The sequence below is a fragment of the Motacilla alba genome, chromosome 12, assembly GCF_015832195.1.
Source record: "Motacilla alba alba isolate MOTALB_02 chromosome 12, Motacilla_alba_V1.0_pri, whole genome shotgun sequence".
Classification (NCBI taxonomy): domain Eukaryota; kingdom Metazoa; phylum Chordata; class Aves; order Passeriformes; family Motacillidae; genus Motacilla; species Motacilla alba.
The window spans coordinates 14,929,091-15,001,179 of record NC_052027.1 but is presented as its reverse complement, the minus strand read 5'-3'; the positions used below and the strand labels follow the sequence as shown (position 1 = coordinate 15,001,179).

Below are 72,089 nucleotides of genomic sequence, written 5' to 3'. Positions count from 1 at the left end.
TTAAAGTAAAAAGTCACAAGGAATACTCTGGGGTATTTATAAGAATCTTTGTTTAAATACAGGTTATAAAGAGAGTTAAGGTTTTTATTTGAAGTAAGGATGGGGGATGGGATCTTCAAGTTCTTGTTTTACTGGGTGGGGTTTTGAGGTGGGAACTTTTGAGTTTGTAACCAGGTTCAGGAAAAAGAAAGAGGAAAAAGAGACACTAACTCTTAACTTTTTTCCACAGACCAAAGCCACTATCCCTAAGCATCTCTACTCACCATCTCCATTGCTTACATTTCCCCATCAAAACCATCATGGATCAAGCAAGGTTACATCCACAGACAGATAATTAAAGTTACAGAGGCCTGAGCTTAAGGAGAGAAAGAAAATAACCACAGTAAAGGTTGCAAGCATTAAAACCCCGGTGGGAACAGAGTCTGGAAAATTCAACCTCGCCCTGGCCAAGAGCTTTCCCCCTGTGAAACATTTCTGGAGTAGCCGAGGCAGTAAACAGCACATGGAGCTGCTGTGCTCCATATGACAGAAACCTGTGAGGAGCAAACCCTCCCAGCCCCTGCAGGGACACAGGAGCGGGAAGAGGGGCAGTTTTGGTCCTGTCATTGCCCACTCTGCTGAGAGATGTTGGTTTACTGCATCACACAGGGCTAGGAAAGCCAGGCTGAGGTCCATGGCACCACACGGGCCACCAGGGATGAAAGAGTCACCACAGCACACTCAGGGTGGCTCACCGACCTTCTGTCTGTAAAATACCCTCCCCACAGAGCCCACCACAGCTTGCCTGGTGCATTTTAGATCATGTTGGTCTAAAATGAACATTGTAGTATCAGGTATGTATTTGGGGAATGGGGTGACAGCTAACACAGGACTCCAGGCTGGTACATCTGCTCCAAAAAGAACCAGAGCCACCAGTCTCACACCAGGGTGTTCTGAAATCAAAGCCCATCTGTCTGCAGAATGTACTTTGTTATCTGTGAGGAGCTGAACTCCAGAGCTCAGTGATGCTCCTGGGGGAAAGCTGAGGGATGCAGCTTTGGCTCTTATCTTGTCACTTCCATGTGGCAATTGTAAATCCAGTTGGCTGGATTTACATATGCCAGCTGGCTCTCTGGGGCTGAAGGGGTGGGATCTTGTCAGGGTTATCAGCTGGGAACATGGATTTGGGCCCAGAGGAGCAAGTGAGCATTGAGCTGTGCTGCCTCCAGCCATGGAGCAGTTTCAGCCAGGCCCCCAAAGCAGTAGGAAGTGTCAAAGTCCAGCCCAGTGGAGAACACAAACATTTGAGTACAGCAATCCCAGGAATTGAGGCAATAGGCTGGTATTAGAGCAGGGCAGGAAACAATGTTATCATCTAAGGAGAATGTGGTATTTTGCAATGTTTTCTTGTCCAAGATCAGTGCAAAAAGTCGTAGTAAGAGTTTTTGGCAAACCAAGTTTAAAAAAATAAAACCCCTCAAGATACTATTTTAAGTGTTCAATCTGTAAAGACCTTGCTCCCTAGTTTGCTCTTAAATTTAAAGGACAGAGGAGCCATTTTAACTCATAATTTATCAGGTTTCTCGGTGTTAAACAATATAAACCAAAAAGAAAAACCGGTCCTGACTCCCACAAGTATCTCCCTGCCCAGTGCATCATCTGCATCTTTCAGTATCTGGCTCTTCCTGGCCATGGACACATTCCTGCATCCACCTAGGGGCAGAGTCCCTCCTTCCCTCCACCCTGCTCAGCCAAGGGAATAACCAATTAGAAAACAAGCAGGAACCATGGGCTTTCTGCTAAAACTAAGCCAAGCAAGCAAGATCTGTAGCACAGCTGGAAATTAGTGCATGGTTGTACATCTGCAGATTTACTGTTGCACCCTAATCCAGAGGCCCCCAGCTATTGTGATTTAAGTGCCCGTGGGACCAGCCAAGGAATGTAATAAACGCATGGACAAAAAAAGCAAAATACAGTATCTGGAACAGAAAAGCCTCATAATGAAAGCTGAAACAAGGGTGTTGAGTTTTTCCCTGTACATACAGCAGAGCCCTCACCTCCCCACCTCTGTTCCAGGAATTAAAACAAGGAGCTATGCCAACATCTTCTCACACAAGGGGCAATGATGCCCTCAACAACAATTCAAACATTTCTCAAGCATTAACTCCAGGGTCTGGTGATGCAAGACCCTCACGGTGTTGTTAACGCCATCATTTCAGGGACAGAGCACCCATTTCCATAGGCTGGAACAGGCAAAACAACGAGGAGGGAACAATGGGGGAGTCATGGTGTCACTGTGGAGGGGGGTTTGTACCCCAGCTGGCAGGAGGGGCCAAGGAGGAGACAGTGCTGCCAGGCCCGGGAGACCCATCAGGGCCAAGGTGTGGACTGACCCCTGTGCAGCATCGAGTGTGACAGAACTGCCATGGTCAGGTGCAGCAGGGACAGCAGCTCAGAGGAGGCAAGCAAGGGTGACAGGACCAAGGCAGGGGCTCAGGAAAGAAGCAATTCTGAACACTCAGACCAGATAACTCAAGGAAAGCATTTTCAAGAGAGCTACTCACAAACATCCTTGCTTAAGGGGAGAGACAAAAACGATCCCAGTTTAATCCTATGAAGGAATAAAGCCCTCATGACTTGCTAAGCCATTTGTGCAGACAGCCAGACTGACACAACAGCAGGGACTGCCTGGAATCAAGGAGGGGTCTCTATCCAGGGAACAGACTCTGCACACAACCAATATTCGTGCTCTCCATTCAAGCCCCAGGGCTTGGGCTCTTACCACAGTGACTTCTCCAGAAAGAAAACAAATTTCTCTGCTTCACAGCCACAGAGACAAAACTCAAACCTATTCACCCTAAAGATTAGTCACAGTAAGAAAATTAGATTAAAAGCTGTTGGCTGCTGAGGGCCCCAGCTCAGGGCTGCTGGGTCTCTCTGAGCTGCAGCAGTTGGAACAGAAACAGGAAAGCACATTGACCCCAAAAATGCATTTACTCTTTCTTGCACATAGACCAGAACCTGCAAAATGAGCACAAAGCTGCAAAATGGCTGTTCTTATCCCACTCCTGCTCCAGCAGACCTGCAAGCAGGTGGAAAGATGCCCTGGGAACAGAACGGGAAGGGGTACAGGTGCTTCAAAAGCAATGAAAACCTGCTGCAGCAAAAATCCAGCCCACACCAAAGCATGGTGCTGAAGCAAGCTGCTGACATTCCCTCCATAAGCCACGCTGCCAGGGTAGCCTTTTCCAAATGAGATTTCCACCCTATTCATTTAGATAACACAGCCTGTACCCTTGGGAAGAAGAGGGAAAATGAAAAAAACGCAGAAAGATCAAAGCTCTGCAAGTCCATAATATTTTATTAGTTCCTTCCATCTGTCACGCACCAATGACTCCTCGGGAAATAAGCCCCCTCTTGAGAACTGCTACCTTTTCCTTGCCGGCTCCGTTCGGGAGCAGCAGCTATTGTGCTCCTTTATTGGTATTTGTTCCGTCTGAACGAGCTCCGGCTCCTCATTCACAAACCAGCCTGTGCTCCTTGAATCAGAGAGCGAGGGAGGGGAGCGCTGGAGGAGGATCTCGCTGCGTCTCTCTTATCTCTTTCACGTTCCGCCCGGTGCCTTCTGCATCAATGGAGAGAGACCTCGGGAATCCTCGGGCTTTGTTCTCTGCTGCAGGCAGGGGCTCTTCCTGGTGAAATAGCAGGTAGCAGCAATAACCCTGAGCACGCACAATCATACAAATCCATCTGCCAGGGTGAGGGAAAGATGCAACATGCTGCTTTTGGAGAAAGAAAAGCACTTTGGGGGAGCAGGGAAGAGGAGGGGAAAGAGCCAGATTTCCTGAACACCTCTGAATAAGGCGGAGCAGAGGGAGAGTTTTTATAATGGAGAAAACCGCCTTGGTCTGCTATTATCAGGATGCAAATGGAGGAATTTGAAAAGCTGATTACAGTGAATAAACTCCATGAGATGCTGTGCTATGGAAATGGAAAGGCTCCCACTCATCCATGGCCCTTCCTACTCCAAAGGCACTGCAAGCAAGAATTGTCCAGCTTCCTCCAGAGCTGTGAGGCTCTTTCACAAATGTATGATAGGGACAGACTTCAGTCACCCTGACTTTCATCATCAGTTAATGATGCCTTAAGTGGAAGCATCTTAAAATGTTCAAGCTCCCAGATCCCACTCAATGGAATCAACTCAAGCATTCAAAATTGCCCCCAACTCCTGGCTTTAGGAGGGTTTGACCTTGGTTCGCTGAAATCAAGCTCCTTGACTGACCACAGGCTCAAGCAAATGGAGAAGCTTTAGTATGGAAGCCCTCAGGACAACAGACCCAAGCAGGGCAGCGTGCCCTGGGCACACATCCCGCACTTACACGGGTGGGTGGGTGCAGACACGTGCTCCCATCTGTGCTCTTCATCCGTGACTCTTTTGGCAGAGCTGCAGCTCCTGGGTGAGTGATAACCCTGCTCTGTTCTTCATTAGGGCTTTTGCTGATGTCCTGCTGGTGGCTTCGCGCGGACGGTGCCCCCTGTGCTCGGCACCATGCTGGGTGACGGCTGGCTCCAAGAAGGAAACTGCTCCTGCTCCTTCACCCTGGAGAGAGCTGCCTGCACGCTTCAGCTGCTGCTTCCCTCTGACCCATGCCTCCTTCTTACCCTGCTCCATCTGTCTCTGTAATTCAGGGCTTGCATTTCATCCAGCCTGGCACTGCTTTTGCCAGCCACTGCAGATGTTCAGACGTGGATATTTGGCTGGTGTGAGTTTCTCGATGGCAGAGCAGGTGGAGTAGCTGTCCCTGCCATTCCCAGACCTCTTTCTCTAGGGCCCCAGAAGAATCTTCTTCTGGTCCCATGGTGAGCCAAGAGCACATGGAGCTTACAAAAGCTTAAGGTCATATCACCTGCTTCAGAAAGTCTCGTTCACAGTGCCTTAGGCCCAGGTTGCACATGGCAGAACAGAACCCCTTTTTGTTCAAGGGCTCATGCACCGAACCAGAGTAGCTGGGTAACCTCTCTGTTCCGCCTGAGAGACACAATGTGAGATACAATATGCTGGAATTACTGCACACAATCTCCACCTCCAAAACAAAAGGGAAGACCTAGTAATGGACTATGGGAAAGACAAATATTTTCTTTTTCTTTTTTGATCCCCAGGGTATGTTTCCCCTTATTTAATAGGGCACTAAACCCAAAGAATATCCCTGGATGTATTTCCTTTCTTGGGGATATTTCACTCAGACTAGTACCACCTGGGCATTCCTAAGGGAATATGGTTAGGAATAGGGCCCCTGCCACTATTCCCTTCTGTCACCTTAACATCGGTATAGAAACAAGCCATTCCACTTTCTCACACCAAAGACCATGGATTTTTAAAAAAAGCATTTTGAAACCAGCAGTTCACTGAAGTCTCTCTTCCCTAAAGCCTTGCCACTCTCACTCAGTGATCTCAGGAATCAGCATATCTGGATTTTGAGGCGCATGCTTTCCTTCAGCAGAAAACAAGCAGGCAAACTCCAGCGAGTATTCTGTGTGACCTGCAGATCTCAGAGCAACATTTTGAGCCATAAAGCTATTCATAAAAAGACTTTTAAGCCTTCTCTGGCCTACAGTGCCCCAACCACAGTCTGGTCTGGGAAGAATAGCTGGCTGGCCTGAACATCAGAGTGGATTATTGTCCTGAGGGGCGAAGTCGGAGATGAGGCTGCTGCGCGTCATTAAACAAACAGATGGAGAGACAGCCCCAGAGGCTCCGACTGAGCCTGATGCTTTCTGGCTCTGAGTGCACTTGTTCCAGGGGCAGGAGTGGCTCCAGAGCACTCTGTGAAAGGAAGAGATACGGCCATGGGCTGCAGCCTCAGAGACTCAAGCTCCTTGATGATGGAAAACAGAGGTGAGGAGGCGACAGAGGCTTTTCCTTCCTGAGAAGCAAGCAGGTCACAGGGCTCTGCTGGGAGTTTGGAGGGAATCTAGACTGCCCACAATGTGCTCACAGGTGCTTTGCTGAAAGGACCACAAGGAACACCCTGAGGTACTCAGACTCAGCTGCCATTTCTGGTACTGGGAGCTGCAGCTCTCAGGGGATGCATTTCTTAGCATTTTGCTTTGTAAGTCTCTAACACTTTAAAGACAGAGTTTTAGAAGAGAAAAATGTAAACTACAGATGTATTTGTAAGCATGTTCTTATTACTCATTAGAGTTCACCTCTATTTTCATAAATACACAAGCAAATAGTGCAGTTCTTCCCAAACAGGGTACTGCTTTCACTTGGCACAAACCTGCTGCAGCTCCACCACCACCAGGGCATGGAATGACTTGGTACAGCACGGCTGGAGATCCAGGCCCTCCCCTGAGCCAGCACAACACTGCTCTGCCTCCTGCCCCTTATGCCCATGCCTCCTCCCCCCATACACTTGTTGGGCAGCAGGGGCTCCAGTCACAGCACAATTTCCACTTAGCAGCAGCTCTCCAGCACACCCCCAGCACAGGCAGCAAGATGAAGCAGGACTGCCTCCTCTACACCAGGGCCTTCCCTTTCCTGAGGGAAGTGGAGGAAGGAAGATGCTAGAAACCAGACCATTTCTCTTCCATCCTGAAAAGAGCAATCATTAGAGCAACCCTTCTCAGGAGGATGAAGTGTGTTCCTTCCAAACATTTTCCTGCAGCTGCCTTGTAGCTTCTATGCTTTTATGCTCCCCAAAGGTACAAATCAAATAAGAATGAGGCAGCTTCCTCTGAACACTCATGTTTATAACTATTATCAACCAGGCAGTTGGCCCTGCTGTGACTAGGGGATTGGATTAAAAGACCTCCAGAAGTCACTTCCCACCTCAGTAATTTTCTATTTCTATGAAATTCTAGAACTAAAGCCAAGACAAAAAATCCCCACATAGTTTTGTTTCACTTCTGACTTCAATCACTAGTTAGGACCCTTCTATGAGTTCTCCTGGACTTCCTGTTTTGACCTTCAGTGTTCAATCCCACAGGATTCAAAGGAAGTCTGGCATGGTCTTCCAGCAAAACCAGACTCTTGGAAGGAGATTACTAACTTGATTTACCAACAAATCCTGTTCCATCTGCAGAGAAGTGGAAGCCACCATCCTTTACTGAAGCATTTCACAGCCAGAGCTTGTTTCTGACATACCTGGGAGCCTGTTGAGGTTAGGACTTTGGGAGGATCCTGCAGGTATAAAAGCAGCCACCTGACAGCCCAGTGAAATGGAACTGAGCAAAGATTTCTTCCAATCTTTTATTCAGCCTGAATAAGCACATGACCTCCAGCCCCAGAGAAATCTCATGACTGCACTCTGAAAAAGTCCCTGCTTCAATACATGCAGCAATTTTAGAAACAGAGGAACAGTACAGTGCTCTGGAGGTCTCCAGATGGGCATGATGCAGCCCACAACCTGCCAGAGAGATGTTTTTAAACGGATGCATCCTGTTTACCTGGGGGAGAATGATTTCATCCATCTACCCACTTCATAGCAGCTTTTGTCATGGTTAGAAACCAAGAGGTATCTCTGGGATGGCAGGAAGTTCCCACAGAGTTGTTCTGGCTAAATTTGTGCTAAGCTGGTATTAATATCAGTTCCTTTATCTCCATTTCTGAAAAAGGCTCCAAGCATTAACAGCTTCAGTAATGATTCATGGGCTTAAATTCCTAAACCTTTTGAGAACAGGAAATTAAAGCCAAGATGAACAATACACACAGATTAAATATATTTAGCTGCTGTGTTTCTTGTTGAGAAACTCAGAGAACTGTTTAGTGGTGCTTTTCATGTGGCTGCTCCATGTGGAAATTATGGCAGCTTGCATCTGAAGTCAAAATGGCAAACTAAAGAGGGGCTGCAGGAAGATATTTTATTGTTTTCCTTGTGCTTTTTGCTCTCCAGCAGAGCTCCTCTGGGCAGGGGCTTTCCTCCAGGCTCCTCAGCATCAGATAAAAACAACTAAAGGAATGGCCCAGATTACATGGTAGGGCACAAGGCATGAGGGAGGGAATCCACCCTTCTGCAGGCAAGTTCTTCCCTAAGGAAGACTCCAGGAATGTTTGCAGAAGGGATCACCTTCTTTCCAGGTGGGCAGTGGCAAACAAAAACTGGTCTCCAGCAGCAGCTGCTCCCTGGGAGAGAACCAGCAAAAGGCATACATTTCCCACAATGTCCCTCCACTTTTTGGGCTGAGGCATCCTTATTTGCATTTCATCCATGACTGTGTAGAGTCAGGAATCAAAACCATCCCTCAGAGCCCCGGTTCAGTGCCCTGGCTGCTCGGTCCCTGCTCATCCACTCTCTCGGGGTGCTTGTTGACAGCTGTTTCATAGAGCCAAGGATCCCAGCCCTTTGTTTTTCCCTACCTCATTAGCTAAACAAACAATGACACCATATAAAATACCATCCTGCTCGGCTGTCTGGGAGATGCAAATCCATGGAAAACTATCTTGGAGACAATTTTAGAAACAGGCTGTGCCTCTGCCAAGCACTTGGATCAGTGGCAGCGGAGAGCTGTGCTCCAGCTCTTGGAGAGGCAGGAGCACACTGAGCTGAGCTGAGCCCACTGTGGGGCCACAGAGCACGGACAGGGAGACACCAGGGAGCTGAGCTACCACACTGATAAGGCTTTCAATTAAAAAGGCTGTTGATGACCAAAATATCAGCAGCAAGTAATTCTTTGGGAATAAATTTCAGTTAGAGATACTACCTCAGGCTGAAGCCTTAATGGAAGATATTATGAGGACATTTAAACACCATAAAGCTGACTGACTGGACGGGAAACACATTTCCATGTGACTTTCAGCACCAGGTGTTTAAACCCAAGCTGCTACAGAAGACAAAGGCTGCAGAAAAGCACAAGAAGAAGGAGTTGATGGTGGTAAGGCAGCCCTCAGTGTCCTCACAGACAAAGCAGAAGGACATGTCTGACATGAGCTGGAGCAGCCTGTTCAACTCATTCAGCTCAGCACTTGTCTCAGACAAGAAGCTCAAATCCTCCCAAGAACAGTCACCCAGGAGCACAGAGCTCAAGAGAAGGTGAGGTGACCCCACAGGCAGGCACGGCCTTGGTGAGCAATGAAGTGGTTTCAAGTGAGGTCAGCCTAGCAGCACCCATCCTGCTGGAGAGGAGGAGGAGTGTTCTTCAAACCCTTGAGTAGGAGACTTGAGGATCACAGGGAACAAGGACTCTTCTCAGTGAATTTCAGGAGAAATAAGAGGTGAACTGCAGACAGGTGAGGACAGTGAGGCTGAGCTTCACCCTGCAGCTGCATTGTCCCTGCTCCCCAGCCCACCCAGCCACAAAAGCATGCTGTTCCCCTCCCCAAAACAAGATAGCCAGGATTACGCTAAGCAAAGTGCTTTTGTGGAGAAATCTATTCTGGTTTTTTCTCTCTTAAGCACTTTTTCCTACAGCTTTGGCTCTGCTGCCAAGAAGCAGCACCCACACTGACCACAGCTTGGCTCTGGTGCAGCTCTGTGGGACCAAGGAGAGGACACCTCTGTGGCAAGAGTCTGATGGTACCTGGGAGCAGCTGGACCTCCCCCACTGGTGGGTGAATGGGATGGCTATGTTCTTCCATCCTAGCTTGAGGAGGCATCAGGTCCTAAGAATTTAGTCACAAAAATTCAAATATGCTCAATTTTCAACTATTTTTGAAATGTGTTCTAATAAGCTCTCCTCCTCAATAAGTCTTTGCTTGCACGATGTGACATTCAACAGGCTTAAAAAAAAAAAAAACAACAAAAACTCAGCTTAAGCCATTCCAGATCTGATTTCTCTCCATCCCTCCAGAGCATCTCAGGAAATGATCCTTCCTGTGCTGTGAACAGGGGGCAGACAAGCAGGATTCCTCTGCAGTCAGGATACCAACACCCAACCTCACCATTCCAACAAGCTCCTGCCAGCCCCAGGGATGTCACCTTGTGTTATTAGCACAGTGCTGATGACACTGCTGAGCAGATTCCAGCTGGATCCATGCACACAAGCATTTCATACTGCCCTCCACTTACCAGAGCTTAGTGCCACAAAGCTCAAACCCCTCAGCAGAGCTAAAGAAATGCAGTGAAACCCAGCTACAGAGAACACCAGTCCACTCGCTGCTCTTGCTGGCTTGCTGTAGGAGTGGGGGGTGTATTTGCAGGGCAGAAAAGGTCTAAACAATGAAACCTAAGGATGCAGGAGGCTACATTTCCTCTCTAAAGCTTCCAGCCCCTCCTACAACCCAATGAAGTTGGCTTCTTCTGCAGTTCAGCTACCCAAGGCACCTTCTGCTGTCCAAAAGGCAAAGTGGGTTCCATAAAGCCACAAATTTAAGAAAACCAACAGCAGAATTAAAACAATCACTTTGAAAACAAGAACCAAGGAACCAGTTTCTTCTGGCTGATATTTCCACCAACCACAGATACCACTTCTTGGCTAAACCTGTTCCCAAATTTGGATTTGAGCACTTTGGTCCTTAAAAACGAACAAAAAAACCCCCAAAAAACTAAAATCAAACCCCACAAAACTATTTACAGCATTAGCAAAAAAAAAAAAAAAAAAAAAAAAACACTACAGGACAGAAATATGTCCCATTTATCACTTAGCTCCAGATTCTTGGCCAGCCATGGAGACTGACCTTTCAAAGTTTAGCAAAAATTCCTTCGTTCTCCGTGAGAAACCAGCACAAAGTGGATCAACCCACTAAAAAGCTGTAGCATTTTCCTTCCAGTGACATGCAAGGTCAACTGTGAGGGATGAGTATTTACAGCTATAAAGGTCTTCAGTGTTTCAGAAAGATTTGCTTGGGAGAAGAGAGGACAGTCAAAGTCATCTGCCTCTTCAGCTGGCAACTCAGTGCTTTGTCACTGTCTCAGAACTTCCAGGTTGGTCCATACACCTAAGAGTTTCATTCTTTAAGTGTGTTTATTTAGTTTGGCTGGGGTTTTTTGTTTGGTTTTGTAGTTAGTTTTGGGTTTGGGGTGGGGGGTTTGCACTAGAGGTACTGCATTGTCTCATCTATTCGTCCAAAGGACAGAGAGTACAAATACAGCACTAGAAACACTAAAAACAACTTAATATTCCACATTTTCTTTTCAGATCAGCCATATGGGATTCTCTTGTGTTCACACTGGAGTTCTTTTCCTCACGCCAAATATAGAAATATCTACTTATGTGCAGAAATACAAATTACACAATGATTTCTCAGATTCACGTCCTGTAGCCACTTACACGGGGTAGACTGCATGTGTGTACAGGAGGTCTCCAATTCAGCTCACCTGCACAGTTCTTCACATTTCTTGAAGTTTCAACATCCCTCTGACCCCACATAGGCAGGAAATCCAAGGAACAGTTTGGTAAAATTTAATGTTTGCTCCCATCAAATACTAGACCGTCCCCCCTGCCCCTTTTTCTGAGCCTCCAGAAGATGGCCATAGGAAGCTGGCTACTGATGGCCACTTCTGCCAGCACACAGCTCCCTGCCCTGCTCTCCAGCAGCTCCCAGCCCCAGGCAAGCTCTGCTGCTGGGGGATGCCCAGACTGGGTAAGGTCCTTCAGGGACTCAGAGTAATGCACCAGAACAAAATACCCCAGCAGCCTTCTGCTCTACTGAGCAGCCACAGGCCACTAAAGCAATAAAATGTGTCACACTGAGACAGTGCTTGAGCCAAAATGCATGTCAGCGAGTTAAGGGCTTGTTCCTCACACTCAGCATCATTCCCTGCAGCTCCTGAGCTCTCTTAAGAGGAGAGTCAGCTCCAGTGCAGGGCACCTGCACGGAAGAACCCTCATTAACACAGTGCTGTTAATGAGGGTGCTCTGTCTGGGGTGCTGAGGGCCTCCTTGTGCCTTCAGTGCTAACGCTGAGACAGAGCATCTGAAACACCCAAAGAAACAAAAACTCACTCAGGGCCAGATCCTCTGCTCTTGCCCTGAGCATAAGGTAGGAGGAATCAGGGAATCTCAGGGCGTTCTGACAGACCGAAGTCACTTGCACACCATTTTCAGTAGCTGAATATAGTCAAGGAAGCAGCTCTCCTCCAGCCACAGCTCTGTACCCATGGCCAAAGTTACAGCAAAGGCATCATTCCCCTGGCTGACAGACAATTTGGCCCCATGCAGTTCTGCATGTTTCCTTATGAGCCCACAAACTCAGAGGGATGAGCACAGAGCAACTCCATCAACTCCCACCTCCTCCTTCATCTCCTTCCAGAATACTGATGCCATGAGCTAATAATAAACAAGTTCTTCCTCCTGTCCCCAGACCACAGCAAGAACTCTGTGCACAACCATTTCCACTTGGGACAGACTCAACCAGTATTCCACTCTGCCAGGGGTGCCCTGGCTGTTCCCAGTCTCCCTGAAGGGACCTTGCCAAATTTCCCCTTGCCTTGCTGATTACTCAGCCTCTTATCTCTCTCAGAGTTGGCTCAAACCACACATCCCTGCACCCCTTTGCCTTAGTAAGCAACACCAAACATCAGCCCCCCTGCACCAGCAGCAGGGTGTGGAATAAGCCCAGGGAGCTGAAGTTAGAGCAAGGCTTTCCAAGAAAAAGATGATGGCCCAAGTGGTGCTGAGGCAGAGATTGCCTTTGGCAAGGTTGATTTCCTCAAAGCCTTATCAAACCCAACTGTCTGGGCAGGACAAGATCACTCACCAGAATCTTGGGTAAAGATGATTTTTGCATTTTCAGTTGGAAAACTGGAAACCAGTTGAGTACGCTTGTAAAAAATCTGCATTTTTGTACTTTAAAGGTACATTTAAATTGCTGACTTTGACAGTTTTCTAGGAAAAAAATGCAATCGAGATGAGGGCTGTGTTTTGATGGCCTCTATTTTTGCAATGCTCTTCACCTGAAATTCAGCACTGTTTGTTTTCTTTTCTTAAAAAAAAAAAAGCAAGCAACCGAAAACCCAGAACTCTCTAAATTCTTCAGAAAAGAGAAAATGCAGCTGTTAACCCTCTTTTAAGTGTACTTTTTGCACCCAAAGGGTTGAAAGCTATGCCAGGACTAGGCCCTTAAGTGGTCCCTCCTGTCCATGAGCAGCCACCAGGAGATAGACCCTGGCTGCCTCAGGACAGACAGGATGGTCCTGGCAGGGGAAGGTTTGCAGGTTGTGGCTGCAGACACTTACAGTGACCTTTGACTGCTGATGTAACATGACCCTGATGGAAAATCAAGGGTCACTCTGGCTAAAATAATGGGGGGAAAACTCCAACATTTTGTTTCTGATGGGGAAGTTGAGAGAGAGATTTGACATCTGCTTATCTCAAACCCAACACTTCAGTTGGTGGGGCCAGTCCTGACTTCCATTCCACTTTTAACCCTCACAAACACTTCATGGTCTCCTCCTCCAGTAACAACTTGCTCCTTGAGCGAGGACAAGGGCTCTTCTCGTGGCCTGTGGTTACACTGGGAGCAGCCTTGGCATTCCCTGAGCCCCTTTGCATCCACCCCATGGATATGCTGTGTGTACTGGACACACCTCTGCAGTACTGCCTCTTCTTGAGCAATGTTAAAGCACTTGGACTCACATGCAGGTTTATCAGAGGGCAGACTAAGGAAGCCATGAGCTGATGCAGGAAAGAGCTGGACTCAGACCCCAAATCTTGGCACCACTCCACATTTCCCTTCAGGTCTTCAGAGGATTAACTCAATGCAAGGCTGATGAAATAATTTGGACATGTTTCCCCTGGTCCACCTATTGTCTTCTACAGCCCAGCATCAGCTCCTGCAGAAGCAGGGAAACACTCTGAGGGAAGAGATTGGTGGTGCAATTCTACCTTTTGCAAATATTATTCAGGGACTATACATAAAACACTGAGGCCAACAGAAGCATAAAAACATGGCACATGGTGTCAGCTGGAAGGGAGGGATTTTTGTGCACAGATTTATACCCCTCCAAGGGAACAGCCTTTCCTAGAATCAAAGCTGCCCTGAGCAGACATTTCAAAGCACAAGACAGAGGAGACAAAGCTTTCCCCAGCCATGCTTGGTGGCAAAAGAGGTTGTGTCTCTTGCCACCAGCTCCCTGCACGTCCCTGCCAGGCAGGGATGGTGTGAACTGCAAGGCCATTCAGCACTGGGAAGCAGAGTCTGGGCACAACTGCAGAGGATCTCCAACACCCTCATGTGTAAGATGGGACCCCAGCACACAAAAGGATCAACCAGAGACAACCGGTGCTTACAGAGAAAAAAAAGTCTAAAATTCTACCCAAATTTAGGAACTTCAGATGTGTCCTTGGCTTTGAAGAGTGATGATAATCCAGCAGGATTTGCGTAGAGCCACCATGAGAGGTGAGAACAGGTTCTAAATACAATCCTACATGACTGAATTTTAAGCACTCCAGTTGGATCTTTTTGGCATTACAGTGACAATCTTGGCATCATCACTCCCACACTTGTCTGCAATTAGCAGTTGCCACATTCAAGCCTCCTTTTGTTCATTAATGTCCAGGTCCTGCCTGACACCCCACCAAGGTGACAAAGGAGGCAGCAGAGCTAGGAGGCTAGGAGGTGTTCTGCTGGAGGAACCTCAGTCACTCCTGTCCCATCTCTCTGGTTACCACAATTTTCTCTCTAGACTGAATAATGCCTTTTTCCCTTGCTCTGGTTTTCTGTGACAGCACTGTTAGTGCCATCAGAAATAACAGCAGTAGGTCAGACAGCAAAGTCATTCTGGTGCCTTTTTAACACCCTGATCGACATGGTGTGAGGGCAGCAGCATTTCCCCATTCTGCAGTCAAAATATTTAGCACCTTCAGATGGAAATTAAAAGTTTAAATCTACAAAGAGAACCCCAACAGGGTGAGAGGTTGCTATTCTGATTCACTGTGTACATCAATAAAGAGTAGAACCCCACCCAATACCACACACAAAGTCCAGGAGTAGCTTCAGTGACACAAGAACAGTCCAGGGAAATTTGTGCAGAAGTGCATTCCAGACACAGGGTGTTTCAAAGGTGGTTTCCATTCTTGTCCATTACCTATTCCTGGCCTGTATCAGGAATGGTGTGGCCAGCAGGAGCAGGGAGGTCATCCTTCCCCTGGACTCAGCATTGGTGAGGGCACACCTCGAGTGCTGTGTCCAGCTCTGGGCCCTCAGTTTGGGAAGGACGTTGAGATGCTGGAGCACATCCAGAGGAGGCAGCAAGGCTGGAGAGGGGCTGGGAACACAAACCCTGAGAGGAACCACTGGGGGAGCTGGGGGTGTTCAGCCTGGAGAAAAGGAGACTCAGGGGTGACCTTATCACTCTCTACAACTCCCTGAAAGGTGGCTGTAGTCAGGTGGGGGTTGGTCTCTTTCTCCAGGCAGCAACTGACAGAACCAGAGGACACAGTCTTAAGCTGGGAAATATAGGTTGGATATTAGGAAAAAGTTTTTTACAGAAAGAATGATAAAGTACTGGAATGGTTTGCCCAGTGAGGTGGTGGAGTCCCCATCCCTGGATATGTTTAAAAAAAGAGTGGATGTGGCACTCGATGCCATGGTTTAGTTGAGGTGTAGGGGCATGGGTTGGACTTCATGATCTTGAAGATGTCTTCCAACCTGGTAATTCTGTGATTCTAAGATACTACTTTAGTCCCGACCAGCCCAGAGACCTTGGCAGAAATGGGAGAGAGATTGTCAGTCAACAGACTGGTGATCTGACTCTGCTCATCCCTCCCAGCCCAGTGGGAGCTTCATGTTAAACACAGAACCACTTCAACCACTGGATCATCTTGACTCATTGACAGCTGAATAATTCACTTGGTGGTAACAACCAGGAACAAAGTCCCGGAATGGCTGGGTTAAGAAGGGGGCTCTGTAGATCATCCAGCACAAACGTCCTGCTCAGTGCAGGGTCACAGAGGGCAGGTGGCTAAGGATTATGTCCAGTCAGGTTGTAGCTCCAAGGGTAGAAACACTACTACTGCTCTGGACAGCCTGTTCCTGTCTCTGGCCACTCTCTCAGTGAAGTTTTTCTTATATTTAAATATAACCTCTTGCATTTCAGTTTGTGTCTTTTGACGGGATCTGCCTCTGAGCCTTCCCAGGCCAAACAACCCCAGCCCTCTCAGCCTCTCTTCACACACCAAACACTGCAACCCCTTAATCCTGACCCTGCCTTGAACACATTCCTCTCCATCCACATCTCTTGTATACTGGGAGGCCAGTGCTGGACACAGCACCTCAAAGTTGTCTAACCAGTGCTGAGTGGAGAGGAAGGATCACCTCCTCCCCTGCTGGCACTGCTCTGCCTAAAGGGTGTCAGGTGCACCCTCAGCCCAGGGTGTCAGGTGCCTTCTTTGCCATGAGGGCACAAGGCTGGTTCTTGGACAGCTTGGCATCCATCAGGGCCCCCAAGTCCTCCCCTGTGCACATCTGCTGCAGCTGGGAATACCCAGACAGTACCAGTGCCTGGGGTTGTTCCTCCTCCAGGACAGGACTTTGTAATTCCCCTTGTTGAACTGCATCAGGCTCTTGTTGGCCCATTTCTCCAGCCTGTCCAGGTACCTCTAGATGACAGCACAACCCTCTGATGTATCAGCCACTCCTCCCAGTTTTGGATTGCCTTCAGCAGAAGGATACTGACTAATGTTAAAGTACTTAAGTAAAAAGAGAGAATATTCATTATTTTTTCACAGTTTTCACCAAATATATGATCTTAGATGATCCCACAAAGCTGTACCTGAAGCCTGTAGATATGTTTGAAGGAACTTCACATGTGCATGACCAGCTCATAGCTTAAAGATCTCAGATCCAACAGCCAATCTCCTGCACCCATACTGGGAAAAGGAGAGGGCTACAGAGAGATAATGATACACATCCTATCCCATCATTCCTTCCTTCTTTTATTTTATTGGTAAATTAAAATAATATAATTAAAAACTAGCAGCTGCAACTCAGAGAGGCCAATATCGTCTATGGACGACTCACCCTCTTGTGGGTTTTTTTTTGGGATGTGTTTCTGAGGTGGTGTCTTTCCCTCTGCTTCCTTACAGAACACATTCCTGTTCTCCTGCTTGGGTGCTGGTGTGAATCTCTGTGGATCCTCTCCCTGTCAGGCCACAGGGGCTGCCTGGTTTTTGGGGTCATGTGCCCAGTGAGAGTCCAAAGGAAGCAAAGAGGTGTCATGTCACTCCTGCCTCTGTCACTGGCAAGGCAGAAATGAGAAGGATGAAAATACTCCAGAGACAGGCAGGGACTGGAACGAGCAAGGCAGAGAAATGAAGGAAAGCACTGCCCTGGAGAAGAAGAGGCCACTTGGTGCTATGGCCAAGGGATGACAGCCAAGTGACAGCTGAGTTTTAGTGGAGGACCTCTGGACATACACAACACTGCAGTACATAGACCATGAGAAACTGAAATAAGGAAGCCAATTCTTTCCCTTCTTTCTACAGAATGCTGGGATTTCAGACCTTTTCCCTGCTGGGAGGAGCTGTGTGCCCTGGAGGTTCTCCTGCACTCTAGCACAGCTTTTGATGTGCTTCAGGCTGAGTCCTGGTGTCTCAGAGCTGACTCAGGCTTGGCCCACTGTGCTTTGGTACCTGCCACACAGAAAGGAGCTGATCCCCCACTGCTGGCAGATGCTGAGCTTTTCTGATGTTCCATATTTTTAAGTGCTTTTGGGACTTCTGCTCTGAAATGCTTCCCTTTAATTTCCATTTAATTTCCTTTAAATTGTCACTGGAGCTGTTGATATCTCTGACGTACGTCAAATGCATCCTTTTCTCTGCTGTCTCTTTCTCCCCCACTATGCAGTACATATAAAGATTTAAAAAAAGATTTTCAGCTCAGCACTTTGCTACCTCCTCCACACTTTCTTGAGCATTCAGCCTCTTTTTTTTTTTTTTAACTTTAAAAACCCTAACATAGTGCACCCAATTGAACACATAATTGTTTCAAGTAGAGTTTCCCCGGAGAATTATATAATCTCAACCTGTCTCCTTTAGGCAACATATAATCATGCAATCTGCTGGTTCTTTGTTTCTCTTCTTTCTTCTTCCTTTTTTGCCTCCCCAATACTTGTAATAAGCTTTCCACCTTGTCTAGACATTTCTGACATACGCTGCATTCACCTCATCTTCAGCTGCTGCAGCCGGGAGATGCGGCAGTTCTCCTCCTTCCAAAACTACATCCTGGATCTCAACATGCCCCACCTGAAAAGTCCTTATTCCAGCTGCTCCTCTGCCAGTGCTATTTCTACCCTTAGAAAGTTGTGTACTTCCAGCTGTGTGTTTCATCTTGTGGAAGGATTTTTTTTGATGTTGCAATGGTTATCCGATTAGGGTGAAGGTTCCCTTCTAAGAGGAAAATATTTGCAGTGACTAAAAATGGCCACATTTGATGAAGAATACTCTTACCAGTAGTCTGAAATACTGCTGTAGCTCTCAGTGGGAATTCTGGGAGAACCTCTGGTCAGCTGCAGTTCCTGTGGTGCTGCATTGCTTCACGCCTTCAAACTACCATCAAGAGTCCTGGGCAGCACCCTAGCACTGGAAAAGCTCCATTTTCCGTAGGTGAAAGGCCCTGTCTTCCCAGCCCAGTTTGAATAAGTCCAAACCTTCAGCTCATGCTAAGACAGAAATTAAGTTTTCTTTGAGATTGGCAGGAAAATCTTTCTCAGCGCAGAGTTTCCACAGGGGCACAGAGAGCAGAAAGCAAAATTATTTGTAATCGTGTATTTGAAATATGTAAATAAAATTACCCCGGAGTGAGTTCACATCCCTTCAGGTCTTGCTTTTGCCAACAATCTAGCAAATATGTTCCCTGGCAGGAATGTTTGCTGAGACAATGGATCACATGTTTCAGCCCTTTGTTCAAGGTAACACTGAAGTATGTAGAGGTGAGTATTTACCTCTCCAACCTGATCATCAGAACTACCCTCATCCACTTGGAGATTAGGAACATACCACATACCTGATGTGTCCAAACATCGAAACTCTGAATCCAAGCAACAGCTTTGAAGATCATGTTTGCACACCCTGAAAAGTCCCAAGTGCCTGCACCACCAGCCCCTTTACAGAGCAACTGCAGAGCCCTGGGGCATTCCGGGGTGGTGAAGAAAGGAGGAAAGAGCTTGAAACTGATAGGGTTCCATCCAGGTTCCATCACAGGTAACATGTCCCACATTTACACAGACACTCATCATATTTTTGTACTTCCTCAGGCCAGCTGATCTAAGAGTTCCTACATTCCCCTACAACCTGCTTCTTCCTGACTTTTCAAGCTCTTGTTCCACCAGGAGCAAATTATTGCCTGTGACACTGACACATTTAAAGCATCACATCCAGATCCTTCCCAACTTTCTCACATTACCTCAGTCTGACTGGTGTCGATGTTACACTCTTCAAACATTTGTTTACTGAGAGGGTAGTCAAACAGGAAATTGAAACAGGATTCCCAGTGGACAATTAATTCCCCAAGGCTGTCAGTGTTAAAGAGGCATTTGGACCAAGCATGTAACAATACACTTTATATTTTGGTCAGCCCTGAGTCAGTCAGACTGTTGGAATGACACAATCACTGTAGGTTCCTTCCAAATGAAATAGTCTATTCTACTCTACCTCGTGTTTCCTAATTTAGCCAGCCACTGACACTTGCAACCCATTCCCAAATTTGCATGGCAGCCTTTGCAATACTAGTAACAATCCCAAATATTCCAAATGCACATGCAAGAAATCTAAAAGCAATGCTTAGTTTCTTTTTCAAACATATGTTTTTGTTTCTCTATTTCCCTTTGAATTTTGGAACCTTCAAGGACTGCATTTACCAGGTTGTTTCAGGAACTGCCATGTGCTGCTGAAAAGAGACATTTCCTTGAACCAGGGCCTTGGTTTTCAATGAAACTCAGTGTAATGTGGCAACAGACTGCTGTGACCCTGATACATATCTCATTTGCAGCACTTGTGCAGAAATGAATCATTCCTAGATAATGATTTGTGGGATTCTGAAGTAGTTGTGAGAGAACAGCAGGCTGCACTTCCATGTCTGCCACGCCACTTCCAGGTGAGACCAGCAATGTGCTCTGCTCCCCTAAGTGCAGAGCTGAGTACACCAGACAGCCCCTGGAGTCAGGAGAGCTGCCCTCTTGACTTGCCCATTGATTCATTCACCAGTTCCCAGGAAATCACTGGAAATTATTCATCTTATCCCTCACAGAATGGGCTGTGAGGATTGCTCCTTGAGGGGAGCAGCAGCTCTCCATGACCTGTGGCTGGGACTCATAACAAACACCATCCCATAATTCCTTGTTAGCTGTGTTGTTCTCATGGCAGAACCACAACACTGACAACAGCCAAGCAAACTTCTGCAATTCCATACAAGTGTGGTAAAGGGAAACCAACCAAAACCCTTCTCCCCATTTAGATGCCATGGGGACGTCACAGAGCAACAAAACAACATGAACTCTTGGTGCTGGCCTTTCTTTTGGTGAACATCAGCTGGAATTATGTTTAAGGCTGGAGGGTCTCCACTTGCTCCTTTGGTAAAATATCTGTGAGGGAACTTTCACTGGCTCCCTCCACTCACCTCCCAGCTGGAAAGCCACAGGGCTGTATGCTGGTTAATAGGAAAGCTGGCCTTGTACCTCAATTATTCCCTGCTGTTACAGCTGCATCCTTCCATGGAGCTAAGCAGGGGCTGTTCTATGGCCAATATTTGCTGCTACCAGATACCTGCTATGGCCAGGGCCTGGCCACGATGTCTGGCAGCAATGCTCTGGGCCACTACTGTGCCTTAGAAAATGGTTTTGTCTCCTAACATTGTTGTGTGTGAATGTTCCTTCCCTGTGGCAGCACGAACACACCAGAACATTAATGAGAAACTAACGAAGAGAGCCAGGCTAATGAAAAGAGTAATGAAGATTAATCTCTCCCCAGAGCAGAGGCTGACAGAGACCTAGTGCACCACAACGGCATTTAGAGGGTCAAAAGTGGGTCAATGAAAGCTAATTAATAGCAATTCTCTCTCTTATTCTTAATTACGGAGTGGTGTGTAGGGATTTCAGATAAGCTGCTTGTCCCATTCTGGATGCAGAATTCCCAAACTGGGAGCCACAAGCCATGCAGGAATTTGATGGCACACATGGGCATAGATCTCTCAACTGGGAAACAAGCAGAGCCAGGAGACTGGGCAGGCTGGGCTTCATCCCCTGACAGCAACAAGAACTTTGTGTAACACACAGCACAGGACCTCAGCAGGGTCCTGCCTACTTACTAGGGCAGCAAGTGATGTCTGAGCAGGAATTTCAGGTCAGGCTGTGGTTTCTCTTCATCAATAAGCTCCTGGTACCCTCCAGCCTCCTTTGGAGCCAGTAATCCTTCAGTACAATTCCCTGATGCACAGCCTATCACCAAGAAGGGTTAGATTTGTGGCTTCCAGGCATGGCTTTAACAAGTCTGTCAGAGGGTCTCATCAAAGGCTGTCACCTACAGACACATTATTATTGGACTGAAACACGGAAGCAGCACAGGAAGACCCTGCAACTCTCGGGAGCCTTGCCATTTGAGAATTTGACTGAGTTCCCAAGCCCATTTCTCACTTCTTCTGTAACCTTACCTCACTTCAACCCCCTCACCTTGACTCCTGGCCCACCAGAACTGTATGAAGACCCTTTGGTGGCAGACAGTGTAACATCCCAGGTAATGCTTCTGCTTCTGGTGCTTGTGTGTCTGCACTGCCTCATGCAACAGCCTTTGCCAGGCCTTCTCCCTCACAACCCATGTGAGGGAGATACTTCCATTCCTCTTTTGCCTGCCCTGGGTAAACCTACACAGGAGGGGGAAATAGCCACCAATTCCCCAGGGCCACCCTGTGCTGAGAGGCTGAACTGGAGAAGAAAGCACCAAGGTTGGCTGCTCTAGATGAGCATAAAGCAGCACTTAGGATTCTCATCTTGCCTGGCTGGAGCCCAAGTGGAAGCAAATCCTCTGCAGGCAGGGCTGTCCTGCCAGCTCCACAGTCTCACGGAGGGAAAACATGCTGGGGCCAAAGAAAAATCAATGACTTTGCACATGTCTTTGCAAGGCTGCATTCACAGAGGTGACTGGCACTGAAATTGCCCTACTTACTACAAAAAGCAGTGACAGTGCCACCACCACAGCAGGGGACAGACAGAGCCCAGGCCTTGTTTCAGCCCTTGAGTTGTAATAGGAGCAGGCTGTGCTGCCAGCAACAGGATCCTTTACAAGATCAGAGCTGCATCTCCCTCAATGCTTTCAAAGGTAAGACAGCTGCGTTTAACTCTTGTCTTGCTGATATCCACAGCACGAGTCCATGCACACTGCCCAAGGCAGCACAGGAGTGAAGGGGGGAGGAAATCAATAGCCTGCAAAGATTCCCAGTGGTTCTGCAGTCAGGGACACTGCAGCACCTCTGCTGGAACATCAGTGTGAGTGAACATTTCACCTTTTAGGAACGTGCAGCTTTACTGCTGGATAAACAGGAGTCACTTCTCAAATCAGCCCAGCAAACAGAAACCATCCTGAGCCTGTCTGACCGCTGACATGGGGAGCATCTCATGTCCTTCTGCTCCAGCACGAGCAGAGACTGAAGTGGGCATAATCAGGGGCTGGTTCAGACTGTAGGTCTGTGTCTAGAGGCAATCTGTGCCTCTTGCTAGGAATGTGCTGCCCAGGCACTCAGGGCAAACGCTGCTCTCATTTAAATATTTCATTAAAGTTACTTAGGTATTCTGCTGAGTATTGAAACGAAGTATGTACCCACCTTCCACTGATAGCACAAGGACTTAGGCACCTAATTCTGATGGGCTTCTTTGAAAACTCTGGATTTCAATGCTCAAAGGTCTGCTCTGAATAGCCAGATCATTGCCCATATCATGTGTGTGCTCTTAAATGATTGGCAGTGGAGCTACCTTACACTGATTCACCTTCTTCTGACTCACAGTCATTTATTTGCACTATTTCCAGCACCAGGAATTGCAACAATGATACATGTTTTCCATACCTTCACAAGAGAATTCATAAACACCACAAATGCACAACCTCGTGTCCAGCCATGCCAGGCTCCCCTAACTTTTTAGCCAAATGAAACCAAACACATCTGGTCTGAGCTGTAGACATGCTGAACCAAGTCTAAGGAAATATTATTCCAGAGAAAACCTTTTCCCCCATTTTAAGGCAAGTGCCAGCAGTGTGAAGGCTGCCAGTCTGAAAGACAAAACATTTCCTCTTTACTATGAGCTAGTCCCTCCTGGCTGGTCTTGGCTTGTGCCTCCACACTGTGAAGGAGGGAGTGCTGAGAGGGCTGAGAAAGCCCTCTTGGCTCTATGGTGCTTTTCTAGTTTTGGGGTTACAATTGCCCAGCAGCTGGTGGGAGCTGTGACACAGCTTTGCCCCAGCACAGAACCAAGCAGCTCCCAGCAAGGCCCACGTGAGCCACCTCCAGCTGTCACAAGAGGCTCTGAGCCCGAGTCCTTCCAGGGCTGCCCAAACCTCAGCCTGGTGACCTAACCCCCCAGAGCCCAGGAGGGGTCACTTTCCTCTGACACTTGGGTGCTTCTGCAGGGATGTCTGGCCAAATAAAAGCCAGGAGAGGATTGCTTTCACCTTCTTAATCCAACTGTCAACTTAGGTGTGTTTCTAGACTTGGGTTAGGCAGTGGAGGGACCCCAAAGCCACTGAAATTGCAGGATAGTGTCATATAGCAGCCAAGGTACTGGGACAGTGGAAAATTCAGCTACATTTGAACTAAACCACTTATCTCAGGATATATCACACCATGTCTGACCACTTCCTGAGATGAACCAATGGAGATAAAACTGCTAATTTGAGTCTCAAGCCAGAGCAATACCCTTGGATTAGCTGAGTGCAGAGTTAAGGAAACTTCTCCCAGAGCCTGACTCTGATTCACTCTTCAAACTCTGAATCACTTGGTTTTAGCTCAGCCACCAACTCCAGCTAAGAGCAAAATGACCACGAGTAGTTCCCCCAGGGAAATACTCACCAGCTGCCTTCCCACAAGAGAGGAACTGAGATTGCTCCTGCAGTGCTGGCTCTGTGGGAAGCAGTGGGTGGCCAGGGCAAAGAACAGCGAGCCCAAGGATAGGATGGCTTTTTGAGTTTTAATTCGGTTTTGTACAGGCCGAAGGGAGACCTTCAGACCCAGTGAAATTCTAGGGCCTGTGAGCTCTGCATTGGGCCTCTGGGGCATGGTAGCCCTTACAGCAGCCAATTTAACTGGGAAAGGAAGGAGGGGATGGTGCTAAGCAGATCACTTTTCCTTGAGCAATGGCAGTGGAAAGCTGGGCAGGGATAGGTCCCATATGAGTCCAATCCAGGATCAGACCAGGACCATAACGGGGTTCAGCTCAAGACAAGCTCTGTCAGAGCTGTTCCACAACTACTCTATCTCCAGCTCCCAGTGTCTCGCATTTTCTGCAAAATTGCTTCTCCTTAGAAGCAATTGGATGGTCACAGCTGGGAGCTGAAGAGAAGCTGCTTAAATTCTCCAAGCCCCAGCTTTGAGGGCACTGAAAACAAGCACAATCGTTCCTGGGTGGAACGATTCACTGAAGGCATAAATGCCTTTTCAGCAGCACGTGCAGGCGGTGTGGTCTGCTTGTTGCTGTCGTGTTGTAGGAGTATGGGAGCATCTTACAGCTTCCTGGCTGGCCTCCAGCTAGGGCTCTATCATCTGTTCTAACACCACAGAATCACTTTGGAGACTGAGCTCTGCTAGAGGAATGTAATGTGACCACCAACCTGACAAGAAGATCAGGTCAACTCTGTTTATTGAGGGTTTGTCCGGACCACCCCCACTAAGGATCTTGTGGATCTCACCTATGGAGCTGAAACAAATCTGCTTTGTCTTTTAAAAATGAGCAGGGCTAAAGAAACTTCTTTTGTGATCCACGTGCATGCCAGAGACTCACCTCCTCTAAAAATTAGGACTATTAGAAAAGACTCTGTGAATACCCTTTGCCACATTAAAAACTGAGCACTAGGCCAGGCTCAGAGAACACAAGGCAAAATTGTGCCATGCCTGTCCCAGCTCTGCACTCAGGTAACCAGGGAGACTGCCCTGCTGAGCAGACACAGTGATGGTGTGAGGCTGGGCTGGAAAACTGTGCTTCTAGCAGCTCTCATCAATGTGGTCAGCACTGCAGCTCCTTGCAGATGCTCAGCAGAGAAGCCAAGGCTTGAAGCTCTGCAGCAGAGTTGGAGCTGAACTCTCCATGGACCCCTCCCGGGTGTCAGCAAAGTCCCTTATCAAAGCAAGGAAGGGAGGACAGAGATAGGCCCATGGTTTGTGACCAAGCTCTGACTTTATTGCCAGGACCCAAAACCCACCTGGTTGTGCTCACAGGACTGCACCATCCCTGTGCTGAGGCTGAACCCCAGCTCTCTGCTTGGCTCAGTGCTGAGTTCATCACTCTCCAGCCACCAACCATCAGTGCTCTTCCACCAAAAAAAAAAAAAAAAAAATCGGTGAGACAGTTTGTGTCCCTGCAACACCCCACAGAGGCACAGCTCATGGCCAGACATGGCTGGCTCTGTGTGGGGGGTGACCTTGAGTCCCTACAGCTCTCCACTTGGTGCTGCAATAATCAACACACCCCAGCCCATTGCTGACTGCTCTGGTGGGTGCATAAATCAGAGCAGTTCTGAGCTATGGCTCAGGCTAAGGTGAGCCATAGCTCACAGGAAGCTGCTCTCAAGGTGGTTTGAAACTCTCTGCCTTCATTTCCTCAGCCTTCTAGGGGTCATTACAGAATATCTGTGAGGGGCAACAAATGCTTGTTAGATACATAATTGAATGGAATAAATAACAACTAGTGAAACGTAAGGGTAAGCATTATAACTGACTAAAAGCTACCCAAGCAGAAGAGAATTAAAATACATGAAGCCCAGCTACAAGCCTAATGAACAATTGCTTCACAAATGTTCCTAAATCCTCTTTAAAATATATTTTTTAAAAGGGCACTTTTAAAATTACAGTTTTTTTTTTAATAAAAAAATGTTAAGAAAAAGGAAATCAAATAGGATCTTGTAAGGATTCATTTAAACTCTACATGGAAAATAACTCTGGACTCCTCCTTCCCTGCAATATGGATTGTAAGAAATTCCCAACCACTTTTTTGCCCATTTAAGCAGGTTCTCTCTCCCTGTGCCTCCTGGACACTGTGTGCTCTTCCAGCATTAAGGACAGCCAAATTCAATTTAGCCAAATTCACACCTTTCACTCCATAATCTGCGATCTCTGCGTCAGCCTTCTGTGTGGGGATGGAGGGCCACAAAAGGTCAAATGCACCATTTGGTAACACACTCTCCCTTTTCTGGGCTTCCTTCAGCCTTTTGCTCTCCTCACAGTGGCAGCTCCCAGCCCTGAGACCCCATTTACACGGTGAGCACATGGCACCTCTCGGTCAGGACATGGCTGGAGCTCCTTATAGGCACAAAAGCCTCCCTTTAGCACAAATCCAATTTTAAATGCAAAAGCAGGTCCTTAAAAAACAACCAAAAAAATAGCAGCAAGCCATCAAGGTAGCAGACTGTGATGGATATTAGCCATGCACTTAAGTGTCCTGCTGAATCAGGGCCATGGCCTATCGATTACGACGCTACATTAATGACGTAATTTTCTCAGAAATGATGATGGAGTCTGGATCTTGGCCAAGGTTATCCAACATGTACAGCAACAACAGTCCCAACAGCCGCCTGTGGATCTGCCCCCACGGCCCCTGGCCTGACAGCACACCTTTCCATGCCCTATGGGTCCAGCACGGTGGGTCCCTTGGGGTGGCAGCACCTTGTCTTGTCAGGGCAGAGCAGGGGAAATTTGTGCTGATTGCAGGTGGACGGTGCAGAGGTTCATAGCTGGGCCTGTTGGGGTTTAACCCGGCAGGCAGCTAAGCACCACACAGCTGCTCACTCAGTCCCCCCACAGTGGAAGGAGGAGAGAATTAGGGAAAAAAGCCATTCCCCCCTGTTCTGTCACTACATGCTCTTGTAAAAATTGCCTCTCCATCTTTCTTATTATCAACATTATTCTCCTAATTCCAAACCACAACACTGTACAAGCTACTAGGAAGAAAATGAGCTCTACCCAAGCTGAAACCTGGACATGAGTCACTAAAAGTGACCTAATTAATAAAAATTAATTAGCTAGCATTAATCAAATAAAATCCATTAGCAATCACTCTAAGAGCTGTACAGAAGGTTACAAAGGAAAGTCTATTCAAGATTCAAACTACAGCTCTGGCACCATCCCCACTGTCTATGCTTAACACCAGCATTGCCTTAACATCCCAGGCCAGTTCTCCACATGGAGTGCATCTCCAGACTGTAGTTTGGTGCCTGCCAAGCACCAGGCAGGGCTCTGCCCTCTCTGCTCCGGGCAGAGCTGTGCACAGAAGGAACAACCATAATGCAGAAAATGCTGGGGTTTACTGCAGTTCTCAGCTGCAAAGGGCTGATCCAAACTATAGGCACTGCCAGCTTGCTATGTGGTCCCTATCCTTGCATCCCTTTGGCCAACCCCAGGAAAGTACAAGAGCCAGGACATGGGAAGCTGCCCTCTGTGTGCTGGTGTACCTGCCCTGAAGCACCTGAGTCTTACATTGCTGCATCTCCTCAACAGACAGAAGATTTCCCCTCTCCTCCCTCTTGCATCTTCACCCCGAATTTTAGAGCTGCTTTAGTGACAGCTGAAGTGTCATTGTCCAAAGTGACAGCTTTCTGTCACTCGAGCCTATTGCCAGGGCGGGGTTTCATTTCCAACATACAGGGACAGCAATCTTGCCCACTTTCCCCGGGAGCAGCACGGATTTGGGCAGGAATCAGCGCCGGGGATCCGGGCACAGGACAGCCCCAGCTGGGCGCCAGCCGTGCCCTTGTCGGAAGCTTCCCCATTCACAGCTGCTGCCCTGGGCTGGAGCTGGGTCACGCCCAGCTGCGCTCGCAGGGCAGCTCTCGAGTTAATGGTGCAGGAGAGCAGCCGGGTGTGACTCCGAAGGAAGGGGAGAATGTGCTTCCAGCTTTTCCATAACAGTTAATCAGTAACACCTTTCATGGTCGCAGAAGGTGCTGGCCTTCTTACAGCTCCCCTTATCAGTCATAATTATTTCCTGATCTGCTCTCGCCTGACTACCTGGCAGACTTAAGCACAACACCCCTGAATCACCTGACTGCATTTATTGCCCTATATCCCAAGCCAAATGGGTCTCTGCTGTGTCAGCTGCAATATTTACAGCATTACAGTTATTTCTCCCTGCCATGCCCTAACAAAAGTTGTTCTGCCCACCACCTCGCCCTTCACATCATCCCTCTTGCTGTGACAAAGCAAAACAGAGCAGTCATCTAAATACCTCAGCACTCCTTTCTCCTCTTCTTCCCCAAAAGCAACAGCTCCTCTTGCATACAGCCCAGGGGGGTACTCCTGCTATATCCCTAAGTCCACTTTAAGTTTTCAACCATTTTAATTCTATGGATATTGCCTCAATATCTAAATGAATACATTTCTATTTATACTTCTGTCTTTTTTTTTTCCTGACAAAAAAAAAAAACAACCAAAAAAAACACACCAACAAACCAAACAAACTCCACTCACGTCCACAGAGGAGAGAGATGTAAATCCAAGGGATAGATGTAAATGTGTCACCCACATGGTGTGTTATCTGCCTTGAGAGGAGAGTTCAGTGTCACCAGCTTAACTCTTTCATTGAATAAAAATGGATAGAGTACACTGACCATCGAGGTTGGTCTGAACAAATGCAGCCCTATATGAGTGAAACAGTGAAAATTGCCAAGAGTGGAAGGATGGCTTGTATTTAGGTAAATAAAAGACACTTAAATAAAAGCAAAAACTGGAAATGCAGCCCTTACTGCAACTGTGGTGAACAAACCTATTCTCAGTGAAGAAGCTGCTGTGTGGTCTGTAGGTAGCACATGCCCATGTAGCACACAGGCTGTCCGAGAGTCTTATATCAAAACACAAAAGGGAACAGAGGTATCCAGGTACAAAGGGGAAGTGTATAGCAATGAGAACATGATAATTCATTATTAAATTCATTTCTTCAGTGAGACAATAGTATCTATATAAAGGAATAAAAATGCAATGAAGGGGGATTTCATCTTCATTACCAAAGTTTAGGAAAAAAACTTTTTTAGGGAAATTCAAAACCACAAAAGGAGCAGGGGATGTACACAGAACAATCCCAAGGCCATATTACACTGGTACTGTTACCAGCACCAGTGCCTGACACATGGCTGACTCAACATTCAGGAGGTTACAAGGCCACTCTGAAACACTTGCAACCTACAACTCAAACCAATGCTTCCTCTTTCTTCCGAGCACAGCATTCATGTAACCCAGTCAGGAGCTCAAGGAGGTCTCAAATATGACCAAGAATTTGGAAATGCTTTGGTCAGCTTGTCTTGATCCCTGGAGCCAGGCCACTGTCAAGGCTGACCAAGCAGATGCGCCCCATGCTCCAAGAGCATAAATAACACACTGGCAAAGTATAAAATCAGAAATTGTTCAGAGCTTATGTGAACGTGCAGTTCTCCACTCTGAGAGCACATGGTGCTTCCTTCTGCTCTCATTCATCCATTATTTTGCCTAGGGTTGCTGCTGGTAGTGCTTTAGAAATTCCAGCTCGGGGCTCAGGAATGGTCACAAACTCATGTGGGATCTCAAAGGATCACTGAAAGGCTGAAGCAAAGGCAGGTAAAGCCTTCCTTTTTAAAAGCCACCATGAAAAGATGATCCTGTGGTTCACTTAAGTCAAGACTTACGGGAGGGGGGAATGTCTCACACTCTCTCTTAGCAAGGATTGACAAGGCATGAAGAAGAACGGATTGACCAGTGATTTTTGCAGCTCCTTTCTCCATGTGGGAGGATGCCTCAGCTCAGACAAGAGGTGGCACAGGAAGGAGACCAAGGTCTTTAGAGATAAAAAGAGCAGAAAGTTGATTAAAGCAAAAGTGTTCGATATTTCTCACAAATGCCTCCCCCCACCCCCTCAGAAAAAAACGCCAAAACCACCAGACCAAAACCCAAATCTGAAGCCTCTGCAATCACAGGATGCACAAAAAACATCAGGATGCTGATGCCAACAGGTGTGACCACAGGCCTGAGGTTATGCCAGAGGATGGATCATACTACAAACAGTTTCTCTCTTACACTCCTCCTACACATGTTACTGGTTCCAGCCTCTGGCCAGAGCCTGTACAGATGTTCCAGTGATCATGGCCTCACTACTGGGTCACAAGCTACATTTCACCCCAAGCAACACTCAGACATGCAGCTCCTGGAAAATGCTCATTTGATTTCTTGCAGCTTTTTATTTCAGGCCTTCTTCCTGTTGCTTTCTTTTGGCTTATTCTTTTTCAGCATTAAAAATACACCTGGTTTTAACTTACTATGAAATACACTGCAATAAGGAGCCCTGCAAGTTGATGTCAGCTGTTTGTCCACAAATAATCCCAAAGTCCCCCTTTATTGCTGCCTGTCCATGTGCCCTGACCCATAACTAAAGAGGTCTCTTCTAGAGCGGGCCCAGACCTCATTCCCCACATGTGTTCTCTGCCAAGACAGCCAATACCAGTAGCTATTATGGAAGTCACTCCCTGTGACACGATGTCCCATCCATGGGGCACACAAGTCAAACCACTCCAGCAAGACCCCCTGGAGCAAGGGAGTCACTGGGGAGCAGCACAGGACTTGCTTTTCCCTGCAGAGCACGTCTGGCTCTCTCACATATGGACACCACAGCTTGCCCTGACCACTGAACTACCTAATGCAACAAGCCCTCTGTAATCAGTAGCCATGGAAATTAATAGCACCATTCTTTCCATTTTCAATTCAGTTTGAGAGACTTTAATCAAATCTGATGAGGGACAATGTAGCCAGCAATGAATTTATGCATGAAGAACCTTACCTGCACTGCAGTTATGCCTTGTGCCAATACTCCCACAAGTCTGCTACCAGAGAAGCTTAAACAATATCTAAGGGTATCTGGGCACTACCAGACCATGCAGGGCAAGTTACGGCTGTGTATTCTGAGTTGCTCTGTTTTTTCACTATCGTTCACCTCCCTGCTTAATTGGCATATATGGTGTTGGACGTCCTCTGTAAAATGCCTAAAAAGGATGCTACTTCCTTGGTTTTTAGTGGGTTTCTATGCAAAGTTCTACCTGAAGACAGAGTTAGGACCCTGACTTTAGCAAATACTTGTATCTTCTTGTTCAGGGCTTACTGAGTTGTTTGGGACACATTCCCATGCTGCAGTTCCTGGTTCACTGCAGGCGTAGGTGGGAGTTTGCTGGCTTTTCCCAGCCTGGAGCCTGTGCCCGCCAGCCCCAGGGCATGCAGGGCCCTTCACCCCCATCAAGCTTCATCTTGCCCATCCACTGCTCAGCCTTGTTTAACCACAGTGAGGGAGGCAGGGAGTTGTTTCCTGCCTTCTGAGAAACATTTCATGGAACTGGAAAAGTTTTATCACTCTATTTTTCTGAAGGAGGTTTTGGTTCTCAGGTAAGTTTTCTTTCCTAAAATCTAAGTCACATGTACATCTCCCACCAGAAATCCCACAGTAGGGATGTAGGAAAAATTGGGGTTTGGTTAGCAAAATATGTTGTCACACACACTCCTACCACCCAAAGTCCTGAAAAGTCCTGATGGAAATAGCTGGGTTTGGAGCATATGTGCCTATCAGAAAGCCCCAACTTCCAATGACCACAAAAAACCCCAAAAAAACAAACAAAAGAACAAAAAAAAAGGGCTTCTGAGTTGCTTTATGTTCTGAACCAAGCCAAGAGACAGGGCTGGTGAGTGAATCTCAGCAGAGTGCAGCTCACAGACCAGCGCCCCAAAGACACTTCCAGGCGCTCCCTCCTCCCGCCTGCCGGAGCTGCAGCTCCCGAGCTGTGCCCTGTGCTGAGCTGCCAGGGCCATTCTGTCCCCGGAGGGGATCCCCACCACCGGCACAGACAGATGCCACCAGTCACATCCATTCCCCGTGGCACAGCCAGGCTGTCAGCCCCGGTGACAGCTCCACTTTGACGGCTCTCACAGCCAGTGCCCAGAGCACAGCCAGCACTGCTGAGTGTGGACAGAGGGCTGGGCCTGCCTCTGCACCTCTAGTCACAGCAGCAACTTTCTTATGGTTAAAGAGCTTTCACTCCATCTTCCAGGCCTGGTTTTTTCCATTTTCCCATGTTTGGTTTTTTCTTTTCACATAAAAACCAACCCATCTTTACTGCTAACTATACATGCAAAGCCCTGGGACTGGACTATGGTTCCCAGAGGAGAGCACTGGAAGGAAAAACAGGGAAACAAACTGTATTAATATGGTTTCTGTTTTGCACAGGGGCTCCACCCTCTCTTTCAAGACCATGCATTCAGTTAATGAGAAACAGGGTATTCCCACCCCTCATGCACAATCCCCTTTTTATTTCATACACAGAGAGGAATTAAGACATGAGACTTTCTCAACCACTTCCCACAAGAGCTGTCTCTGGCTTTGACTTTGATAATCCAGCTTGACTGATCTTTCCCTGGCAGTGGCACTGGCGTCAGTAGCCAAAGTGATGGATGGGCTTTACAGCTCAAACAGCCTTTGGGACAGCTGGTTGAAGAGAAGTGCCTAAAACCAGCAATTTATGCTTTCTCATGTTCCTAAGCCACAGGATGTTTATGGAGACCTTTTTTCTTTAGTGGTGGCTTTGAAACAGGAGCAAAATAAAAACGGTGAGACTCTCAAGAAGCTGTGCTGCACCCATTGCTAGAGGAGACTGAATTGTATGACTGGGAAGCAACAGTGGATGCCCAAATTTTGCATCATCCCAAATTCCTCATGACATTGGCTCATACACTGCTTCCTAGTTTACCTCCTTTATCTGAATTTTAACTCCAATCTCCTGGGCCCGATGTGACAGGAGTGAATGCTGTTGTCTGCAGGAAGAAATGAAGGTAGGAGACGGGAGAAGACAAATAGCTCAGCTGCCACAAAAGACAGGAAGGCATCAGTTCAGTCTATGTGCATCCTGGAAAGATGAACACGAGTAATTTTAGGCAGTTAGAGACATCACAGTTGTCAGGTCACGGTTTCAGATAAACTCATATTCTGCTCAATCTTTCCCAAGTTATCTCTGCCATCAGAGGATCTGTGATCACTTGGGTAATGTAACAATGGCTGAAACTTTAAATGCAGTCAGATTGATAGGCCCCATTAAGATGCTCATCACAAGCTACTAAAAACCCACTGATTTATGGCTAGCAGCAGGAAAGTTTCCTCACAGGCAGTTATATTTTTCTTCTTCAGCTTTCAGAGCTGCTTTTGTAGAGGTTTCACTGTTTAAGCACTTAGAGCTTAATGAATACTCAGACAATTGTCTGATGTTAAGCTCCCTGGATGCCAGCGATGACTGAGGTTGAAGATAACTTAGAAAAGAGCCCAATAGCAAACGGTGAGCACCAAGGCTCCTACTGATAAACACAATTGCTTGGTGCCCTTCAGAGCTTAAATTCGTGACCAAGTTACCACAAAATGAATGCAAATGCACTTCAGATGACCTCAGCAACTTGCTGGGTATACAATCTGAACCCTTAGCAAAGACAGAGGGATCCAAGTGACACAGACATGCATGGACATAGCAGCAAATGTAGGGCAGAGCCAAGCTGAACACAGCCCCAAACCCCCGTCAAAGTCAGAAATAGGAAAAAAAATTGTTCATTTGCTTCTTCCATACTGACACAGTGCCCAGGGCAGGAGCTGAGAGGGTAGTCCAAGATGTTTCTGTCTGACATAAACTGAGAGGGTAGTCCAAGATGTTTCTGTCTGACATAAACGTGATATTTAACATCTTGGAGGTGTAAACCTCTGTTGGCTCTCCTGGAGGTTAACAACCAGGAGATTCTGAGCGCAAGCAGACAGCAAAACTGAGCTGTCTCAACACCTGAGAAATGTTGGGACTGATACACAGCTGTGTTTCATCAAGGAATGTGACATCCAACCTACTTTCTCATTATAAAAGCAGCAGGACTACGTTTTTAGGAAGATGACAGTTTCAAAATTCTTTGTACTTGAGGACTTTCCCAACTATCACACTACCATAGAGTAAACAGATGTACCAGGGTGAACTCAGGTAAAGAGTGACTCAGGATTTCTGAGGCATCATCAAGTGCAAACAAGACCTTTGAGATCAATTACTGGCTGCTTAAAGTAAAACAGAACTGACAGATGCACTCAGTGTCACAGGGCAGTCACCTTTTTCTCTTTAGAGGGGATTTTTCCTGGAGATCAGACCTATGAAAGTGGCATCTTCACAGAAGTGATCTGCAGCCATTTCCTCACTATACATGAGGAATACAACATAAGGACATGGTCACTCCATGTGCCCCATTTCCTCTGGGAATTGTCCTGTTTCAACCAGAAGAAAAGCCACTAACATACCGAGTTCCTATGAATTTTGGGAAAACTGGGAGGCAAACAGAGCAAGAAGTCTCTGCTGGTGCCCTGCTAAGGGAGAAGTGATAAACTGAGCTTTCCCTTGACACCAAAGAACACCAAGAAGGATGTGTTAGAAAGCAGATCTGATGCTGCTTGTGACACTGCTGGCTTCTCTCTTCCTTTGTGATGCTCCCTGATGTTCTCCAAGCAGCTGAGATCCTGTCTTGTGGGACACTTCCTGCTCCTGACCACTTGTGCCAGCCTTGCTGGGCTTGGCCTTTAAAGATGCTCTGCCTTTACCCAGAGGCTGGGGGCAGCTATGGATTCATAGTTCAGAGTCTGTGGTTTTCTTCTCTGAAGAAGCAGCAGTTCCTGAAAACCTCTACTGGCTTTCAAATGGGACTTTTTCTCCTCATTGCTTGCAGTGCCTGAAACACTCTCAAGTAAATTTATTCCTGTAAATGTTCAGGGACCCCTCCAGCTTCCTAGAGTGCCCTGGGCTCTCATCTGCAGGATCCCTTTGGAGCAGGCCTGGCGGATACCCAGCTAACCAGCCACCTCCCTGCCACGCTGGGGGGTTTGAGTCAAAGCCTGACTGGGCAGGAAGCTGACTCCTGGTTTCTGCTCATCTCTACACTATGTGTGGGAGAATTCTTAAACCTTTGCTCACAGTGAGTGGCAGCTGACATTCCTCATATCACAGAGAAGAAAGGGGGGGATGGAAAAATGTTTGCCTCCCAGCTCTTACTGAGGCTTTAGAATGAGAACTTTCCTTGAGGGCTGGTTCTTCTCCAACTTGCTACATTGCTCCTTTGAAGCATCCTGCCCTTAGATCCCTTTGAAAACAAGGTACAGGTATTTTTAAAGGGTAAGTTATAGTCTTCCCCAGGCAACTAACAACTGCAGACAATCCAAGTGAGAATCCTTCCCATATCTTTTATGGAATGACCCTGAGAGACTGGAAACACTGAAGCAGCCTAACAGTAGGATAGTGTACCAGCACAGTATCAAAGCCTCTCAAACAGAAGTTCCCCAGATTTTCCAGTACTCCCTTGTTGTTCAAAGACTCCTACTCCATCAAAGCTCAAACTGTTGCAGGACCAGCAGATCACGTGAGAGGCATCAGAGGATTATTAATTTGAAATAAATGGGTGGAAAGTGTGTCAAGCACGCCCAATCTTTGAACTGGGTACTTTAGAAGATCATTGCAAAATAAAACACAACTGCACATTCATTTCTCTTTAGGAAGAACATATTGCACAAAGCCACAAAAGCTACATGACCTTCATGTGAAGGAGAACTGAAAGACCAATCTTCACTCATTTCAAATTGACTTGGAAAGGCAACAAAGCAATGCCAGTTTCCACCAGCTGACGATACAACCAAATGTCTGCAGCGCTCAGAAGATGAAACTGTAAGGCCTATTCATTGCAAACCCTTCTGGGCATATGGTAATCAGGGAGAAATTTCTTTCCAGAGATCATTATGGTGCAAATAGAAGTCCATGATTTTGGCCTGTTATGAAGATTGCGCCTTCCTCTGAGGCATGCAGTTGAGGTGGCATCTATTAACTGCATCTGGCTGCAGAAAATCCTATGGTCTGTGTTTCTGTCTGGTAGCTTGTGTTTATCTGCAGCATCACCTTTACTGTGTTGTCTCCAAATTCCTGTGCAGAAGACAGACCAAGAGCAGAACAAATGTTTTTCCCGTTGGCACTGTCTGGTCCAGCAGCATTGACAAGAGGGATCCGTGCCTTGTGCCCATTCTGGCGTCTCATGGGAGAGGTACAACTCAGTGCCTCTGAACCGAAGGTTGCTGTTAATGCACCCTTAAAGGATAATGGCACTGGCCATCTGCCTGGAGTCCACAGCACAGGCAGGGCTCTATTTAGGATCATTTCCTTCCAAAAGTGAAAGAGGATGCTCTGCGTTTTCTACAGCAACACAGAGACCTGAAAGGGGAACTTTATCTTTGTAGAAAAGCCCCACTGCTCCTGTTTATAGCAGATGCCAAAGGAACAAATGGTGAGCATCCCTACCATCCCAGGCTGTACCACTGACACCTCTAGAACACCCTAAATCTTGGTGGCATCACCACTGAAGTCATATCCAGCATTTTCCACTCTAAGACACTTACAGGACTTTATACTGGTGACACTAATTCTGGTTTAACATTCATGAACAGAGAAATGGAGATATCAAAAAAACATATATACAACTGGTATTAAACAACTCAGCAGCCAACAAACACCAAAAACCCAGACAAAAAAAAACACTTCCAAAAAAAACCCCAAACCACCCAAAAAACCCCCAAAAGCAAACAAACAAGAGAAAAAAATTTAAAACCCTAAAACAAAACAAACAAAAAGCCCCAAAAAACCCAATGAAACAAAAAGCCAAACAAACAAACAAAAAAATCTAATTGAATACCTCCTAGATCTCTTATCTGCACTGGAAAAACTCTTGGCAAGAAAATAGCACTGGCCTGATCCCATAAAATTGCACATGAGAGAATTCTGATAGCCTCCAGTTTGGATAAGGAAATTACAAGCAAAGAGATATTTTGTAACCAGAATTCCCCCGCACACAAACATTCAGCACAGGATAGTCATAACAGCAGAAGGAAACAGATTTGTAAAGGGTTTTTTTTCTATTAATAAAAGTAGCCAGTATATTTCCTCACACTTATAGCAGCACTGGGCCCAGTGGCACAGAGACCCTCCTGTCCGCAGTTTTTAAGTGAGCTGAATGCTGGCTGAGGCAGGATAGTCCAATATTGGACTGAAAAGCCAACTTTGCTGTCTCTAGCTTTGACTCTGCCCATGCCCATCATTCCCAATAAGAGTCATTCCCAATTTACTCCTTTTTCTTTAGTTTATAAGTTAATTAGCAGCAGACTGAAAGAAGAAAGGGCCATTACTTGTGGATACAGAGATGCCAAACTTCCTAAACTCCAGTGGAGAGAGGACAGCAAATTTGTGGTTAACCTTGACTCCAACACCTGCACAAGAGCATGGGTATAGAACAACATTGACACAACCTATGCTGCCCAGAGGATCCCAACAGCCACATCCCAGCTACTGTGCACACTCCTCAGGGGTCAGAGCATGCCAGGGAGGCTCTTTCAGTGTTTCCACAGCAGGAAAGCAGACATTAACCCCCCAGCTGCACCTCCAGAGGTATAAGCTGTGGCACTCAGTGCAACAATGGTCTAAAAGGCTCTTGTAAGGCAGAAACATTAAATTACAAGTGGCAGGGTAAGAAAGGTCTGAAGCTGGGAAGGCTCTGCCAAACACACCAGTGGAGGACAGACCCCTGAAGAAGGGCAGATCTGGCTACAAGTACACTAGCTAGCACATGGCTAGATTACACATCAAAAACCCTCATATGCTTAAGGAGGAATGTCAAAACCAGGCACAGAGTTCATAGCAGCTGAACCCTTCCACCTCTGAGTCCATGGGCTCTTCCCTGGAGGGCTGAACTCAAATACCTCTGAGGTGGAAGACAGAAGGCTTGGCTGGGTGGATACTGCATGGACAGCCTAACCCCTGGGCAGGGGACAGAGAGCTGCAGCCAGCAGCACTCTACAAAAGAAGCCTTTGACAGTGACCTCCCAGCTTCCCTGGCCTTCAGCAAGGCTGTGAGCCCAGGAGACACCAGCCTGAGTCACGCTCACATCTGGCCTCTCTGCTCACCAGAACTGACCTTGGGTTTTAAGTCATCACACCTTGAAAGTAACCTCTGCATCAAGGCAACCCATCTGACTTGCAGAAGATGACACGAAAAGAAGATGGATCAGTAAAAGGTGGCAGGCATGAAAGAAAGGAAAAAAATATGAACAAAGAGAAGAAAGGGAAATATGGAACAGAGCAATCTTCTACTCTTCATTCATGTCATGTTCTGGCACACTTCATAGCTTTCCTCTGTGCAGCCCCCACATTGATGCAGACAGCACAGAAATCAGGTGCTGGGCACAAGCACTGGCGTAAAGTCTGACACTGAGTGCCCTGCAGCCACTCCACTCCTCTTCTACACAGCCTGACCAGGGGGCAGGGGCTCTGATGCCCACTGTAATTAAGCCCTGCTCATATTTTCTCCCTAGGAACTGTCATAATTAAGTCAATGAATTATGGATGTGTTACTTAACTGAGACTATGAACCAGCTTGTAAAGAATTCACTGGAAGTCTCGGTCTTGCATTACAAAAAGGAATGTGACATTCAAGAGCAGTATCATTAGCAGCATGGCAGGGTCATGCCTGCGCTCCTGAGTTCTCCAAGCCTAGAGATTTCTTTGAGCATCAGAAGAAATGACAGGATTAGATCTAGGGCGTTAGTGTCTTCCTTCCTTGTTAGGTCATTGAAAACTCTCTGTGCTCCCAGAAGTCTCACTATGTACAACATTGCTCCAAGCAAATGCTTTGGGTGGGCGGGAGCTCCACACACAGGTAAAAAAACAAGGAGCTTCATGGCTATGGGGAGGTTCCTCTGAAGACCATGCCCAGTGCTAGGACACCAGTGACTGGCACAGAGACAGGCCATGGCCCAGCTGCATTTTCTCAGACCATCTGCACAGAAGGATGATATGAAGAGATAGAGTCACATCTGCCAGGTAATACTTAAAAATGCTATTTCCCATACAGTCATTGCTGTAAAGTGCCAGGGAAACAGGGTCTTCAAATGAAACAGTTCCCAGACAGAATCTGTCCATGGCAGTACAACACATTTATGTTTAGATTTTTTTTCAAATTAATAACACTCAGTAACCAAATGGAGTCAGAGATTAATCATGACACAGATCCTGTTAAGATGATTATTAAAGGATAAAGCACAAAGCTACCTTCATTTGAACATGGCTCTTCTTCCCATCTACTTCCAGATTAATATTGAGCCACAACTTTTTTCATATCAGAGAGCACTGTATCCTTCTCTCTCTCTAAATATCACTGATCTATCTAGAATAGAGAATGCAGCACAACTGATTTTTGTGTTTGAAGTCCCAGGTTACATAATGAGTTCCTTCTCTGTTTCTGAAATCAGCTGTGCCAGTAAAACTCTTGCTGGGTTAGACTGTGTCCTTTGGAGCCCCAGAGCAGGACAACAGTCTATCCATTGTGAGCAAAGGTGGTGTGGTGTATCCCATACTGTTCCTCCCATTTTTTTCCAAAATCTCCAGAAGGCATTCTGTTGCTAACAAACAGAATGTGACTCACTGAGACATTCAAAATTACATTCCTGTAATTTCCATCTTTACTTCACTCATTCAAATCCAGCCTGTTGTGGCTTGCCCATCTTCTGTTTGGCAAATCCTCACTGGCTGTCCTCATATGGCAGTAGAGTATGTTTGAACATCAGCTCAAAATAAGTTCTAGCCAGGACAATGTTAGACCAGTTCCTTTAGGTGGTGAAAAGCAAAATGAAGCAAGAACCTGAAATATCAGTGTCTCCTCAGTATCAGTAACACAGCCTCAAAGAAATGGAAAACAAGAGCTCAAGCCCAGGAAAGTGAGGACAAAGAAGAGCCCCAAGTCACCACAACATCAGTGCATTATCAAAAGCACCCTACAGAGATGCTGTGAAGTCCCCAAAGTGTGGGATGCAGTCCCTGCTCTGCCCAGCTGGGAATGAGAAGGACCCACCTAACAGGCTGCCAGAGCTGGGCAGTGGCTCTGGGACCAAATGTGCAACGAGTGAAACTTAACATCCCAGTTTTTATTCCACATATTGTGATATTTAGACTCCAAGAACACCTGCAGATCGCTCAGGAGGATGCCACAGGGCCTGGATCATCTTTCCTAAAACACAGACTGCTTCCAGCCAACAGAAGGGGAGGACAGGCATTGCTAGGGGTGGTTGGGAGCTCAGACATTGCTAAGATATGGCAATACTTCAGTGTCTACTCTGCTCTTCAAACAGTTATTGATCACAGTATTTGAATATGAGGCTTTTAAAGAAGACACTTGTTTGGTTTCAAGGACCACAGAATTCATATAACATATTTAAGCTGCTTTATTATTTTTTTCCTCCCAGCTGATTACAGGGCTCTGCCCACACTTTACTACCACGCCTGACATGGAAGCTTTCCCAGGTTCACACAGTAGCTTTCACTGGACAGTGCAGTCAGAGAAAAACAAGTTATCTCACTTTCCTTGTAGTAACACCAGTCCTAATTAGCATTTTAGAGCTGATAGGACTGACTTGGGCCAGGCAGCCATTGCTGATTTCTGGCTGCAAGCAGTCCTGCAGAAACTTCATTACCTCACTGCCCAGCTTTGCTCTCCACATCAGTGCCCCAGGAGAGCCTTGCTTAGAGGATCATAGTCCTGAAACTCCGTGCAGATGCTCCTCTCAATCCTGCTCTGGATGATTACTGACAGGCAGAACAGAGAGTAGAAACCAAAATGGTGCAAAAATACCTGGTCTCAAAGAAATAAGTACCCCAGAAGTTATTTGGGGAACAAAGATTTCTGTTCATGCTGAAAGTACTAAAAAAGCTATTTTGACCAAATAACTGCATTTTAAAGGAGTCTTTGTGAAACTGAAACAGTCCCAGATAACATGCTCAGCTTGATTTGATTTTCCTAGGACTCTGATATCAGAGTTATATTCTTAGGTAAAGGCAATCTGTGGATCTGCTTGGTTTTCTTTGTCCTGGTGGTTCCCAGAAGAACATTGCCTTAAACGTCTGAGGATCTTGGCATTTAGAATTGTAGAATCATAGATCTTTGTGTTGTTAGGGACCAGAAAGGATCATTGAGTCCAACTCCTGGCCCTGCACAGACACCCCAACAATCCCACCCTGTGCCTGAGAGCATTGACCAAACATTCCTTGAACTCTGACAGGCTTGGTGCTGTGACCGCTGCCCTGGGGAGCCTGTTCCAGTGCCCAACCAGCCTCTGGGGGAAGAACATTTTTCTAATATCCAACTTAAACCTCCCCTGACACAGCTTCATACCATTCCCTTGGGTAATTTCAGCATTTTCAACAGCATTGCTTATCTGCCTGGTTTCCTAATCTAAATGGCATTCATGAAGCAGGTTCTCTAACATCCGTTTGCAATTTCTCGAGAGTAAACACACCAGAAGCTGCTAAATGTTCCCTCTCTCCCCATCACACACTCTCAGCTATACTTCACAATACAGAAAATGCTATGTTTACATAACATATACTTTGGGTTACAGATTGCATTACCATGCTCCTGGTACAGCCTGCCCAGGACCTTTCAGCATCCAGCTCTGTTCTCTTTTGCACATAACTTGGCTAAGTTTTAGCTCCTTGTGTTGCAATTTTCCATAACAGGCAACTACCTCAAGCTGGATTTTTAAGCTATTTCTAATCTTATATCCAAGAAAATACATGTTTTTTACAGCCTAAACTCCTCTCTCATGACACCTAAGCATTTCAGTAAGAAAGACTCCTGTCCACATGTTTGAGTTTGGGAACAAGATTTGTGATTTGGGAGCACTCCCCGAGACACACAGCTGTAACAGGTTGCCATTTTTCTTGCTTTCCTTATTCCTCTTGTTGCATATTTTAAGTTTTTGCTTCTCTACATGAGATAGAAGAGAGGAAATATAATCCAATCCAATGATTACTCAAAGTTTGGGAATTTTGCAAAGAACTGAATCAATTCCGAAGAACCCTAAAATGTTCCATATATTGGCATCACCTCCTTCTCATGGAGCTTGACCCCTAATGGAGAGGAACCATAGAATGGTTTGGGTTGGAAGGGACCTTTAAAAACCATCCCCTCCAACCTTCTGCCATAGCCAGGGTTATCTCTCAGTAGATGTGGTTGCTCAATGCCTCAAATGAGCAAATGAATCTAATCAATCAATTTGTAAACTGGACTTTTTATATATAGCTATACACTGCTCTGCAGATACACCTCAAGTCTCCATCCTGTTTTCAACAGTGCCAATTCTGCATTGCCTTACTCAGTGGAATTTAATTTAAAAAAGGAGAAAAGAAAGACACCCTCCTGTACACTCTAGGAGTTGGTAATACTCATTTTAAGCTGTGACCTGAAATCTGAACCTCAATATTCTGAGGATATTCACCTTTTAAGTTACAGTTTCTAGTTCCCTGCTTACAACTCATTCTTTAATGCAAATACAATTTGACGGTATCTGGTGCATAAATCAATGATGTGGCTAAAGTCTCAGTCAACTCTTCTCAGAATAAATGTTGCCATTTAAAATGTGGCAATCAAGCTTGTAAAGGGAAGGAAAGAAATGTCACTTGCAACCCAAGTGGTTCTGTTAACAAGCTGGGTTCCTGCTTCAGGTTTTAGTCTGATAAAGCCACTTATCTGATGCTATGAAAGGTCATAAGTAGCTGTTGGAACAGTGGAAAGTCCACAGAAGGTATTTTTGCTATTCTGCAACTTTTGTTTAAAGTTTTAGTTGAATCATTATTTCAGTTCCTGGAGCTGAGTAATTTCATCTGCCTGGCACAGGAACATGCACCGAGCAGCTCTGCACTGCGGAGCAGGCACAGGGTGAGCAAACCACCTCCATCCTACAGGAGAATTTCCCTGTGTGTGGAAATACAATGAGCCTCTCACTCATCTCAAGATGTTTTTGTGAGGATGCAGAGTTGTCTTGGTGGGAGAATTACATTCTTCATCAAAGCTCACCCAGCAGATCCCAGGGCAAAACCTCAAGCCTTCTCCTCGATCCCACCCCGCAGACAGATCCTCACAGAGAGACCTTGCACATTTTTAATGTGTTGCTACAAGGAGAAGGATTTAGATATGACCAACAACTGTCAAAGTTATGGAGACTCGGAACCAGCCTTCTGCACTAAAATCATCTGCCTCGGGCACATCTGTCAGCATCCTTTTATAGAGGCCAAGTAATGAATTAATTAAAAGACATATCAATTCTCTGAATTTGCTTCTACAACTGTCTTAGTATGGCATGCACATGCCATTTGTTGAAATATCACAAGACCTTGTAAAACCACAAGCATCACTAAAATATTTTTTCCCACTCACACTCCCTCCCCCTTTTTTATATCAAGTCTATGTAAAACCTTTTACTAAAGATCCAGATTCTCCCACTAAAACCAAGTGCTACTTGTCTGGAAATAGACCTTCTCTGTGCCTCAAAAACCACCTGGAACAGATGGCCAGAGCCAAGACACTCCAGGATCACAACCTCACACTGTCTCTCCCCTTACACATCAGAGGAATGGTGGTAGGGAAACATTAACTATTACAGTCTTCTCCACTGAAGAGACCAACATCTGGCTGCAGTGGGGAACAGAACAATTCATGTCATTATTGAGGATGTCAAATGTAATCTGAGTTCACATCTCCTAAATGCTCAGCTTCAGTGCCAGACCAGGGCAAAAGAGAGTGATGGCAGAAAACACTGCTCAGGAGAGCTGCCCAGAAACAGGGATCCACACTAACAGGAAAATTTCTTCTCTAAAGAACTGGGGGGAAAGGTCCTTTTAAAAGTCTGGGGGCTGCAGCCCTCATTTCAGTGGATACAAGACTGCTTGCATCAAGCTTTATTTTTACAGAGCATGAATCATTTCTCACTCAGTGAGAATCACTGGGATCATTCTGCTGTCGGTATCTCTGACACCAGCAGTGCTAAAAATACAAAAACTCCAAAGTCAACCATGTGCTGTCAGTTCTGAACCTGATTGCTGCATTGCTTGCATCTATTGACAAAGAGCAGGAGCAGGTGCTGACACCTTTCAGATCAGGCTGTTTGAGAGCGCAGGACTGGGCCCACTCTCAGAAAACCTGCCTCCTTCTCCATTTATCCCCAACAGTAAATATTTGACTTCTCCTCCTGGTCTGCCGAACAATGGCAGCCTATAATTATAGCTAATACCATACAGGTTGCTGTGCTGTCACTCACTTCTGCTCTCAGCCATGCTTGAGAGCTGAAGGACCATACAGGTCCCTACATGGCACTAAACTACCTGCACAGCTCGCACCCAGCTCAAGAAGTCACACTGTTTTGACTCCTTCCCTTCTGGAAAGGGTGACGTGAACCACAAAGCAGCAGAAGAACCTTTTCTAGAACCCTTTGCCATTTTATAATTTAAACTACAATGATGGCTCAAAAAGGTATGCTATTCAATTTTGTCTACACTACCTCAGCTAGAAAGCAAGCCAGTAGTGAGTCCTTCATTCTAATTGATTATTTACATAATCTTTAACATCCACCCCCCTCTGGAAGAGAAATTATCTTGGAACGTATGAAGATAGCTGTGCTAATTATGATTTCAGTTGCCATGAAACAGTCTGCAAATGTGGTTCCTCCCACTATGTTATAAACAAGGTCTTGGGGTGCGGCTTGCTTAACAAGGAGCAATATCTGCAGCTTAACTAACTGTACGCTTTCATGTGTGGTGGGATTGGGCAACCACATGCCAAGAGCTCTCATAGAGGCCAGAACTGGACTTTGCACAACTTAGACAAATTCACAGAGAAAAAGTCCATTGGACATAGCCTCTGGTTGTTAAAACCGTTAAATGGCTGTCTGATGGAAGAAAGTGTGTTCAGGGCAGAATTGCTCTGAACCAGCCTCTTCCTGGATCTGATTGCACAGATGAAATTTGGGAGGTAGGCTTTGGTCTCACCTCCTTTGGTCACTGTAACATGCCAGCTGGAAGTTGGGTTTCCTACCAGGTTTGATCTAGCAGCAGCCCATGGGATGGCCTGATCTTTCTCATTCTCACTTCCATGATAACTGCTTTGTTTTGGGGAAATGGAAAAAAAGGGAAAGCTCTTTGTAGTATTGTTAGATCTGCTTTGAAACTGCTGCAGTTGGGCTGAACGTGGAGGTTCTGAGCCCTCGTTTTGTCTGGTTCACACAAGATAATATTTCATTCAGTGCCATGGGAATCTCATTTCTCCTGGGAGAGTTGCTCTTTTGTATCTTATCACTAACTAGGTGATAAGTTGATATCATAGAATCAAAAAATAGCTTGAGTTGTAAGCAACCTTTTAAAGGTCATCTAGTCCAGCCCCCCTGCTGTGGGCAGAGACACCTTCCGCTAGACCAGGCTGTGTCCAACCTGGCCCTGGACACTCCCAGGGATGGGGCAGCCACAGCTCCTCTGGGCACCCCACACCAGTGCCTCACCACCCTCATTGTAAAAATCCTCTTGAAATACATTCTTCAAATATGTGAATATACAGGGGCTTTCTCTGCATATTACCAGGAGTTTTGACACCCAGTGAATTTCATCCATTAGAAGAATTTGTTTGGCATCAAGAAATGAAGGCGGAGCAGAACCTTTGTCCCTCAGAAGACAGAGTACATGACCCTGACAGTATTTTCACTTGCCAAACAAAGCAACGGAAAGAAAGAAAGAAATGGCCTCAAATCCATTATTGCTATATCACACTTCCAAATGGAAAAGAGGGCTTCTCTTCACCGTGTACCAAGCCTGGCTTCCAGAAGAGAATGGAACAAGGAGTTGCTGGCCCAGTAATAGCTGTTTAATTAAACTACTTTGTTCAATTCCAATCTAAACTTCTATTTTTCATTCTTTTCACAGAACAGATTTGGGGATTTAACACTCAGACTGACCCAAACGGTGCCATGGTTCATTAGCAAATTAGAGTTTTAAACCCAACAACTCCTACAGCAGTAACAGCAGGCAGGATATGTTCTTATCAGAAGTTCAAAAGAAAATGCTGCCTAGACTACTGAGGTTGCTGGCCAGACCTAGAGAGCTCTTGTATTCCTGTTGACATTTGTGCTGATGCACACAGGTTTTATGGCAGAACTTTGTTCAGTTGGGATAAACCAGGTGTTATCTATGTCCAGCATTCAGACTCCTGAGTGCATTGCCCTTCTTTTTGTCCCTTGTCTTTGTAAAAAAAAAGCTTTATATAATAAGTTTTGTTGGATCACTTCCACACTGCAATAATTGTGAAATCCCTGTGTGGTTGGCAAGACAACAGAGAGACCACTGCAAAGGGCCTGCCATATATTTTGCCCAATGCCCCATATACCACAAACAGAGTTTATTCCAGGATAACTCTACCAAGCCCAAGGGAGTTTCATTTTGGAGGAACTTTTCCAACAAGTCGCAGCTCAGTAAGGAAAAAAAAAAAAAAAAAAAAAAGAAAATTATCCTTCCTTGACACCTAGAGAAAAAACAAACCAAAACATGTGGCTTAAGGCCAATACAGAGCTCTCCCAACCTTCAAGCTAAAGACTAAAATACTCCAAAAACAAACAACAATTTGGTTTCTGTATTTCTCCATCATCTTCCAGACAGATAATAAAGCAATAAAATGGAAGGACTGCAGATACAAAAGCTTCTCCTTACATCCATCCTTCACAGCCACTTGCTTCCTCCTCCCCACTCACCCTTTGAAAGGTAAAATCCTACCTCCAAAGCTACCTCTTTAAACCATCACAAACAGCCTTATTGATTTTGTTTTTTTCTAGACAAATTCTCAGGTTTCAGTGCACTGGGGTGTCTGATCAAAGCTGATTCCTTGCCCTTGTCCTTAAAGAACAGAAGTGCACTTGGGGTTTCCTTGAGGCTGACATGGGAAGGTGTGTAACAATACAGACTTACATTATGTCCTTCTTATGGAATCCCCCTGGCCCTTTACAAACTGCACAAGCCTAACAAAACAAGACAATAAAACATGAAAACATGCTAATTGAAATATTTACCATTAATATTTCAGTGCCTAGGTACTTCTCACTTATAATCTGCAGTATAAACCAGTGAAATCAAGCCAGTGCTACAAAAGCAAACACTACTTTTAACCTTGCAGTCAAATGAGGAGGAAATGGGAGGAGAGCGAGCCAAGCCTCCCCTGATGTAATCAGGTGCAAAGCCATTCAGGCTTTACACCTGTTTACAAAGTCCAGCTCTGCCCCAGCTCTTCAGCATGCATCAAAACAGCTTCAGTTTGTGGAAAATTGGAGCAATGGTCCAGTCCCTGAGGCTGTCACAGCAGATGTCACAGTTGAGACAGCCACTATATACAGAGTATCACCCTACAATTTCAGAAATCTTCAACCCATACAGAGTGACACCAGACCACTTCAGAAGGCTGCAGGAATCTGCCCCTCATGCTCCTGCATTGCACCCTTGTGCCCTCTGCTCCCTTTGGGGGTTGCTCAGCACACCTGGGCACTCCATGGCTCATTGCTGTCAGGGCTTCTCACAGCTGTGCCCATTGGGGATGAGGCTGGGCCCAGCTCCACCCCCAGTTACCACAAACTGTGTGCCTACACGAGGCTTGGCAAATTTTCACCCTCCCCAGCTCTGTGGGAAACAGCCTCCCAGCTGGGACCACCAGCTACCAGCTTCCTACACACTCTCGGGCACTGTCAGCTGCTGCAATGCCTTAGCTAAGCTGGATGGAGAGGGATCAAAGATATTGCATAAAACATGAATACACCAAATCTAGTCCTCTATCAAGGAATCATTTGCCATAATGCAAACAGGTCCTTGTTCCCAACAGGGAGCAGTTACAGGGCAGTCCTTCACCCAAGCAGGAACAACAAAAGAAAGGACAGAGATAATAATTGTGGAAAATGCATAATCCAAAAAGTACTGGCTGCTGGAGCATGAGGCCACTGATCCTACTGGCACTCTCCTGGGCACCTTGATGAATCCTCTCTCTTGCTCAGGCACAGAAAAAGCTGCTCTGAAAATAACATTCTAGAACACAGTAGATCAGTTGGCACTGAAAAATGTTTGTATTCAATTGTTCTTCAGTTCTGTTAGCCTTTTGGCCATCTTCCTAAATCTGACAGCAACGTCTGTCTTGTAAAATCAATTCTGGAATTTTTTTTATGTCTTTATATGAGTATTCTGCCTTTTAAAAGGTAGAAGGCTGATGAGAGCAGGGAAACAAGGGACTAATGGGTCTCAGTGGAGTTACAGAGAGAGATGTTAGTAAATGCCTCTGCTGCTGTGGTTACAGCAGTGTTGTTGTAGCCACAGTGGCCCAAGGATGGTTAACCATTTAACACCTTTAAACTTTATCAGCTTCTAATTCAGACCTGCAAGAGATCTCCAGGGCCACTTCCTGTCAGTTTTATCCAGTTAGATACAGTTTATATACAGTTTAGATGTAGCAGCTGATTTATTTGCAGATATTCTTCCCAGAAACCTTGTCTTGTTGCCATTATTAGAGACAGGCCTCTGCTTCCTTATTTTCAACATCTTGCATTTAATGGAAATGTTTTACCAAACATAAACCCCTGGACAAGCCCTCACAAACAGTTACACAACTGGAACAGCAGACAGCAAGGGCCAGGAGCTTCCAGCTGTAGTGTTACTGCACAGGTCCCACACTTGAGCCCCCCTCCACCAGGGCAAGGACAGCACCTCCAACAGGAACAAGGTGTTTGCCAGTGCTGGCTCCTCTGCTCCTGCATCCAGACACCTGAAACTTCACTATAAGATTTGGGATGGGGATCACATCACTAAGTGAGGATCTCAGTTTCCATTCACGTGGTTAGAAAGGAAAAGGGAAAAAACCCTTACAACCAGGTTTTTGACTGCCAGAGGCTTTCAGTTCTGCAGATCTCAATTAACGGCTGTCCAGAGACACCAGTTTGCTCTGGTCTCTGACTGAGCTGTGCAATACAAAGCTGTCAAAGCTCTTCCTCAAAGCTGATTGTGGGGAAGGGGAGGGCAGGCACAGCCAGTGGGACAAATGAAAATGCCTGCCCTGCTCTAGCCCAGCTCCAAAGCCATTCAGAAGGACTTCAGGAGATTAGTCCTTTAGGCAGGGGTGAATTTTAGATATCATTCCTTGATACCACAGAGATATACACCAGCAGTTTCTATCACTGTCAGTAGAAGGTAATGTCAGGCCTCTGCAGGCAGCCCTGTGACCTTCTCTTTAAAGATCTGTCAGCTTTACACCATAACAATGATAGCAGCCAGCTTTTAAAAACAGCCTCCAAGGGCACAGGTGTGAGCCTGCTCACAGCTACCCTGATTAAGCCAAGAACAGAATTCACTCCTTATTACTAATAGGGGAAACAGAACCAAAATGAAGTTGCCATAAATAAACCAAAGTAAAGACCAACTTCTGCCCTCAGCTGTAGGCAAGCTGGAAGGGGTCATTCAGGGAGGACAAGACAAGAAGACAAGACAACTCTGTCTGGGGAGCATTGCCAGGATGGGTATCCATACCTGTCTCTGCCTCCCCCAGAACCACCAGCAAGGCAAATCCTGCTTATTTCTTATGTAAGCAGATGGACTTTGGACTAGACTGCAGTCAAACAGGGACAGCCTCAGCCAGTCTAGACATATCTGTGCCAGTGGCACAGGAGCTTGGCTGGATACCTATAAGAAGGGTGGCCGCAGTGGCTCAGGATAGTAATTTTGGATGAAGTAGGATGAAGTTTGGAAAAAGTAATTTTGGATTAGCTTTTCAACAAGGGGGTATGACCTGTGCCAGATGCTCTGCTGACACAAGTAGGCAGAGCTCCCCAGATGTTAGTGTCTGTGATAATCAGTGACTGGCAGACAATGGTTTGCATCTGAATGGCTTTAACCACATCAACATGTGCTGCATTTCAGGTTGGGGCAAGATGGCTTGAGGTTCCCAAATGTATCTTTCAGACATGGTGAAGGGAAGCCAGAAAGCAAAGCCTGATGCAACTGCCTGAAGCAATTAACCCATTTACTAAAAAAAAGCCCCCCTTGTGACATTATTTTTCTCTTCTTAAGGTTTAAGTTCATAGCTGTGCTCCTTTTTGGTTTGTCAGCCTTCTTTTCCCCCTGTATTAAAACTGAAATGGTTAAACCCTGCTGTTGATTCAGATGGGAGGACTACAAACCCTGGATACACACTCTGCACCAAAACAGAGGTTTGGCACAGCCTTGCAACATTTTCTTTTAAGGAAACAACATTGCCAAAACACAGCAGTAGAAGGATCAATTTAGGCCATGTTGGGATAACCCATCCTTCCTTTTGCTCCTTCAGGCACGGGTGTACATCCGTGCCCTTCCCTCTTTGATGATTTACATCTCACACAAACCTGGCCTGGCTCTTAGGTACTCCAAAACCTGAGCCAACACAGGAGTGGGTTTGGCTTTAATCCACCTTGGTGCCATCACTAGTCCAGAATTGTGACAGGCTGTACCTGCACAACTGAGACTGTGCTATATTTCTCATAACTCTGGCAACAGAAAACAAAGTGAATTATACCAGCAGCAACAAAGGACTAGGAGCAGGAGCAAAACCTAGGCTTCCAAGGAGAGCTCCAAGGAGTTTGCTCTGTGGGGATTCTGTCCTCTCTCTCACCATTTATTTATTCAGCCAGGATTTATCCTAAGGGAGAGTCACCCCTTACATCTCACTCATTTTCATATGAGTTCAAGTTCACTGCAGCTGAAGGGAGTTGTGCAAAAGGTTCCTGTTAAACTGTAACCAGCGGTCGGATGTGCCAGTTAATCATCTACTTTGAAACTTGTCCCTTTTGATAATAATTTTCCATGGCTGCAGAATTAAAGCTTAACTGGTCATTGGCTTCGAAAATGACCTTGTCTGACAGGGAATGTGGAAGAGGAAACAACAGTAACATGACCTTCTTGTGTAAATTCTAGATGTGGACAGAGGGGAGAAAAATACTGCTGGCAGTTTCCAATTGACTCAGTGATTTATCTCAACCAGTCTGCAACATCCCCCCGTTCCAGGCATGAAAGGAACACCAGCTCCTGCCTCCAGGGGCTGCAGGGCAGTGAGAGAGAGCCCTGACAGCAGGGCTTATCAGACAGGAGAGATGTCCTTGGGAAGCACAGGAACATCACAACCTGTGCACCTGACTGATGAGCTGGGTGCTTCCTACCTGCAGTACTGACCTGCCTTGAGGAAATGTGATGGAAATGTTTAAGTATTTAAAAATCCAGGCGGGAGATCTTCTGAGCAGATAAAAAGTGTGACAACAGGATCTCACCACATCCACGATCAGTAGGCACAAGTAAAGTGTTAAAACCAGCCCAGCTCCACTGGACTCACAACTTAGAGCAGTAAAATTGTGTTAAACTCCAGTATCATGTCTAGAACTATTTTAGCCCTTTAAGTCCATGATAAGTGGAAATGAATCCTAAATTTTCCTAGGCAGACAACCAACACTCAAAAGCAAAGGGCAAGGACAAGACAAACACCACCAGATGTGATGATATGTTACAAAACCCATGCCAGACTTCTCCCAGCAGCCGCCAGCACTCACTCTGACAAGATGCTGGGGCATCAGGGCTGGTCACACACATGGTTACTACAACACTTTTTGGTATGGGGCAAGAGGGAACATAATTCATTACCAGATTCAAGGAAGCTTAGTCACGCAGTAATGAGGGTAAGCGACTGGACAGATTGTCAAAGCAGAAAAAGTTCTTAGCAAGAGTCTTCTCTTTTCAAAAGCACCTTGCTAAGATTTACAAACCCATGTTGCTGACTGGGAGTGAAATTTAAGCTTAAAATACTTGAAAACATTACTCAGTCAAATGAGATGATAAATCAATGAGGTGAAGAAACATTAATTCATTTATGTAATTACTTATTTACCTAAAATAAAATGGAATTTATGTTGTTCTAAAGCACTGGGAGAGTTAAATGTCTAAGGGAATTCTTCAGTAACAATAATTTATTTTTAAAAGGCTTTGGATCAAACACAACACTTGGATCAGAAATTTCCAGAACTCCACACAGATCAAGACCTCCCTAGCCAAAAGGCCCCTCCTTTCCCTGCTTGTGCCCACTGGTGGTCAAGGTTTCACTGGACAGCTGCAATGTGCAGGCTTGGAAGAAACTCCCTGACAGGGCTGCTGAACTGAAGTCTCCAAGCTTCCTTGGTGCTCTTGTCCAAGCCAGCTTCCCTGGCTAAATTGCCCAAGCACTGGAAACTTGGTCTCTGCAGATCCACTCAGATATTTTGCCCAGACAAAGAGGATCTCAGGCCACCCACTAAGTAAGATCTTGCTGTTTTGGAGATTGCCTATAAGGAAACTTGGGACTGCAACCTGGATCTACAAATGTTCAGAGCCTGAAACACCTTCCTCTCAGAGGCCTTAGTTTGATGGGAAATGCACCACCCAACTCCAATGACCTGCAGATACAGTTTGAGATGACACAAGGAGAAAACCCCCAGCAAAAAGGAAGATGGGACTCTTAGAAGACTCCTGCAGCTGTGAGGCATCAAGTGCTCATTGTTGTACAAAGGGAAAATTCTGCAGTGCCACGAAGAGCACAAAGATGCTGTTTATATCCACTGCCTGGTTTCAGCAAGCTATTTTATACCACATTTCCCTGCTGATCCAGCTGCATTGTGCTAGCAGGTGTCTGCTAACATCTATCACACATTATTGCATTTTTCCCTTCCACCTTCAGGTGTAAAGGACACAATGCATCACTGCACAATAGGAGAGGAAGAAGACGCTGCCTAATTTCCCACAGGATGCAATATTTATCCTGTAAGTGCAGATTAACTGAATAACTTGCTAGATTTGTGTCAAGGCTTGTAAGGAGTGGTGACTAATCCTAGCTAGTGGGGATTAACAATGTTTGCTGTGGGAAATGTGCCAGACTTTTCAATTATATCATGTCTTACTAATAGACTGCAATGGTTCTGCGTGAATACAACTGTGTTCTTGCCACAGCACAGTGATAACAGGGTATGTCCTTTCTAATTTTTTAATGCCACAGACTAGAGCAAGCCTCAGCAAGAACTTCACTGGGATGGACTGCAGTACAAGAGCCTGCTCTTCTCTTAAAGTAGGCCAAAAGGAGCAGGAGGATCAGGTGTACAGTTAGAAAGCCCTAAAGATACACCTTAAGAAGCTACAGTTGAGAGTGCACCACCTGTGTTACCCTCACAGGATAACACACACACACACACTCACACACTTCCCAGAAGGAGCGAGCGAGTCCTGGAAGGCCACGGATAGCAGCCTGGACAAGTGGTGCTGAAAACTCAGACTCCAAGCAGCATCTAAGGCCACTCTCACAGTGGTGGAAAATCCCATGACTAGAGCCCTCATCGTCAGCAAGGCAAAAAGCAGGAAGAAAACCAAGATGTCCAGCTGGCAACACAAGCATCCCACCATGTTCTTACCCAGAAACACCTCCCCATGCAGCCGGGTTGTGAAAGGTGCAGCTCATTCTGTGTTTCCTTTTGCTGCCCCAGCATAACGGGGAGACACAAGGCTCCTCACAGTACAGGAAAAAGGTCTGATGTGAAACTCAAAGCAGGTTGAAGTGTTCTGGCCCATCCTGGCCACTCCAGCACATTTCCATATACCCATAGCCAGACCAAGGGCTTGACTCGATGCCAGTTTTCATCTTCTATTTGGTTTGAAAAATTTCTGGATATCACAGAATCAATCAGGTTGGGAAAGGCCTCCGAGATCACTGTGTCCAATCTATGACCAAACTCCCAGATGTCACCCAGACCACGGCACCCAGTGCCACAGCCAGGCACTCCTTGAACACCCACAGGGACAGTGACCCCACATCTCCCTGAGCAGCCCATTGCAATGCCTGATCACCTTTGCTGTGAAGAAATTCTTCCTGATGTCCAGCACAGTGCAGTTTAAGACTATATCCTCTCACCCCATCACAAGTTCCCAGGCAGGGGAGGCCAATTCCCACCTGGCTACAGCTTTCTGCCAGCAGTTCTGCAGAGTGGCAAAGTCATCCCTGAGCCTCCTTTTCTCCAGGCTAAACACCCCCAGCTGCTCCTCACAGGACTTGTGCTCCAGACCCCTCACCAACTTCTCAGGACCTACTCCAGCCCCTCAATGTCCTTCTGGACTGAGGGGCCCAGAACAGGACACAGGACTCGAAGTGTGGCCTCACCAGAGCTGAGTACAGAGGAAGGTCACTTCCCTAGTTCTGCTGGCCGTAGCTGATACAGATAACAAACAAACCACAATAAACACAAAAAATAAAACAAACTACAGAGGTTCAGCTTGTCAGTATTGCCCTTTCTTTCCTTGACCTGACAGAGTCAATCCCCAGGACCAAGCTGCTTGTCTTCTGTGTGTAACCCTCATCCAGAGCTCTGTGTGTGGCCTTCATCCAGACTCACTCATGGCAGCTTTATGCTTTGTACAAGGCAAAAAGCCCCTTTCGGTGCTCCTCCTGGAGCTCTCCTAACAAGCTATGCATTAACACTTATTTCTCCCACAGGTATCAGTAGTTATTACTACTTAATAGTGTTCCAGCCTGCTTGGGAGCAACAATAGCACCGAGGTAATTAGAGGAAAAGGAACATCTTCTTATGAGTAAGGCATGCACAGCTGAACAGAGTGTTTTGCAATGGCATGACTGCCCAGTGACAGCTGTTCCAGCACACCTGAGATGGCCTAGTCATTTTTCAGATTGGTGACAGATTGTCCCTGCTGACTGCACCCACCTCCACAAGGACTTGGCTAGAAAGGCAGAGAAACTCATTATGAAACAGGTCACAGTCATCTGGCAAGGCCCTTCTGTGTCATCAGACACATTTAAATCCAGATTCTGGTTCTGAACACAGAGAAGGGATTTGAAACTGGGTCTTGAGCCTCACCTAGCAATGCTTTTTTTGTAGTTTGCCACATAACTACAGGGAAAAGCACCACCACACGCTCATTTTTAAAATATTTCCATATGAAATATTTAATTCCTGGTTTATTAGTTTCGCTGTTGTTATTTGTGAAACAAACAAAAGCTGCAAGGAAAGGTGAGCTTAGGCCTCACACAGGTTTTTTCTGGCTACTGTACATCACTGGTCCAATGTGGACAGACATCATCACCCCATTTTGTAGTCAAGAGAGCGGAGGGGAAGGAGAAGGGGGTCTCACAGGCATAGCTGCTGCTCTGTCAAGCCACATTCACCAAAGTGTTCAGATACTGTGATAATAAGTGTTTGGACAAAAAAAAAAACACCATCTAAAACAAGAGTTTGGAGAAAAAAGAGGAGACTTCAGAGAAAATGAAAAGAAAGTGTAGAGGCTGATGAGTTCCATTTCCCACTGTTTTTTGATCAACCTTCAGAGATTTAAGTCAAATGCAAGACTGTAATGAAAATGTTAGAGAGGATAATATTTTACAGATATAAATTGTATTCATCATGTACTCAGTATGCATACTACATAAAAATATTTTCAATCCTTTTCTACTAAACCCCACACTCTCCTGGAAGCAACAACAGAAAAAAAAGTGCTCATATTCTTCATTTAACTCATTTCCTTATGTAAGGTTCATGTGTTTTTCTAACACAGTGGTAGGAGAGTTGTGAAATACAAATAGCTTCTCTTTTTACTCTTCATCATTATGTACAATATTGACTGCTCCCACTCAGATTAGCTATATTTTGTAAACAGCAAACACTCTAAAAGTGCAGATTTTTTTCCAAGGCTTTCTCAATTCTGCTGACATAAAACTTTGCATTGATCTATTAAAATTGCTTTTACATCCAAGTACCTTCTAACAGGCTGTACCCCTTTCCATGGTCTCTAACCTGTACTTCTCACCACTGTTACAAAACTACAAAACCCAGACCTACTACACCACATTTCTGACTGAGATTTGTTTGAGAACATCTGACTTGTGGTGACCCAAGACACTCTAGACCCAAACACTCTAGAAAACATTCCCTAAACCTCAGCTCTTTCCTCATTTTCCATGCTTGATGCTCTACTGTGCTGGCACTTCTCGGCCAGAAAGATAAGAGCTGTAAAATTGGTGAACCCGCCTAAGGGGTTGGTTGCACACTTACCTTTCTAGTGTTTAGGTAAATATTTTAGCAATATCAGAACCCTGCTTCTGCACACTGCAAACATTATCTAACAGTATTTCTGTAAAAATTCAACATGAAACATTTGTGCCTTTCAGGTCCTCCTTAAACACCTAATTTCCCAAAGTATTGATTTTGAGTATGTCTTAGTACAAGGACCTCTTTGCTACTTCTACTCAGTCACAACCATCATCATCAGTGGAGTGCTCAGCTTCTCAGGCAAGAATTGAATGCTTTCTTTGGCACTAGAAGGGTTAACAGCTGAAAGGATATTTTAAGTCAGCTATGTCAATTATTCTGTCAATATTTCAACTTTTCCACTGTCTTGGGAGTTCAGTGCTGCTTTTGTTGCTTTTCCATTCTAATGTTCCAAACCCTCTTGAGAAACATCCCCCCCTCCCCCAACCTCACATTTGTTCAGCTTTTTAAGAAACCCTTTCCACTTGCATTGTGAGTGTAATCTATGCCAGAAATATTAACTGTAGGTTTTATAGCGGTATAAAATCTGGTATAAATATCACAACTCACTCTTAACTACCAAAATTTTGCAACATACCTTTAGTGCCAATGATTACACTATTTAAAATATGAACAGGCTGGTGGTGGCACAACATTTTCTCATTTGAAGAGAAATTTAATAGAGTTCCTTGGACTACAGATGCTTTGGAGAAATTAGTATTTGAAACTTGGACTGTCCAACTGGACTGTTTCTTAATTACAACAAAGAACAGGCAGTTTCTGTCAGCTGAGACTACCAAGAACAGAGTTGCTCCCTTCATCATTGCTTTGATAAGCAGATGGCCTCAGCCACTTCTGCACTGTAGAGCTGGAAATGGAGCTGGTTCAATGCAAGAAATGGCAGAAACGAGTTACAACAACAGGCTGTTGACCTTGTCCTGCGCTGGGAAGTGGCACCTCCAGAGCAGGATAGGTCAGGAAAAAGATTCTTTGTTTTGGAGCTGATGGTTCTTTGCTGCATTACACAGTATAAAGGTGTAAGATGATGCTGATCCTGTTACATCTTTGCCTAACAAGATTCCTTCCTTCTTTCATTCTGATTTAGTACTGGGCCCCTAACTACAAGAAAGACATTTTGCCCAGAGAGCAAAAGAGCTCGTGAAGGATCTAAGGAAAACACTCTGCAAGGAGTGGCTGAGGGAGCTCATGGAGAGGCTTGGCCTGGAGAAAAGGAGGTTGGGGGGATCTTATCATCCTCTACAACTCCCTGACCCTCTGCTCCCAGGTAACAAGAGACATGACAAGAGGAAATGGCATTTTATACTACATACTTGCAGCTGTTCTCTATTACCATCACTGCTCAGATTAATTACCCAAAACATCTTGGATAGCATTTCCTTACGGACACTCTCTCAGTGAAAAGATGGCAAAGAGTACAAACAGTATAAGGACATTTCTTCAGGTATCAGAAGCACACAGCTGAAAAAATCCTGAGTGGGACACTAGAATAATGGATAATGTTTGCATGATGGATCTACTAAGGATGTTCTTCCTAAAGGCAACTTTCAAGCAAAGAAGTATGCCATCAAAAATGTTGAAGACTTCAGCTCTAAGGAATAAGATTTCAACACCTGCCCTGGTTATTTCTGGATATATCTTCTTAGTTTGTATCAAACCATGTGTCACTGTTCTTTTTAAGATGACACCCTGTAGAGAAGGCAAGTGGATTACTCAGAGGCAGGTCCTGACCAGCACTGCTGTGAATAGGCAGGCAAAGGGGATGGAGGGAAAGTCATCTGGCTGCTTTTTGGATGGGAAGGCATCATCCTGGTAGCCATAGGAACAAAGACCATAAGCACAGCTTGCAATCACCTGGCCCCAGGCTATGCCTTGCCCTTCTTGGAGCACAGCAGGACTGGGTGTGGGCAGTGCTGAGATCCTGCAGGAGAACATGAGCTCCTCAGGAGGTGGTGTCTGACTCAACAAGGCAGAATGCAGGCAGCACTGGGGCACTGTACCATTTTAGGGGCTAGGACTTGAAAATAATTGAACACACTGAGCCCAAATCAGAGCTATCACCAAAGACTTTGTGTCTGCTCTTGGAAACAGGGCTATTCCCAGTGACTTGGTGATAGGCAAATAGCTGCTGTTTGTGCTTCCAGAGCTCAGTCACTTTGGAAATATAAGCAAGTAGTAAGCATTTTCACTTCCTGTCCTCATAAACCATTCAAAACAACATCACCTGGTTTATCAGCACTGCCTCAGAGAACACCATTCCAATAGAGAGATAAAGCTTGTGTGCATATCATTTCTTCAGTGACCCCTTTGAATCTGAAGTGCTATTGAAGTGCAAGATCTTATCTGTGCATGGTCACAAACATATTGGCTTTGTAGCGAGCTTTGCCCAACATCATGCCAACTCTCCCAGCCTTGCTTCCTCTCTGGTAACCTGTTGCAGACAGAGCAGATCCGACTTTGCTGATCATCTATAAGCCACGTAAACAACAGAGAGCTTCACTTGCAATTTGTGTGAACATATATCTGATAACAGCAGGTAAAGCAAGCTAAAAAAAGAGAGAAAAAAAGAAAAATTTTTACCTCGTTAGGTGGGACTGAGTCTCCACAAAGTGGTTGTGAAATAGAAAAGGGTATCTTCTGCACACAAACTCATTTGTCCCTTCTCTGACCTGTGAGTCCCCACTGTCGCCAACCAAGTACCGTGATGCCTCCAAACCTGAGGTAGTTTCAGTGTTGTATCAACCAGCTCCTCTTCATGAAATATTCAAACAGGCCCATAACTCCCAGTCTCAGTAGCCTGGGGATGAGTCTGTATCTGATTTCAAAAGAACCACCTCCAATCTTGGCAGAAAAGTTGCTGCTCTCTTTTACATTTGGGGTTGGGGGAAAGGAGAAATCCTTGAAGTCTTCTTATAAGTGAAGCTTTCAGCCTTATCTTCAACCTTTAAAAAATCCTTTTCAAGGCAGAAATACTACAGCCAGTTTCATTATGGAAACTTTGCTTCCATAATGATCAGTCAAATCCAACCAAAATATCTTTCAACTTCAGGCTGGATTTGGCCCTTCAAATGAGCAGATCAAGGCAATGGGCAGCAACAGAACAAACTAAGTTGTCACTATTGTTGCTGAGTTGTAAGCACATCATGATTTGGAAGAGCACTAGTATTGACAGCTTAGTTATGCTATAAAAACCACCAAAAAACCATTTACTTAAACTTCCTGCACACTGATACTGATGAGAAAAGGCTTTAGATCATGGCCCTATTTCCTGCAAGCATATATAAATTTATATAGAAGACCCCTGCCATGATTCACTGAGTGTTTATGTCAAAGTGATTAGGTAAGTACTGACTTTTCAGAAGAATCCAAAGAAAAACAAGGCCAAATGCCAAATATTTAGGAAATAGGGGTATTTAGAAATGAGATTACAACATCAATGTTAGAAATATCTAGAGTTGGAAAAGAATCAGGTAAATTGCAACATCAAGTCTATCAAGTAACCCTTCCTCTCCAAACTCACTTTGATGTTCTAGTCAATATTTCAGACTGCCGAGCAAACCCAGGTCTAGTTTTGGTGGAAGTGTTTTCACAATGAATTTCAGGAGTCAAGGACTTGGGGGTTTGCATCTCTAGGCCAGTAATCAGGCTGTCAAAAGAATAACCATCACTGCTATAGAGCAGGGGCTCCCTTTCCTAGCAGTGCCAGAAAGACTGAACAAGTTCTTAAACCACATGGATATATATTCCCCAAATGCAGATTCCTCATGCCTGTGTGCTTTCAAGCACCCACACCAGCCAGCATAGCAAGTTCCTACACCTATAACTCAGAAAAAAAAAAAAAAATTGCACTAGAAAGAAAGTTAGACTGTGTCAGCTTTACAGCTTCTTCCGGTTAGAAAAGGATTTGCTTTGCCAGGACAGTTTTCCAGCAAGTAGAGCTCTCTTTATTTACTACAAAACTTCAAGTTACTTTCTTCAAGTCACTACAAAACTAAAAGTACTAAATATGTGGAACTTGCACATAAACCTTCAAAGGATAACACTGTCTTATGGGGCAGTCACTACCCCAAAACCCACACGTAGCCAGGAACATTGTGTAGCTTTACCCTGATCTCCTCAAGGTGCACAGCTCAGGAGATGACTTTGATTTAGCAGGAGGCTCTGACTGTCTGAGCCTTGCTGCTTGCAATCGTTGCAGGGCATTGAAGAGCAAAACTTGCACCAATTTTGCCATTAAATGGCAATACCCCATGAGTGGATACCTTAAGGGCTGAGGGCACCTCAAGGAACTAGAACTTGACTTCTGTAAGGGCTGGAAACCCACCAGGAATGTTTAATTTCCATGAGGTTTCTGTCACAGCAGAAGAGCCTAAACTGAACAAAAATAAATAAATACATAGATTGTTCAAGATAAAGGGATGGAATAGTAGAAATAGGGCTTGGAAAAAGCAGGTTTGGTCTGCTTGGAAAACAGAATATGGCCTTGGGGGTTACCACAATGCACTCAGGTCTAGTATTCCCAGAGAACAGCAGCACCATCCTGCAGGGATTTCCTCATCTTGAGATCCTACACTGCAGCTTGTGACAGCCCACTCATGGGCTCTCTGCAGCACATCCCAGGCTCTGCTCTGAAAAACCAAGGACTTACATAGGAGAAGAGAAATAATGACATTTTTTCAGTTCTCCTACACTGGTGCAGACAGACCATTTGCAGAGCTTCTCTCAGTGGAGTTAACTCCTTCATGCAGCACATCTGTCACTCACCCTGCAAAACAGGCAGCAGAAACAGAAGATAACAACTGTGTGAAAGGGCACACAACAGCAGGGTCAAGAAGGGGAGTGGGAGGGCTGAGGAACAAGGATTTATAGCCAAGGGCTCTGATCATGCCATGGATTCACCCTGGGGCCTTGAACAATGCACTTGGCTCCTGTCCCTGGCCAAGGTCAGGTAGAACTCTTCATGCAACTCATGCCAGAAGCAAAACACTTAAAGGAAGGTCAGGGACAGGTGCTTTAAGACAAGCCAACACCATTTCCAAGCTACAGAACCTCAGATGAATGGAGTTCTATCTCTGCATACTCTTGATTATCTCAGTTGGCCCTAAGATAAACAGCATGAAGAATAAATAATTTTGTGGTAATGGATCAAACAGGACAAGACAGTCAAACTGCTTCCCTCTCCAACCCTGATACGGGTTGCCTTTAACCACCAGCCCCTTTTTCTGAAGGGGATTTTGGGGGAGTGAAAGAATGTAGGTAGAACAGCAGTTCTGAGAGAAGCAGAAGTCACAAGTCTGATGGGATGTTTCTTGGAAATGGCTCATTAATCATGGACTGTTTTAAATTCTTTATGTCTCCTAACACCTTTTTTGGGTAAAATACATTGATGGAACAAGCTGTTACAGCAATGCAGCAGGAAGCAGAGCAGATGCTGCAAACCACTTATGTCACATATAATCCACTGGAAGCAAGGCACAAGGAAATCTGGCCTAGCTCAGGCCAGGTGAGACTGGAAGAGGTCATATCCTGGCTGTGGAATGGGAAAGCAGACAAGGAATTCATTCAGGCCAGGACTCAATTAGGAAGATCAGAGGTCAGGAAAAGCTGCATCCATGAGCAGGGTGAGGGTGGTGTTCCCAGAACAGCCTCTTTTACAGCTTCCAGGCATGGATTCAGTGCAGTCCTCTGCACAACATAACCTCAACTCCATTTCAGGCTCTTCTTCCTCTCTCCCTCTCTGCCCCCAGCACAAGGGGCAGCACTGTGAACAGCAAGAGAAATAATCCAAGCATCTCCCCAGGCTGCTTGGTCTGAGCAAGGAACAGTCTTCTTTCAGGATCAAACAGGGGCTCCAGCTGTCCCCCAAGAATTAGGGGACAAGTACTGGCCATGTCAGTTTGTCAATGGCCTCACCTTCCTCCTCAGGCAGGACCTCTCACTTCCTATGCTCTCTCTAGTCAGCAATGAGGCAGAATTGAGGAGGTGGGTTCAGCCCCCAAAAGCCAAAGCTGAGGGCCAGCACTGTGGGCAAAGGGAGAACATGTCCCCAGCACAGTCACATGAGGAAGACCAGGTCATGGGAACCTGCCAGGAAGAGGCTTCTGCTCCTTTCCCCCTCAGAGTGAAACAGGGCAGAGCAGTGATAGCCTGATTTGACTGCAGGAAACTCCTGTTTAAAATAGCTGTTCTACAGCTGCCACAAAGTATTTTCTTTATGAAATACCAGGTAGATGGTAGCAAAATGTAGGGGAGAAAGAAGAAATCTCACAAAACGCTTAAAGGCTATGATAAGTCTCCAGTGAGAAGGAGCACTCTATCTTATTAAATCAAGTTCAATCTGACAAAATTTTTGGTGTTCTGGTTCTTTAAATGGATAAATTGTGAAAGTGTGTAATCATGGAGCAGTGATTTAGAAGATGGAGTTACAGAGACTTTCCCTACCCAGTCAGGCATCTGTGTGGTCTAGAGCAGAGAACTTTCCCGGGAAAAGGCAGAAGATTCTGGCCAGGCTGTGGGGCTCAGCAACACCCTCCCCAAGCTGAGGGGAGCACAGCACAGCTGTGGCTGTCAGGATGGCTTTGTTTCCTACCCATGCTCAGAGTATGCTTTGAGATGAGAGATGTTTATTAATATCATCAAATGAAACAAGTTGTATGAACTTATTAAGACAAACTGGAGTCTACTCCTGACATGGTCTTCAATTCTGAAACCAATATTTATCTCTGTGTGACAGAAAAGATAGGCGGACTGCAATAAAAGGGAAACAAAGGTTCAGGACAAATTCCATTTCCCTGCCACAGACCAGTTACAGTCAAGATACCAAGAGCTTGGCAAGTATGCAAGGAAAAGTGAAGGAAAGTGACAGACATAACACAGGAAGTTTAGAGCATCCCATACTGTTCTCAGCTACTCCAAAGGAGATGAAACAAGCTGTTTTCCACATCCTGCTGTGCTAGGCTGTTGACAGAGCCCCTGTTATTTGCTTTAACAACAAGGCACAGTATCACCAATCCCTCCTAATCTGTCCACGCCCTCTCTCAGGATGGGCCACCTGGGAAAACTATGAGAAGTAAAAGCAGAAATGGACAAGATACATCTGCAACCCTTTCCCTTGTGCACCCTGATGCCCCGGGGAACAGCAAGTTTTGCCATTTGGCTTCAGAAGCATGTAGGTTTAATACAGGTAGCAGCTACGCATAAGCAGCAATACATTCCCAAATTTTTTATTTTTCATTTTTTTGCAATGAGCTCCAGGAGAGCTCCTGCACAGTGACAGCAGCAGTTCTGGCAGTGGCAATGTCGTTTAAGCTACACATTATTGCAGGCTGACAGTGAGAGAACAGTGCCAGTGGGAAGTCAGGCTGGAGAGATGAGACGCCTTTAGACTTGTGGCACTCGCAGGTCAGGAATATCATCTCTCTCAGGATGCACCAGAAACCATTGAGTCCAGGGGTGAAGGAAGCACACAAGGGACATAAGCCAGAACAAGGTGAGCCTGCTCAAACTCTGCCATAACTCCCCAAATGTCTGTATTTTTGGCCTGTCAGTGTGTCTGCAATCAGGACAGAAGCAAGGAGAAGTCCTCTCCCATCATTTAAGTTCATCTGTCCACTGAGATGGGGTCCCAGGCCAGACCTGTCCAGGTTTGGAGACCCCATATGAAGAACAGGTGAGTCAGCATGGAGCAAAGGGAGGCGCATGCCTACAAGTGACACTCACAGCCCATAACCACCTGACTCATCTGTTCCTGCTCCATAACACAACCTGTCTGCTCCAAACCACATGGAAAATCTGGGAGAAGGCTTCACACACCAAGTGACTCACACACACATTGCCTGTGCTTCTCTGAATTTTCTCAAGCCCTCATATCCTGGGAAACTGGTGAAAAGGCTTATTCTGAATGTTAAAGAGACATGGTTGAAACATGCTAGTGCAAATCTGGCCTACACAATGGATCCATTACATCCAGCAGGAGCCTTTTCTCTGGCTTCAGCAGACTGATTACCAGCCAAAGCTTAGGAAAAGGGAGAGAAGATCACCAGCTTCTTGAATTCATAGAGTTTAGAGCTGCTTTGATTTAGCCATGCTCCCTGATGCTGAAAAGGGCAGGAGAGCAGCCATAAATCCCATTTATGTTTTCAGGAAAGCATAGCATGTCACACAATGACAATGTCAGGTGTTAGAAAGGTCACTTAAGCAGTGTGGTAAGGGGTTAAATCATGTAACAAAACAAACCCTTCTTGCAGTTTGCTCAGCACAGTCTTGGAAGCTGCCTCCAGCACCTGAGACAGGTGGGAAAGCACATCCAGGTAACTCAGCTGTTCACAAGACTCATCCCAAGGGCTGTGTGTCCCTCCAGCTCCTGCTTATTCCCTACAGGACTTATGGCAGCCACAGAATCCTGACCTCCCTAACGGCACAAGCAGTCACAGGGCCCTGCCTGCACTCCCCTCCCTGCTCTGGCCAACATGCCACCAGTGACACAGGACAGACCTCAGAGACAGCTCAGTGCCCTACAGTGCAGCACTGAAAGGGAGCTGGAAGTAGCCAGACACAGAAAGGTTTGACCTTTTCCTCTTATTTGATTGACATTTTTTCCAGGAACTTGTTAAAATTTCAAATAAAAATTTCATTCAAATGGATTTTTGTGCCAAAATGGGATGTGGGGGAAAAAATATAAAGTCCCTCTTCATAAAAAAAGGAAACATTATGTCCAAGACTTTAAACTTGCTTTCACAACCACTTAGAGAAGAGGAAATTCATTAAATCTGATCCTTTCACACAAAGGTCTCAATTTCAATAAAATTTTCTAATGAAAACACTTTCACGGAAACATTTGCGGCCAACTTGCATTTTATTCTATTCCTAGGACATGCACCTTACAGGTCTGGAAACAAGATGGCAATTGTAGAGGGAACACACAAATTTTTCACTTTAGTAAGCAATAGTTTTGCTTAAGGACCTTTCACCCGACAACTGGAAATGTTCACATTTGATTTCTGCTGGCAAAGATATCCAAAGCTTCACGGGGAACAACAGCTTGACAATACCTCTGCCTCCCCAGCTTTGGAACAGAGTTTAAGCATGATTTCACCATTTCACCACTTAGGCAAACCCCAGTCCTGCCAGCATCCAGTCTCTAGAGTTATTAACAGTTCTCTGTTGCTATGGGCCTCCTTTGCAAGTGAGACTGGTTAACCAACAGCTGCAGGTCTCTGTCATCATTCTTTTCCTCTTCAACACCCTCCCAATATCTTTGTCCTCACCAGCATCTAAAGGAGCCAGCACATAAACAGACATCATGATCAAATTCATGTCAGGCAAGAAGGACAAAGTCACAGATATGAGAAGATGGGATTATCTGCTTGGTTGCTGCTTGCTCTGCAGAAGTTGCAAAGTCCAGGACAGTAGAATTTCCACTGAACTTGCATTTTCTGTGATGTAACTCTCTTAAATGATTTAGGGGGAAAAATTTCAAAACTGCAGACCTGCTGCTGACAAAATGCCATGTAAACTGTGCCTCATGTGACTAGGCCTGTCACAGCCCACTAACACATGGAGGACTGGAGGCTTTTGTTCAACAAATAGCTTAAGCAAGTGCCTGTTTCAACATGGGTCACACCCCTTGGGGAAGCTCTGAGACCCAACTATTCCTTTGCATGCTCACTGCCCAGGAACTTCACCTTCTCTGCATTCCAGGTGTCTCAGAAACAGAGCAAAGCAAATACTTCTCTCTCAAGAGCCACCAGCAATAAATAGGCCAAGGCAAGCACACAGCTAAGGAGCCAAGATGCATCCCAAGAGGCCCAGGGGAAACACAGGCTCTGCTGCTCCACCTCTTCCCTCCTGGCTGCATCTGCCACACCTGGCACGGGGCTGTGTCCAAGCAGGAGCTCTAGACAAGGCACAGTCCTGCTGTTAACAGCTCAGTAGGATGGAAAGAGTTCAAAATAATCAGTCTGGACTCAAGTGCAAGTTATTCTTGGGTATCAGTTTCCCATTGCTTCAATTCTCCGCTTCCAAACTGCACTCCAGGCTCAGAACTTGGGGAAGCTCAGCTCCACTCAGGATGCACAGCCTGGGTGCAGGGAGCATGGTCATTACTGAGTTTTCCAGGTCAGGGATGGGAGAATGAGCTTTCTGACCCACCTCTCACTGGAAACACCAGCAGCCCCAGGATTTCTTTTGGTGTTTCCTCCCTTTGCTCTCTGCTTCAGGACAGCAGGACCCCGAAACCTTGCCCTACAGGCAAGCTTTGTGCCATCCTTGTTCTTCCTTTCATTGTGCCCTGTTAGATCTAAATGGAAAAAAGGGGGTTGGGACCTCCTTTTCTAAGGATGAAGCAAAGCACTCAACTGAAATGGTAAGGTTTAGCTTAACAGGCCTCTTGAGGAGATCAACGGGACAAGTACTCCCATTCAACTAAGCTGGAGTGACAACCAAGGGGAGTTCCAGTTTCCTTTTAATGGGACACAGCCTTGTGAACTCAGTGATGGTACAATACAGCTCACAACAGCTTGTTCAAATACTGCAAAAATTGTTCTTGACTTCACTGAATATTCCAGAAGTCCAGAAATCCTGATGCAAAATAAAAATTAAAATATCGTGAAAAAATACATTCATATTTGTCCCCTTCAGTTTTTTTTTCCTGAATCTTAGAGAGAATAAAACACTAGGGAAAAAAAATGAAATGTATCCACACAGCTACTAAGCCATGGATTTCTCAGCTGCTCAGTCCACAACTTGTATGGCCACACTTTCTAGGAAACACATCTGAACTTGAAGCAGCAAGATCTTAACACAATCCAAAGTGCAAACTGCATGCAAGATCCATTCGTAAAACTAATCTATCCTAGAAATTTCTGCCAGGGCTGTAATTATCATGAAGTTGTGTATACACATGTATTTTTTAAATACTTCAGCTGGAAAAAGGCATAGGAACACGTTCTGCAGTGGGGAAGGAATGTGATCGTTTGCCCAGGCAGTACTTGTTTTGTTTTGTTCTCTGACAAATATTCTCAAGGCAATTTTTTTTTCTGCTGGAAAGGTAGAAGGAGCTGCTCAAGAATAGTGTAACTGAGCTGCTCAAGAAACCAGATCTGCTCCAAGTGAGCCCAACAGAGCAGGCTCTCAGAAAAACAGGAAGCTCCCACATTTGAACTTTTGGAAACCCTCCTGTCTTTAGCAGTAGGGATACACCAGTGAACACACAGGCCACGATGTCATTGCTCAAGAGCTGGTCCCTGCAGTATTTATCCCAGCAGACAGCCCCCATCCCTGACACCTGAAGCCCTTCCATAGCTCACAAAACAGAGATCCCTCCAAGAACCTTGGTCCTGCCCCAGGTGTGGGCTGAGCGTGGCAGGGTGGGGGCTGTGCTTTGAGAAGAGCGTGGTAACATCAGGCTGGCACTGACCCAGCTGCCAAGTCACCAGGACAGCTCCCTGCCTGTGTCAGCCTTGAGGACTCGTTTCCCCACCAACTATTTCTGCAATGCTTGGGTTCTCTGTTTACCTTCAGCCCCAGCCATTTCTGGTAATTCAGAGAAGGCGTAGAAGACTCCTTCAAGTATCATGTTCATCAGCATTGGCTTGACAACAGCTTCTCTTCAACTCCCTGCCTGGCACAAGCCTCGGCAAACAGGGCACTGCTGGCTCTTCCAGGCTGGCCTTTGCCTCTACCACCTACCTCTGTTTATGTTACTTTCCCAACACACTTGCAAATATGATAAAGGTTAATCTGGTACAGAAGGTAAATAGGGTTACACAAAGCTGGATTTAGCAATTTAGTTTTATTGGCCACTAAGGCAAGCAATTCTTCAATGCAGGTAATGAGGAGATAGTCCAGCCAGATAAAGAATCTGTGCAATATAAACATCCTCCCAAAAGCCTGCTCCCCGCTTGCATAAGCACTGTAATCATGAAAGCAGTTCTTAATGGAGCCACTTGGCAGAGGCCCTGGCACAGCAAGCTGTGAGCCTCTCCCCCTGCTCATGGCCTGGCTCCAAGAGCCTGTTACTACAGCCTGCAGCAGGCAGGAGGGGGGAGACAAAGCTGGCTCCAGTCTGCAACCTGTGGCATTAGGGCAGGGCCAGGTCTCCCCTAACTTGTCACCTGCGTGGTTTGGAGCAGGCCAGTTATCCCCCTGTGCTCTGCTCTGCATGTGCAAATGGAAATGGATGATTTCCCCTTTGTGCCCCATCTTTCATAGGTAACACTCTTACAGTGAAGGCTGTTCCTTACATCCAGATAAGGGCTTCTGGCTGGAGCTGTTCTGTCACTCAGAAACCTGCAGTATTATTTCTGCAAATGGGTGACTAATTTTTCCTGACCTTTCAATATCTGTCCCTTACCTTAGAGAAGGAAAACCAAAACAAACCAAGATCCACGTTTCCTGGCATCCTGCCCTCTTTCACCTCTCTGTACCAAAACCTAGGAAAACCCACCAAGCTGAACAGGAAACCTTTTGCACCCAACAGCTTGTGCTTTTTGGCTTTGTTTTCTCCTTGGCTATCATAGTTAGGATGTCCCCCAAGGAGAACAAAAGTGCCAGACCTGCTTTTTCTCTCAGCAGAGATCACCAGTGTCTCAGTTTGCCCCTGCATGGCTTCCCAAGAGGTGATGGCTTGGGCACTGCTCGGTGGGACACCACCCTCGTTGGGCTCAGCCTGCTGCTCAGCTCTGCCTTCCTGGCAGTGCCACAGCAAACACACTCCAGGCAGGGGGAAGATTCAGGAGAGTCTCTGTCCCTACATTTTCCATGGAAAGTAAAAAAGAAAGTGAAGCTTACTTCATCCCAAAAGTCCCTAGCTGCAGGACAGGTCTAACAGTCACTTGCTCCCCATGACATAGTGTTCTTACCCAGGCAAAAGGGGCCTCATTCCCACAACAAACAGGGTACATTTCCCAGCTGCAGGACTGAATCAGAGCCCAGGCATCCACTCAGATATCCATAATGTTCATTTCCAGTGCCATACATTAAGAATTTCTACTTGCCTGAACTAATTTAGCTTTCAGCACAGATCCTCATCAGATTGACATAGGAATTTTCCTTATCCTATACACTCTCAATAATAGTTCTCCAGCTACCATATTAGGAGCAACTATTGGAAAGTATTAGTCTAGAACCAGCAAGTTTTAGTCTAACAGTCTAGATAGGCTCAAAGGTTTAGCCTAATATAGTAGACTTCATTTTCTAGTCTACAGCTTGCCATTGTCACACTTCAGCTGAGTAACTGCCCTTTGTATGCCTTTTCTGCCCTCTGTGAAACACAGATGTACCTCTGCAAAGTGCTCCAGGACCTATGAATAGAAAGTGCTGCATAAAAATTTGGGGTTATTAGGCAGAGGACCCACAGTGGTCTACATAACTGACCATTCACCAGCTGTATCAGAGGCCAGTAGTGATACATTGGCCAACTAGGAACTATCTCCAGCTGGCAGGCAGAATACATTTAAACTGACTGTGCTTCTGGACTTTGAGGGTTTTTTCAATAGTCAGGTTAACACTAACCTTTCGCAGAAATATAAAACATATCTGTAAGGATTATGGGCCTTTTCTCAAGCCTTCTGAAGACAATATACCTGTCTGCATCAACATTATCAAACTATCCAGCAAGAATAGCTGAATCCAGCAGCCCCACTGGCACAATAAAGACAACTGTTGGCCAATATAGGACTTGGACCATAGGAAGACTGCAATTTTATTTTCCATTTCTGCTAGAAAACTTCACTATCTCCATTAGCATCCATACCCAAAATAGAACACCAGGAAGGCAGTTGTTTCAATTTACATTCTACAAGGATTTATTAGATAAGGTGATCACACAGGTTTCCTCATGGCACAAAACCTACTCAAATGTCCTTGTTTTTATCATTCCCTGTTTTGCAACCCACCTTCAAATGACCCCATGTCACAGGTTGGGAACAAGCAGTTCTTTCTTCACTGAAGATAAGAGAAAGGCTGCCAGGCTGCCAGCACCTTGGGCTTTAGTTTGGATCTTGTTTGGTTTTTTTATTTTGGAACCACCCATTTGGTTTCAGTATCTTGATACATGCTAAAGAGGAGTTACTAAAGACAGGCAATTTCGGATTTGGGTTTTGAGACAAATCCGTGATTCTTCTGTACTTAATCAGCATCTTAAAATATAGCTAACCTGCTTTCCTTCCTATTCCTTTTACCTGGAAAGTCTCTGACAAGCTATGAGCTTCCCTTACCCGACCTTCAAGCCTTATTACTCCCCATCTTTGACTACAGAAAATATAACCCTGTCTGAAGTTCACTCATTTTACAACTAGAACTGGTTTAAACTCACTAATCTCCACTGGCATTTAGGAAGCAATGCTAATTTTTGGGTTTGATTTTTTAAAAGCGAATTATCTGTTTCTCTAGGTGGTATAAAATAATGCATGACATAAGAAAAACCTTGTCATGCATTACTTAACTGAGTGAGCAAAGGAGCAGCACAGGCATTCTTCTGAGAGATCAAATAACAAGTGTTCTTCTGCTGATAATAAAGGCTAACTTAAGCCACCACAACTAATTCAGAGTGCAGGCTTGACACTTGTTTATCTGGACAAACAATTATGAAATGTTCTTTTGTCCCTGTGAGTACTGCGTAGGCAAGTGTCATGACTTTCTGGGTTACTTTAAAGGGCCACTGCTTAGGTACTTATTCACTGCTCAGGAAGCAAGAGATGCCTTGGGCAGACTGACCAAGCTCAAGGACCACTTTTTCCCCCTGGCTCCCTTCACAAAACCAACTCCAATCTGACCCAATTGGAGGTTTGGGTGTGATTTCCCAGAAGTGGGAGGGTGTATCAAGTAAATAATGTTTTCCCAAGGCATTTAGATCCCTAATGGCAAATTGTGATCAGACACACAGAAACCCTGAGTGGATTTTAAAACCTGACTTGGGAGTATAAACAATTTAAACACTTCAGTAATTTTTATGTGTATTTCTGAACTGGGACTTTACAACAATCTGTAGATTTTGCCATTTAGATATTACTGGTAACAACAGACCACCATGTTACACTCCAGACCAGCTGCACACAGATACAATGGTCGCCTCAGCATCTTGCCTGGTACAGATGATTGCATCCCCTTCTCTTGGAAGGGGAAACAACCTGCTTGCAGGATCCCCACCCCAGGCATCAAACTGACCTGTGTGACTGCGGTCATGGAGCCAAGGGCAAAGGCTCTCAGGCAGCAAAACCCCAACACATTTCCCTGCTGTTTGAGGCTGAAGGTGCCCTATTGCCTGACTGCATGGCCCAGGGTGCCTCAGCTCTGGTCTCAATCTTTGCTGAGCTTCTCAGAAGTTGTTCCTAGGGTAATGCCTTAACAGGGACAAGGAAAGAAAAATCCAAAGGCAGCACAAATCAGTTTATCTGGGAAGCAAGAGCAGAGAAGCCATGGTATTACATCCTTCATGAGATGGTTGTGGGAATGCCATTACTTGCACCCCACATCTCCCTCAGTGCCCTCCCATAGAGATGTCTCTTTCAGTCACTGATGAGATAAGGAGGCATTTGAAATTTATTTTGTAAATGCGAAATTGTATATTTTAGTCAGCAGAGCTGGTCAAATACAGCAGTGACTTACAAACCCCCTGCAGTATTGTGCATGGAAAAACCTTATCTGACTGTTCCCGTGCTGCTAACTCATATCCTTGCTCCCAAATAAAACACTCCTGGCTGACATTGTGCACTTCACCTTTTTCTAACACAAAAGGAGAAGAGAGACCTGCTAATGAGGAGATTCAAGAGCACAGGCTTTGCTAGAAAACAAGGCTGATTAAAGCTCTCAGAGTAGGACCCAGCACCAGGAAAACAAAGTATCACAGACGGCTTCGACCACAACCTCTAAAACTGCTAATTGCTAGCAGATGACAAGCATATCAAGAGCTTACCAAGGATTCCAAAAACAATTTGACAAATTCACAGGAAAGCCTATTGGAAGCTATTAAGCACAGGACATATCTCCACAGCAGAGCACATCCCAGAAGGAAGC

The 72,089-nt window shown here is 45.7% G+C and overlaps 1 long non-coding RNA gene across 2 annotated transcripts; it reads right to left on the bottom strand.

Moving 5' to 3' along the window:
- Positions 1-24,330: 24,330 nt before the first annotated feature.
- LOC119705895 lies at positions 24,331-59,643 on the bottom strand. 2 transcript variants are annotated; one of them, XR_005258350.1, is made up of 4 exons: positions 58,656-59,643; positions 32,797-32,952; positions 29,701-29,849; positions 24,331-25,362 (listed from the first exon to the last, which is right to left on the bottom strand). It is a non-coding gene; the product is annotated as an uncharacterized LOC119705895 (long non-coding RNA). The 2 variants fall into 2 exon arrangements; XR_005258349.1 differs by lacking the exon at positions 24,331-25,362 and having other exon boundaries at positions 28,519-29,849.
- Positions 59,644-72,089: the final 12,446 nt, after the last annotated feature.